At 42.3% G+C, this 72089-nt stretch overlaps 1 protein-coding gene across 2 annotated transcripts; it reads right to left on the bottom strand.

Moving 5' to 3' along the window:
* Window positions 1-27452: 27452 nt before the first annotated feature.
* On the bottom strand, window positions 27453-45805 carry nr2f5 (nuclear receptor subfamily 2, group F, member 5). Of its 2 annotated transcripts, none has more exons than XM_070911587.1 (4): window positions 45418-45805; window positions 34441-34721; window positions 32846-33092; window positions 27453-27772 (listed from the first exon to the last, which is right to left on the bottom strand). In XM_070911587.1, the coding sequence occupies exons 1-4, from the start codon at window positions 45803-45805 to the stop codon at window positions 27453-27455; spliced, it is 1236 nt and encodes a 411-aa protein (XP_070767688.1). The 2 variants fall into 2 exon arrangements, with proteins under 2 accessions (XP_070767688.1, XP_070767689.1); XM_070911588.1 differs by having other exon boundaries at window positions 45439-45805.
* Window positions 45806-72089: the final 26284 nt, after the last annotated feature.

Below are 72089 nucleotides of genomic sequence, written 5' to 3'. Positions count from 1 at the left end.
AGGTCTGCTGTAGGAGAGCCCATACTACCTCAAATCTCATCTTCTTGAGAAAAGATGAAGCCTCAGCCCACCAAAGAAGGCACTAATACAGAAAATAATTATCTAAACACCTAATCTCACATTTGGATTATTCTCAGAAGATCTGTGAGGGTCTTTACTGATTGAAAGTAATCTTGGATTGTGCCCCCTAGAGTGATTTAATCCATTCATTGTCCATCGTGCCCCTCTTAGCCTTAAATGAAGCTCAAATTGGGTGGCCATTATTTTGACCAAGACATGACTTATAGCCCTAAAAAAGGGTCATAACCTCTAAGGACCACCACTGACCTCAGAGGACCTCTTTGCAATCTCCATATCAAGGGTTTATTTCCTATTTTGATTTAGTTGTGTGATTCAAAATCTCACCCTCAGTGTCTTTGCCTGTGCCTCTTGACCTTGGTTTCCTATTTGAAAACACACTGCAACCGAAGGGCAGCAGAGTATTGAGAGTGACAGGCTCATTTCCATGCTAAGGTCATTCAGAAATCTGACTATGCTCTGTGTCAAAGGACAGCCGATACCGGGAGGGAGTCCTCTCAGGATCAGAGGGAAGACAGAGGGGCCAAGAAAGAGAAAGAAAGATGTACTGCAGAAGAGATATCAGAGATACCAATTCAAAGAGAAGGTGAGTGCTCTTGTGATAAGAAACGTCACCTGAGTGCTTTGTTTTGGTTGCGGGGTCAAGAGAGAGTTTGAGGAGAGGGGTTATTTGAGTGTGTGTGTGTGTGTGTTGGTGGGTGTGTGGAGGGGGATCAGGACATCTGCGCAGGCTTTGAAGAGGTCAGCCACGGGACAGGAACCATTCTTAATCCCCCCAGCTGGGCCTGCAAGAGAGGATTTGGACCTCTGCTCGCCCACCGCCCCCACCCACAACAGTAGCGGCTCCAGTGCTCTGATCGCAGTACTTCCATGTAAAGCCTCGCATGCTTTCACAGGGCTTTAGACTCTGACCAGGAAATCCCTTTTACTGTCTACCTGCTATCATCGATCGACGATACCTGGCATGGAATTATCCACATCCTCTAACACATGTATGCTTGTGTATACCTTAGATAGATAGATAGATAGATGGATAGATAGATAGATAGATAGATAGATAGATAGATAGATAGATAGATAGATAGAAAGATAGATAAACACACATTTTTCGGTAATTCGCACTAAACACAAAGTACAGCTGTGGTGAGTGAGGACATTTCTCTCCAAACCACAATTGTCAACCTTATGGTAGTGCTAGGGGAAAAGTCAGGTGATCTCCAAACTCATTAGGTTTTGTCATCTGGTAACAATGATTGTCTGTACAAAGTTTTGTGCCAATCCATCCAGTAGTTCTTGAGATATTTCAGTCTGGACCAAAGCAGTTGACCGACCGACCAAAACCGCCATCCCTAGAGCCACAAATGTTGATTTTAAGCATTACTAACATACACACATTAACACACATGTTCTGGACATCAGTTATATTTTGGACATGACAAGATGCAGAGAGGCTACTGGCCTTGAGCTTGGGCTGCATCGCCCCACTCAACATCTTTTTCCCTGATCAGTGACCCTCCCCCTAGTAAATGACATTACCATACAGACTGAGGGGGGTCAAGTGAAGGTTCTCGCCCTGATCAGCCAACTGGAAAACTCACAGTTTCAGAGGTCATGGATAAGCCGGCCTATTGGGTGATTGGTCAGACAAATCAAATTAGCATCCCCTGGTGATCCCCTCTTAAACTGCCACCCATGAAGAATTAGATGAGGTGGCTGCACATTTCATTTGATTCATCCTTGTGGAATTTGATCTGTGGATATGTAGAGGAGTTAACAATTAAACATACCTTGCAGTTCAAATATCACACAGGTGTAAATGATCATGTATTTGTACCAGTGTCAGAATATGCTCACTTAGCCGCACCACAGGGCTTGAATGGAAAATTATTATGCAACCAGTCACCATCATGGGAAGTGCTGTGCCCATGACAAGGTGATGACGTCCTTCCAAAATGACATGAGAGAAAATGTTGCCAGACAAGCATTGTAGGCCTGATGGCAACCTTTTAAAGCTGTCAACGAACTGTTTTTTTTCAGGTATTCACTGCATCTTTTTCTTAATGATGGGAAAGAAGGGGATGATATGCATCAAAGGTCCCTGGCCAGACTCGAACTGGGGAGTTACAAGGTCAGCGTCTTAAACCCTAAAGCCACCAGGACTAGGGGTGTAATAGGGCTCAACAAAGTCTATAACTGCAGCTGCTCATGTTATGTGTGTCTCTGTATACCTGCATATGTACTTTAGAAGGCTACATACTTTTCTTTCTGTCAGGAAAGGGTCTTTCTATGTGGAGTTTGCTTTTCCTCCACGTGTCTTCTCTGGTTTCCTGCCACAGTCCACAGACATGCAGATTAGGTTCATTAGTGAGTCTAAATTGCCTGTTGGAGTGAACTTGACTCTGTCTCACTGTCTGGCTTTATGTGTCAGCCCTGTGATAGACGAGAGGTGTTCCCCCCTCTTAGCCCAGTATCCTCATAATAATCCTACAATTATATCCAATGCCAACATTCAGTGCTGAAGCACGACGTAGAGTGCCCTTTATGTGGTGACTCAGAAAGTTAAGGTGTAGAGGTTGGGGTAGCACATCTGACTTTCCCAAGACTGCAGTTCATGTCCCGTCACATACATTAACATTCAACTTTTTATTAATTATAACCACACAATTAACTCTTTTCCTAATCTTAGCCAAGTGTTTTATTTGCCTAACCTTAATCATATTTCATTTGCAATAACAACAACCTTTCCCTAACCTTAACCATACTGTAGTTGCCAGGCAAGGATATTATCAAAGGCGAGAATTAAGAAATAGAGTAATCTGTTGTCCATTATCTATATAGGCTTACATCTCTTGCTCAGTGTGTGCTGGGAGAGCCTCCAGCCCCTTGCAACCCTGGACAGGATAAGTCAGTGTAGTTAAAAAGTAACTTTGCGTGTTTGATCAAGTTGAACCGCAATCAACCAATCCTACTATTGTTTTCAAGAAGAATGAAATGATTTGAGAGCTCTGCACAATAGTAGTAGTAGTAGTAGTAGTAGAAGTATCTGTTTCATTACTGCTGCTAATCTGAGGAGGTACAGGCGTATTTATCTGTAGTGTGAACAGGCCCAAGAGTGCTGGATTCATAAATGTGTCAGTTCTGTGCTTTTAGAGTGCGACTGTTGCCCTGATTACTGCATGCTCGAGAATGGAAGAAGAGAGAACTGGTCGAACTTGAGAGGATTATTCAACTGACATCTGTTGAGTCAAGATATTTGCCTGCACATGGACAAATGATGATAGATACCTTTGTTGTGTGAAGTGCAATCATATAAGAGGATACTGCTGGTGACCTGCTCCATGTGCACCTCATTTAGATAAATGCATGCAAACAATGGGTGTCTCAAATCTCTATTTGTGTGTAAGCACCAACTCATATGACATTGATGTTGGCACTCAGCTCGACCCACTATCTCTGTGATTTCATTTTTATCCCCTTCCACAACTTTGACCTTGCACACCACCAGCATTTGGTAAGCAATGATTTATCTGCCAAATAAATATGTTGGCGCCATAGGAATGTGTTTAAGGTGTGGGGTCACTTACTAGGTCAAAAATGGCAGCTCATAAATTTAAGCTAAGCATGATTTAAAAAGGGAAGCGAGGAAACGGTGATATTGTGGGAAAAGATTTCAGAATGAAAAATTACTTTAAAAAACTTAGTAAAAAAAAGTAAAGTAATCTAGAGTAGAATATAGTGCAATTTTGAGATGCATAAAAGCAAGACACATAAGGTGCCATCATTGGACACTTTACCTTGAGTGAGATCCAGCGCTAAGATGGTATATCAGTCATTTTGACAGTGTGAGGTTAGAGGGCTCATTTAAGAAGTGAAGGCCAGTGTCCCTCTCAGTGATGTGAGATCATGAAGCTTTAGTCGCAGCTCACCTGCCTGGAAAATCTACTTACCTGCCTCTCATTCTCAACTTATAAGTCTTGGTGAGGCTAGTGTCTGCTGTCTATTGTGACATTGAGTGTCACTGAGTAGAATGATGAGTGACTGCCATCTTTGAACAGACTACCTTGCAAAGGAGTGTTTGTGGAACTTTGTTAGGAACTGAAAATGTTCATTTCAGCCCAGTCCTGAGTGAAATGTTTTACAAAACAGGCCGGTGTTTTAGCAGTAACATTGCTCAGCTCTCCTGATTTTTATACCTACTGTATATCCCCTTTTCATGTGCAAACTGTGTTGTTGGAGTTTCAAAATCATGGAAGGAATTCTTAATTTTACCCCACTATTAATGGCATTCTACTATATATAGTAGGCTATATACTATAGTAGGCTACACTCTAATCTAACCTGGCTGCATGCTGACACACAGTATGCAATATGTTTAAATGCTGGTCAGAGCCTGTGGATCCTAACTTTACATCTTACTGGTTTGAATCTTGAAAGTAATACAATACAATCTGTTTTATTGAATATTTCTTGTCAAGTGATTGATGTTTTTGGTAAGCAGCCAATGAGAATAGGGGATAATGTGCAAGGAACCTTAGGCCATGTTCAGACCGACTTAAGCTTTTGTGTTGTTTTAATGCGGGCCTGATTTAGGCTCGAATGCCGCTCAGGGTCTGGCCCAGGTCTTGAGTCACCGTGTCAGACATCTGTTTTTCCAAAGATGAAATAACAAGTTGATGCTTGGTCTACATGACATGTAACACAAAGTCACATGTTAGTGGTCACTCTCTGTTGAGCTATTACAAAAGGGACCAGATTTTTACTTTACAATTAAGAAGTTCAATTGGATCAATACATTATTTGGTGAATCCCCTAGCTTGCATTTCACTCATTTTCAATTTTGCATGCGTTGCAGATAACAATTACTTCCACACCCAGGAGCTGCTTTGCCAAGGTAAGCACATAACTGCATAAGGTGCAAGCATACACATGAAGCCAGCATAGAGTGATAGATTTTTATGTGCCTCTTTGTATGTAAATGTCATCACATATACTCCCCATCAATCTACAACTTTGTAGTTTAATAGATAAGGATAGTTAGCGATCCTGAGACAATAAAAACATCTGTTCTCAAAGCTCTATTAAGCAACATTTTTTTGTTAGCGGGTAAAAATGTTCAGTCAGTCCACCACATTGTGTCAGACTGAAATATCTCAACAACTATTGGATGGATTGCCATGAAATGTGGTACAGAACATTCATTCAGGTTGAATTCTGATCTCTTAAATCTTCCTGTAGTGCCATCATCACGTCAAAATGTTTATTATTCAAAACTAATGACATTCCCATCAGCCTCAACTGTACTTTGTGTTTAGTGCTTGTTAGAAGATGTTAGCAAACTAAGATGGTGAACATGGTAAACATTATACTTGCTAAACATCAGCATGTTAGCGTTGTCATTGTGAGCATGTTAGCATACTGACATTAGCATTTAGCTGAAAGCACCTCTGTGTCTACTATAGGTACAACTTCACAGAGCCGTTAGCATGACTCTAGACTCTACATCTTGTTAATATTTACAATGGATCAAATGATTCGTAATGTGTGTGTGTTTTCTGAAGCTGTACCTTCCTCAGATATGTGGTTGGCAGCTTGTATATCGCTAAGATAACTCCCCAGTCTGTGCATCTCACCCTGCCACTGATTACCAGCCCAGTTCAAAGTGGAGGAGAAACAAGTGAAGGTTTTTTGTTTTGGAGTCACTAGTCCCTAGTATTCAAAAAGCACCACTGAGCGGCTATAATCGCTATTTATATAATAACAATGTATCAAATGACAATGTGAAAACCATGTGTTTTCAGGGGAAAAGCTCTAAAAACACACCTGCTAAGCACCAAATGTCAACCAGACACAGTTAGAGACCAGCTGGTGAACACAGTCAGTTGGTAGAGAACAATAACAGCTAAAAGAGAGTGAATACTGGACTTATATTTGCCGATATATTTACCAGAAACACGACTCCAAATGAATGACAATGTTGCTGATGTGTAAATAAGCAAGTCTTCACTAACAAGTTCCCCATATCAACTTTAACTAATGTCAACTATCTCCAGCTGCCTGCAAGTGGCCAAATAAATAAATAAATAAATAAATGATTGCAGGTTTAGGTCCAATTTATTCTGAGAAGCATTTCAAACACTAAAAGTGAACGCTTTCCAAGTTCTGAAATGCTTATGTAATTGCTATTTAGCAGCAGCAAAGCAACCTGGGATGTGACATAAAAAATGGAGCATTTACTGTTCATGAGGTTTGCTGGCGAGAGCTCAGCCTCAGTCTGCCTGCAATCAGCCCTTTGTTTGGTCTAATTTGCCACCTGCAGTCAGGCCACGACTGAGGTGGTTAATACCGGTGCCAGGGGTCTATTCACACAGCTTGAGCCACACCACATCGCCCTGGTAGGAGATCTGAGAGAGTGCAAGCAGCCAGCCCTTGGAGCAGATGTTGGGAGCCCGACATTAACAACCCCTAATCACTAATTAGGGCGGGGTTCTGATGAGCCCCAGTGAAGCTTTGACTCGGGCAAAGAGGAGGGTGGACTGTAAAACAGCTGTAATCGTGCAAAAATAATTAAGAGAATTCATGGCTGTAGTTGTACATAAATACGTACATACGCTCACTTTTAACTTGTGCTAATTTAACAAAGCAATATACTGTACACTGAGGTTCTAATAAATGGAAGGAAACCCAAGAAAAGAAAACAAAGCTAATGCTTCCCATTGTTGTCTTTGGGTTGAGTCATGGGTGCAGTGGCTGGTGGGGATTTGAACTGTATACGACCCGAGGGTCAATCTCAGTGTTTGTTTGTGTTGCAATATGACTGACTTTGGTCTGATGATGCATTTGCCCTGTGGACGGTTCGCAATGAGGAAATCAAAAGCAGGGGAGCGCGAGAGAAAGAGAGTACCAGATGGGAGACTGAGATGGATTGGCCGGGCTAACAGGCAGATGTTTATGGGCCATTATTTACAAGCTCTTTAATCTGGGCTATTTCCTCGCCCTTGGCAATGGATAGGTCTATGGGTCATGCTGCCTGAACCCCTCCACCAGTGGTCATCCATCTCCCTCTCTAAAAGACAGGGAGTGAGAAAGGGAAGGAGAGGGAAGGGGGGAGGGGGGCGGCAGTTGTGAAAAATTAAGAGATTGCTCTTTTTTTCACAAGATAACCTGAGAAATGTGAAACTATGGATCATGTTTCTATTCACTGGTAATCACACACAAATTAGCAAACTTTTGCCATTACAACACCTAAATGATTTTCACTTATGGGTCACCTTTAGCTAATTTTTGTTTTACACTACATAAGACTGCAGCTGTTCAGCATTGTCGCTAATTCTTGCTGACATGTGTGTGTATGTATATATATATCGTCAGAGAACAAACCTTGGATTTTTACCTGGATACAGAGAAACATTTGGATATATCACAACAAAAAGAATAACCTTTTAAAAAAGGTTAAAGACAGGAAGGAAGGGAATGAATAAGGAAAGAGAAAGATGATTGACTATAAAGTCAGGAAAGAGGGAGAGGAGAAGAGGACAGGGGAATTGATGAGAGAGTGATATGCATGATGAAAAGAAGAAGAGAGCTCGGCAGAGCTCGACGAGATGTTGCTTCACTAAAAAGTCAGAGCTGTTTCCCTGTCATCCATTCTCCACTATTCAGAGCTTTTCCCTCGCTGTGCATACGTTCACTCAGAGGACTCTGAGTGATGCTGTGACTGTTAGTCCAGCAGCGAGTCTCTCCTCTATCTCCTGCACGCAGACTTGCGCCTAATTTTCCCATCTGCTCGATGAATATTAGGCCAATTGCTGTCTATATCGATTTGTGCTAAGGTTAAAAGCTTGCAAGACCTTGGCTTGACTATGGGTTGCCTGGCAACTGCTCCATTCGACCCCCTAAACCCCACCCTGCTCCAGTCTACATGGACAGCTTCATGTGGGAGGTGGATGAGGGTGAGGCCGGAGGTGATGGGGGTGGGCGGGTCACCGGCCCAGCCAGATAGCAGAAGCCCAGGCCTTGATTTCCAGCCCCATCGGTGATTAAAAGCTCCCCCTTCTGCCTGACATTGTGACCTTAACCCCCGGACCTCTGTGCTCCAGGGTCACTTAACCTTGAACCCAATTACAAGATAAGGTTACTTAAGTGTGACCCGCACTGTGCTCCTCACTCAGTTAATAGGACAGGCTCTAGGAGAAAAGGGCCAGCGTAGCTGATACGCCTCTAGGTTAATTCGCTGGGTTGACAAAGGTCGCGGGCAGCGGCCATAAAGAACGGGATTGCACTTCGATTTCTCATGCAAAGTGAGACTCAGCAATACGATATCACGACCGGAGCCAAAGAGCAGAGGCAGCAGAGCTTGTGCTCTGATAAGATGGTTTCATCGCCAGGTGCCATTGCTGAGCCCATAGTTTGGTCCAACTATGCAAAAAGCTGCCTGTGCATAGAGTCGCTCTTTCTAATAACTTCCTATATTTCCCTGTGGATACACTTCTTGAGTGTGCAGTTCATCCTCAAAAATATATTGAGAAAACCCTTTAACCTCTACCTCACACTAACATGTCCATCATTTAAAAAGTACCATAACTTAAGTCACAACTTAATTGCCTGATTTCAAGTGTTGAATGTTATTATTGAACAAGCACATTACGCATGTGATGAGGTTCCACAAAATAAAACAAAATCAATCAATATTTTTCACAACATCTAACACTAACTAGTGTATATATGTTGTGTGGTAGACATATTGTTCATGTTTTGGAGTTTACAGTAATGCCTCTTATACTGTGTATTATCTCTTCATATTTTTACCAACTAGTCAGACAGCACAACATATTGAGAGTCAAGGCGTCTCAGCTTAACTAAGCCAATAATGTGTGACTGGTTTGTTTTTGTCCTGTGTTACGTCCTGCCTGTATCATGTGGTAAACTCTTACCCTGCCTCTAACCCCTTCAATCTGGCATTATCCCTCTTGGATCAAAGCCAATCGACTGGCTTAACAAGCTGGGCCACATCAGAGCCGACAGGCAGGGAGGTGAGGGGCTGAGGGGTGAGCACAGCAAGCAAACATGCACTGTATATCATGACAAAGCCTGCTGTGATATTGGCTGTGATTCTGTGACGCCGAAACAACAATCGGTTTCCTTTAGTACTTATCCTAGCAGTTGCTTTTGCAGTTGTTCTTCCACTTGGGAGTTTCCTCTTCAACCACAAAGTTGGTGATAAAATTCACCCAAGAGCAACATAGTGGAGGTCATTTCGTCCAAAACAAAAAGGCCAGATGACAAGAAAAACATCAGGAAATTAATAGTTAATCTCCAAAAGCTTTACATTCAACTGGAGTTAATTAATTTCTCTGTAAATATAGGCTAAAACATCTGGTCAATTAAAGTAATTCAACCATTTTTAGATATTTTAGAACAAAATCCCTAATAAAGCCATACCTTCATTCTATGATTCGTTCTTAGCCAGTAGCATTTGGCCGAACTGTCAGGTCAGACAGGAAACAGCTGTTAATAATAATAATAAAGCTGGTCCTTGTGCATAAAGCAATTACAGTAGTTATACAGTGCATTTGCCAGACATAGCGTGGACAATCTGACACTGTTTTAACATAAACAAAATAACTCAATATTTGTTAAATGAGTGAAAACATCTCTGTTTGAAAAACGGTACCTGGTCTGGTCAGGATAAAGTCAGCCTTTGGTTTATAACAAGAACAATACTACTTCTGCTACGGCTACGATTACTACTAATAATACATTGCAAAGTGAAATTGAACAGAATCAGTGTGTTAGACAACATGCAACTCAATGAACTTAATGTTTCTCAGCACTTGAATGTGATTTGCTGTATTTGGTTTTAATCGTGTCAGTCAGGTCAGGTCGGCCACTTTGCGTGGCACTGCCCACAAATAAGGCTCTCAAATCGAGTCCCAACACTCTCGGCACCACTTTGTTTGAGGTCAGCTGCTGAAATAGGTCATCGTTTTCCTGTAATGAGAGACAAAGGGGTTTCTGATTAAATTTTGCAGCCATAACGGTCATCAGGCTCACGGCACACGCTAGTCAAGCAGAAAAGGACTGTATGTCCTCATCAAAATTCCAATCATAAAACCAAAACAAAAGCTTTCAGGTTCATTTATATGATGTGGATAAATGACCTGAAAAAAAAAAAGGATTAATGTTGAGTCAATTCAAGCCAAAAAATCAAAACCTTTGGCATTCAGTGACAAGCTGTTTGCCTTGTGTGCTTAAAAGGGCAAATCAGAGGAAAACATAATAAGATAAATACAGTCAATTTGACAAATACTTTCTCCAACAGGCAGTGAAGGATTTTCTGCGCTAACACCTGCATATCCCCATATTTTAATATGTCTTTATTTATTTACTTATTTGTGAGTTTGTTCTTAGCAAAGATAGTAATATGAATGTCTGAATAAAAATAACACAACGTCTTGTTTTTGTAGACTCAGTTTGCCACCTGATTGCTCCACAACGTGGGTCAGACAGTAGGCAAAAGATCAGCTGAGAGAAACAGAAAGGGGAGGCGTTTGAGTAAAATAGAGAGCTGTATGTAAAGAAAGGGAGAGTGTGTGTGGGTGGGTGAGGGGGTGGTGGTATTAGAGAATAGAGAGAGAGAGGCTGCTCTGACAGTGGCCCGCTGACCGGCAGTTGAACCTCTCTCTGAACTGAAGATGAACCCTAAACTTGAGGATCTTCGGTCACGGATCTCCCTGGGAGCTATGAACCGTAGCAGCTAGCCCACAGAATGATGCTCTCTCACACACACACACACACACCCTGCCAGTGTTACACACAGATAATTCCATCATCATCATCACTGTAGAGCACGCAAATCCACTCAAAAGAATTTTACTGGTGTGAAGTTTGCACACACACGGGAAAGCACAAAAAAAACAAAACACCCACACATACACCCACCAGACATGTCAGAGGTTGTGATAGCTCTTTAACCCCCCCCACTGTGGCACACCCAGGAGGGCACAGGAGAATGCACTGTGAGGTCACAGACCGGTCAACACAACCCATAATGATCCTGGTTCTGTCTTGTGCTCAGCTGACAGACAGACGGAGGGGGGGGGGGGGTCGATGATGGCTGAGGTTAGAGTGAAAATAAAAACAAGGGCACATTAGTGTTTTTTCCTGCATTTAAACCTGGTAGTGGAATTCATATTGCTCTTGGTTGCAGTGGAATATGTAGCCCCAGGGTGTAAAGAAAGAAAAGGATTTTTTTTTTGTGAGGAGATCTTCCAAAGCTGTGCCCTTGCCCTCTCAGGCCCCTCCTACGTTGTCAGGTCTGGTTTAGGACTGGCTCAGGAGGTCAACATACCACAACAAGGCAGTTACACTTACCAGATCCACTCTGTCCTTCCAATCCCTGACTTAGATTTCTCTTTTTTCACCTGTTTATTCTTAGAAAATTATGCTGAGCTGTCATCCCAAATCTCTCGTTTCAACAAAGGTCGGACTAGTGGAAAAGATGAAGATTCAAATTGAAAAAGCAGGTAATCACAGACAATGTGGAATGTCAGAAGATAGAGGTAACATGTAATGGGTCTGCAGTATTTCTACATCCCCCTTTCCATAATACTCAAATGGATTGTGAGGGTGCCACATAGGCCAAACTGTGCTGTCAGTGAAGGGAAGCACATATTGGACTGGCCTACCACGCGCAATAAGGGAGCGCCCTACATATTCCACTTTTAAGACCCATCTCAAATAATGGCTTAAGATAAACCAGAACTGTGATCACTTTTAACTTGACATGTTGCACAATGTACTTTGACTTTTTCTACTTGTGTATTGTATATTTGTATATTATCAATTGTAATGTTTTTGTTTCTGTTACCTGCCTAGGATCTATGGATGTAAATTAGCATTCTTGCTAACTCCTGCGTGTTTGCATCTTGTATTATTATACTGATGTTCATTAACGCGCTCTGTCCCTATATATATATATATATATATATATATATATATATTAGCAGCTTAATGACCAACCACACTGCACACTGCATACAGTGCAGTAGAAATGTATTAAAAAATAAATCATCTGTTAACATTAATATTTTAAATCAAAAATGTATGTTAAATTGAATTCCTGTAAGTTACAGAGTGGTGTGTGCTCACCGCCTTTAGTTTGACAGACTTCACACACTAAGCAAAGAAACATTTCACGGCAACAGAAACACATTAAACAGCTCCTCTTATGGGACAAAACTACTCCCTCACAGCGCCCCCCCCTCGAGCTGGGGAGTAACCTGAGTTTTATATTCAGATGCTTGGCGAAATAAAGACTTTCCTCTAATGACTTATTCATATCCCACAGGTACAATGCGAGGAAGAAAAGTGCAAAGAGTGGAAGTCTGTATTTCTACAAATGGACCTTAAAAGGAAATGGTAAGTCAGTTGTCAGTGTTAAAGAATTTTTTTAACCTTTATCCCGAGAGCAGCTTTCCGAGCACGCATGCTCATTTCCATCACCACCATACCTTACAGTTGTACTTTTACACACATTCACTCCAGGGAGCTGCTCAGTACAACCACAGCCCACGACTGCGGGCTGCTGAGCTGCTCCAGCCAAGCAGCTCGGGGTCAAGGGCATCTCGACGGCAGTTGTTGAGGGGCAGATTGGCATCTTAGTTATACAAACATTTCTCAGAGGCAGAGCTTCTTGGGGAGCAGAACAATGTCCTTGGTTGAGTTAAACCTCCAAGTGCAGAGGCAAAGCAAGTTTATTTGTATATTTCAACAACAGGGCAATTCAAAGTGCTTTACAAAAAAACATGAAGAGGCATTAAAACAAGAAAAAAGAAATACAAGGTGATAAAAAAAATACATAAATAGGATGTAAATTAGTAAAATAAAAATGGGGAGAGTAAAAATGAAAAATGAAAAAAGTTATAGTGCAGTGAGACATATGAATGAAATGGTTTAACTGGTAAACTAGAGGTCTGTTCCAGATATTAAGTGGTGCACGGAGAGTAAGGACAGCAGTTTGTTGGAGTCAGTTTCATTTTGTGCAATATCTGTGTGAGCGTGCATTAAAAATTGTTGTGGCTTGAGCGATTTTCTATCAGCATCGTCACTAAATGCAGAAAATAGTGGAAAGAGTAGAGATGAAACATGACAGTCATTGTAATACTTCTGTATTGTGTTGATAACCGTGTGCCAATGTTGTGTGACATTATTGCTTCCAAAAGCCACAAACTGCTAGTATATTAAACTAATTACGTTTCATTAAATCTATATTGTATTGACTATTGAATGGCCAAAATCACAAATTCTGACAAATTCTATCTTTGTTTTGTAATCTGTTGATGATGATGATTTATACGTTATATTAACGTACATCACCCCTGTCCCCCCTGCGTTACATTAACGCACCCACCCCCTACTGGACACTTTATCTGGACACTTTACTTTATTCTGGCCACTGCACTGTTTGTTATTTATCTTATTTTTATTTTCATTCTTATTTTACCTTTTATATTCTAATTATTTGTTATCGAAACAATAGCACCTTCAGACCACGGCAAATTCCTTGTAATGTATGTTACTTGGCAATAAACAGTTTCTGATTCTGATTCTGATTCTGATTCTGATGAGCCATATGTGAGGAAAGGCTAGTTTGTATAGCACCTGTCAAACACAGAGGCAATTCAACGTGCTTTACATAAGGTGAAAAAAAGACACTGAGTGCCTTTGTCCCTCTGAGAAGTTAATAAAAATGACTGTATATTAGAATCAGCTTTATTGGCCAAGTACAAAGAATTTGAGAATTTGTGTATTCAGACACACACGGATTCATGAGGCTGTGTCCTCAAAGTGAAGAGAAATAGCTTTCGTACATGTTTGTAAACAATGTTTCTAAGCTAATTATAGGGTTATTGAGACGTTAGTCTAGTTGTTTGTCTAGAGAGTGGCCGTGTTAAATCCATTACTCTAAATGATAAACATAGGGATATTTGTATTTCAGACACATGCTGGTTGGTATTAAGAGAGCTGTGCGAGATGAAAAGAGGATTTCCGATTGATCCCTTGTTGTTTCATAACTCTGCATTACCACTGCTCTCCTGTAAGGTCACAGGGTGTGTCAGCCAGGGATCACAGGGACACTGTCTCTGTGTGTGTGTGTGTGTGTGTGTGTGTGTGTGTTTGTCACACATGGACCACATGCTGGTGTCCAGCCTGGAGGGCATCACAGAGGTCTGCCAGAACAAGTTGTGTTACTTGTGCTACCACACACATTGTATGTGAAAAGGTCACAGAGCTGTCCCTGGAGGAATGGCTGGGAGACCCTGTGCTGTTCATAGACTGACATTGTGTCCCAGTTCCATAATGTATACTAACACTATGAAGAATATATGTTTTTGAAGTTTGTATTGGAGAAATTGAACTGTCATCGATCCAGGCTTTAAATTTGAAATGACACTGCACTGTACAGTCTGTCACAAGTCATGTGCATTGTATGTTGCATTATGTCAATGAACATGGTGTCCTACATCGGTGGTTCCCCATTTTAAGTTCAATGATCATTGACTGAAAAGTGCAGTGGAAAGTTTTCTTTGAACTTTCATCTTCTGAACCAGAAACACTTATGACTCATCTTTGAAAAGTTGACCACATGTGATGTAATAATGATTGATTATCTGACTGATTCATCTTTCTCCCTGGAGTAAATGGTTCAGTCTGTCTTGGCTCCGCAGGACAACAAAAGGGGTCATTTTTCTTTCTGCCTTTTAGGTTATCCGTGGTTTAAAAAAAAAAAAAATGAATCGGGACAAACAACTTTCCCAAAACAGCCTCCCTCAACCTAGTAAAAAAAAGAAATTGTAATATTTTTCTTCATCCTGGCGCGACGTGGCAAGACTGCAAGGATGCAGTCCATCAGGACCAAAACCTCTCGCCACGTGAACATTTTCTTCCCTTCTGCAGCTGGCTTCATCAACATCATATTATATATTTTTATGCTTCTCGACTTGCAGAACTTGCTTTCATCTTTCTTTACATTTTCTACTTACTATGTTTATTGTTATGCACCAATCGTATTCCTTGTGTGTGAAAACCTACTTGGCTATAATCCTGATTCTGATTTACTTTTTAGTAGAGCTAGATTTTTTTTGTCTATGGCAATGACCTGTGCCTGAACTTTATTACCAGCTCCAATTAAATTGGCCCAGACGTGGGTCAAACCCATGTCAATATCCCTTGTTAAACCCAGGTCCTGTAATGTAAAGAGGATTAGTCTACGTCTGGGAAATCATGTCTCTATCTCTCAATGAAGGATTTTGGACAGATCATGCTGAACCACTAGAGAGCTAGAGTAAAATGTTGCCGGCTTTAACCTGCTAAATCCTCCCAAAGCGATTGCCTCACTCCTATTATTAGTGACTTTTCCATTCAAGAGAAAAGTAGATTTAGAAAAAAAGTCTTACAGTCAGTGTTCCCTGAGGTCATGACAGGTGGTGGGGTCCCGGGGCCGTGACAGTGGAAACAACTGCCATGGAGACCAGGCAGTGGACTCCCAGGCTGGGTGCAGACTGACAGGTGGTCAGTTGGGGGGAGGCCGGTGTCAGCACCACCTATCATGACCTGGGATGGGGTTTCACCTCCAGGGCCAAAGGGAGGTCAGTGTTTCCAGGTCCACGAAGTTTCCATTGTCTAGCTACATTTTTGGTTTTCATTGCATGTGTATTATTTTGTCTGTATCGTTTCTAAACTTGATTCTTACCAAATGGATTAATTAGTTTCCTGATTTTTTTTAATTATCACTTTCTCAATCACCTTTAGTGGTTTTCATGTTTTAATGCGGTTCCATTTGAATTGATCTCTTTGTCGTTGTATCATATCTGATGTTACCTTATTTTTTGGCTGCGAAAAAACAAAAATTCCTCCTATCAAATTTTGGAAACAAGTTAGAGAGGGTTACACACTCATGCTGTCCTGGCCAAATGTAGATCTTTTAGAATAAAGCAGTTTGTCGTTGGATATGAATTTTGGGATATTCACAAGGGCATATTACCATAATTACCTTAATATTTCTGCCAAAGAGTTAGTATTGCTTGCTGTGTCTGTTGTTTTAAGTATTGAATCTCAAGCTCCACAAAGGTGTGGAATTTAATCTGGAGTTTTTGACCACTAGTAGCGCTATGGAGTAATAATGTCATGATTGGGTCCCTGTTTTGTTTGAATTGTGCATGCACATACACTAGCACAATGTGGTCCACATCCACATCCACTTTGCCTTTGTGCATGTTCACACTGAGAGTTTGCCACAATAAGATCCATCCCAAACTAGCGCTGACTTGTCATACTTCACTACCCCAAATGTCAGAGTGGAAGAAAGTCATGTAGATATGTTTTGCCTTGTTATAGTGGTTTGCCTATAATCGCAAATTGTCCTGGTTACAAAAACTCTGTTGTGCCCATTTACGGCTGTGGAAAACAACCGACCACAGAGCTTAGTAGGCAGGAATAAGAACGGGGACATAGCTAGCTACGTAAGTACATTCATAAAATATAGTGTCAACTTACAGGGAAAAAAGTACCACCTGCACATGCTCATTGTTTTGGGGGCGTTACACATTTGCAGAGAAACAGCACAAGAAGCTGAATGAGCAAAGCGTCCATCAGACTTCACAGTGGCATCGTCTGTTCCCTGCTTAGGAGGACGAGTTGTGAGCGTGTCCCACAGTTTACCGGTTTATTTATACCCTTAACCTTAATCCGGAGTGCCCTTCACTGCTGCAAGTGTGACTTCATGTAGAGAGACAGTGAAGGTGGAGAGGAAGCAGTTTGGGAAAGAGCCAAGCTGAGTTTTGATCTTCCCCTTACCTGAGAGAAGTCTGTCTCATATCTGAATACTTACTGTTGCTGCTTCTGAAGAGATAAAGCGGGGATTGTATGGTACACAGTATGGTAACTGTTTTTAGTGGAACAAATTCCTTTCATTGGTGATTCCTCTATCGTTTAGAATCTAATATGTCAAACAAAGGAGCTCAGTTTGTAGAGTTCATGCCTTTGTAGCTCAAGGACAGAAGAGGGAACTCTGTGTGTTTTCAGTGTTAGCGACTAACACTGAAAACACACACTAGCTTGCAACAAGAGTACACGCATTGCTAATACTGTCCATACACGGTGTTCTGTAATTCAGAACAATTGTTCACAGATTGCACTGTACACACACGTACACATATACACACACAGCTGCATCACCCAGCACCAATTACCACAGCTGTGACCTCACACGTCCGGGTCAGTGATTCCCACAAAATGGACACAAAAAAAAAACTTGTCCTGGAATCTCAGCTCCCAATTACTCTGCACTGAGCTCCCCGGGCGGACAATGCTGCAGGTGAGAAGTTGGACGGGGCCCTGTCACAGTTTGGCAGAGGCACAATGGAGCCCTGTGGCATCGCCTGGAACGGCTCAAGCCTGTTTGCAAATGGAGAGCCAAGATAGAACTTATTCGGAAGCACAGCTTTTAAGATGAGATATCTTTGTTCTCTGTGTTTTGTCTGCTGAAGCTTATTTCACCGTGTTTGTGGCGTCTACTTAGTCAAGATGGTTCCACTTCATTTAAGCTCTGACACACTACACTTCCTGACAGTATAAGCGCCAGGACAACAAGAGTCAGAGTTTTTCTTTGTTGCCCTGGGGGTGAAATGAAAAGTCATTGTATATAAAAAAAAACCTTGATACTAATATTAGGTCTAGTCATAGTCATAGTCAGCTTCGGGACTTGCTGAGATTATGAATGAAAAATTGTCAAGGTTCCCATGTCAGAATCAGAATCAGAATCAGAAACACTATATTGATCCCCGGGAAATCAGACTTTGTGTTGTTTTAAATGATGAGCTGTAAACACTACTTATGTAAATCAGGCCAACAAGGAGACTGAAAATGATAAATGTATGGCGACAAAGTGAATTAATTAAATCAAGTCAATTTCATCCAGATATTTAGTAAATCTAACTTAGTTTCAGCCAGAAAAGAAAGGGTAACATAGTTCTAAGCACCTTGAATAGACAACCAATTCTGTTGTGAAGATAGTCTCTCAAAAACAGCAATACTTAAAAATTAAGCAAAAGTTAAGCAAACAGCAGCTCTGCTGAAACAACCCATTCACAGTAAGGAAACCTAACTTAAAGCCACAAAAACTAGAATACTGGTATTCTTTACCTGGAACTTACCAATTAAAACAATAAAATAATGTATACACAGATATTGACACAGGATATTGATCCTTATGTCCTGGCTTCATTTGCCAGGGAGTTTTCTGTTTTCATCAAAGCTAAAAAAGAAGAAGAAAGTCGGGAAGAGGTGAAATGAGGGAGAGAGAAGAGAGGAGCAGAGCAGGGGATGAGCAGGGATACTGTAGGAGTGCTGTCATTAGGAAACAGAACAGTGGTATGTGTTGCAGAGAACGGCTAAGGTCAACAACAGAGCCCTGCATTGATTCCACATATGTGGTAAGGTCAAAAACTATCATGGGACCTTTGCCCCTGGGCAGTTTCCAATCATTCTGTTTCTCATAATCTGTGGAAAACTTGTCTGCTTTTCACAGTTCAATGACCACTCATCTCTGCAGCAATTACAGTGCCCTCTTTGCACCCTGACAGTTCAATGCCATGTACAAGTGATCTAATATGATTTAGTTTCCCTGTTGCTTTAAGCACACTGGATATTTGAAACTGTGGTGCGGGACGATTATATTCACATTCAATTGATTAGATGTAAGCAACCTAATAAAGAGTTTTGATTGGTAATTAGTATGCCTTTGATACACAGACAGCTCCCTAAGGAACTGCATGGTGTTTTAAGAGTTTTAATGGCTTATTGATTTGTAAACAAAAGCAGCTAAAACTGAGCTTTTTGAAACTAGCTCACAGTGAAACATACAGCACCTAACTGATAGGTTGTGGGTAGATACTAACATTACAGGCAAGAATAAAGTACTTGTAAGGTCAAAACAGCCAATACATGTTGTTGGAAGTGTTAACAGTCAGTTGGCAACCAATTATGATGGCCCCCTTCTGCACACAACACTCAATTGATCAACCCTGGGGGCCATGTGAAGATGACTTAGTGGGTCAAATGCAGCCTGCAGTTATCGCAGATAGTAAGAGAGATGCACTAACACACACGCACACACACACACACACAACGTGCAGAGCATTCACAAAGTGGAAACAGACGGCTCTAAAAATAAACCATCTGAAATATTTAACTTACTGACCCAGAAAACAGCCTCAGCGTAATATGTTTGCACAAGCAGAGGACACCCCAACGACAGAGCCATGATATCATTAGGGCTGACGGTAACTCTTAACAAAATGCAAGCTACATACTGTACTGTCTGCCTAATGCATCAAAGTCACATGCAAATGAAGCGTATGTGTCTTAGTTAGTTTAGTCAATTATATAAGACTGATAAAATCATGCAAAGAGTGATTAAATCAGGTCATTTGGCGTCATATGTTCTTAAAGGGGCACTCAAGAAATGTAATACTGCACTTCCATAAAGGGGAATCCATTTTTAAAATCAGTTTTACATGCTTTAGAGCCATGCTAGCAGCTCTGAGCTAAATGCTAATGTCAGCATGCTAACATGCTCACAATGACAACGTTAACATGTTGATGTTTAGCAGGTATAATGTTAACCATGTAAACATGTTAGCGTGTGAACGTTAGCTGAGGCTGATGGGTTCATTTGTTTTGCAGGTATTTAGTCATAAACCAAAGTATCGGACAAATAGTTTTTTCACTTGATGGTGGCAATAGAGGAAAAGTCAAAGGATCACCAAAGTTATTACAATTCATCCTGGGGGGTATGAATTTGTGTTCCAAATTTCATGGCAATCCGCCTGACAGTTGTTGAGATATTTGAGCCGTGGCTAAAAAGACAAAATTATATTTTCAACCATGCTTGCCACAGGTAAGACCCCTGAAATGATTTGAAAATTATTCTCGATGGTACGTCTTGGTGGAATCTCCCCTAAAAAGCATCTTTAATCGCGCTGGGCCTGTCCTGGGTAAAGTTTGTTAGAAGAATGAGATCAAATGAAGTGAGACTCAAAGTTCCTCAGTGACCCCAGACATGTCCTTCTTAGATTGGTCAGGTTGACGAGGAGGACAAGATGATTGGCATGGCCCCCTGTCCTGCTTGCAGCTAAACAGCCATGTCCATATTCAGCAATGATATTGGCCTCTAACCCCCAGTCCAGATGCCATTACCATTTTAGAGTCACACCGAGCATCCGGGCTGGTGCACAACACTATCAATATTAATGTTCTGTGACTGAGGCGGCTTTGGAAGAACTTTCTCCCACATCAATATTGATGGTGTTGCCATACATTGGAGTCGGTGCCCTCTTTAAGGATTTATAAGAGGAACGCTGGTGGGGGGTGGTGTCTGTATGCGAAGGAGGCCAATGCCATTTTTGGTCGGCACCTCAATGATGTAGACATTTTCCACCCGCTCAGAGCAATTTCTGTGGGAGAGGGGTGACTCCAACCCACGCTTGATGAGATCTGAGTGGAGAGGGGTTGTGCAGGGACAGATCCAATTCCCCCGCAATGCTTTGCCGGAGATGATAGTTATGGAAAAATGAACGTTTCATTTCAGGGGATCTGGGAATGCTAAATGGGGGTCTGTTGATTCTGGAGATGGTGGTATTGCTTTTGGGACATCTTTACAAACAGTCCACCGTTGGGCCACACACGTAGACACAGATCCAATTCATTATAATATTAGCTTTGGAGATGCATTGCTCTATATATCAAGTATCAAGACGGCGTGCTCGGTAAAGAGTTTCAGGCCTGGCTCTTTTGTCATGCGTTCAGATATAAATCATACAGAGAAAGAAAAACAAGGAAAGGGAGGAAATTAATGAAACTCAAAATGAACTTTGCCTTTGTCTTGTTCTCATAAACCATTCGCAAAGCCTTTACTGGTAAGTGAGATTTTCAGCTGCATTTGTCATGCTACATAAAATATTATGGGTTTTAACAGCCATGGGAAGCTAAAGAAAGATTCAGAGTGTTTTGTAAAGCAGTGACATGGCATCAAAAGAAAACAACATCTGACGAATGTAAGTCCAGTATTCACTCTCCTTTTAGCTCTAGTCTAATATCTTTAGCTGCTAAATGCTCCACCATTATTAAAGTTTATTTATTAATTATTATTTAAGATGTCAAAAATAAGGAAATTCTATTTGCATGTTTTAAGAGGGTTGTCTTTAAATCGTTTACCGTTATTCATAAAAACCCATACAATGATAAGAAACAGCAAAATTTGTAACATTTTAATGCTTTTACCTGATAATGTAATAAATGCAGTGTCTGTCTCGCAAATGATTGATTAATCGACTAATCATTTAAGCCCCAGACTGCAGTGCGTCACACCACCTAAATGCCATCATATTCACTCTCACGCATGTGCGTTTTGTTTTCGGCTGAGCAGAAAAACTCCATCGTCTGTCTGTTTAACATTTAGATAGAATTAAGCAACAACAGCCTCATCGCATCTCGTCAGGTTATTGATCCTTCAAAGAACAGACTCCGTCAGTGTCGAGCGCGCACCTCCTCTCAGGACAAACTGAGAATGAACATGTTGCAGAACAGAAAGCCCAGATGCTCCGACATGATGAGGGTCACCGATATAACTGTCCAGCCTCCTCCCCCTGCACACCCTCCCTTTCACTTAATACCCCGCTACATTTTGATGGTGAGCCAGTAAGTGGGACCTCTTTGGGGAGACAAAGAGTGACCTCAATTCAATCTGACATCCCACCTATCGATCTCGGCTGCCGTATCCCCCAGAGATGGACGTCTGGCTCGCCCTTGTACTGCCAACATTCACATTTAGCAACAAGACAAAACATGTCTTCTTATTAAACAAAATCCCTCCACATTTCTCGCCTCCTCTACCCAAGTCTAAATTACACACACAGCGACCTGCTTTCACAGGCCTTCCTCCTCCCACGTAGGGCACTGTTCATCTTCGGAGGGGCCCTTTTGCTAAATTGAAAGTGTGTCATAACAAATAGAGGAGGTGTCTGGCTTAAATGCATGTGACTGGCGCCAATGTCATCTCTGTCAAAGGAGCATCCCTTGTATTTTTAACAGGGGGACTGTGACATGGACCCAGGACAATTACTGTCAGAGCACACGGGGTGATGAATCTGCTGCCTTATTGTGTTTGTCATCTCGACCTCTGGCTGGGACCTGATTGGTATGGTCGCCCTCCTTCAGACGGTTCAGATGGATGCATTGTTTCTGTCCTGCATGTGTAAATGTGTGCATCATGGCACATACACTGCAACCTACTTGACTGGTTTGGTGAAGAACTGCATGCGTCATGGGGTGAAATATGAATGTCAAAATGAGTCATCCATTGGGAAACAACACAACGTATTTCTTTAAAAGAGCAAATTCATTTAAACCGATCATCCAGATTTTCTCGTGTTTCTCATGTTTTCGGGTACAAGATGCTGTTCACCATATTTTACAGTAGACAAGATCATCTTGTTATGATAACAACATTTATATGTTTCCACAAATATAAAGTCCAAATGAGTTGATGAAAGCACCAGAGTCCCTCTAAATAAGTCCAAAATAAGACATGGTTAAAGTATAAGAGTGGTTCCTTTGGAAAGGATACCTTTGAAAACGAATTTTCACCTTGTCTGTGGTATTATTGTCTTTTTTAATCTGTTTACTGTGTTTTTAGAATTCAAAATAAACACAAGTTGTTCCAACGTAGCAAGAAATCTGCACTAAATGCATTAAATTCCCACATATTAGCATACATTGTAGAACTACAATGATAACCACATTATTTGTAATATGCAAAGTAATTTACCGGCAAAGAAATAATGTGTAATTGCTTCACCTGGTTCTGATATTTACTGGCTCTGATTTGTATCTTGAAGCAACGTATTTTGCTTTTATGGTTTATGCTGAGCCCAGTGTTTGCCATAAATGGCAGGTGTGCAAAATTGAAGTGCAAAAGTAATTCCGCTCCTGCCATTCAAAGGAGCTATGTCAGTTTGATTTACCTGTACACATAAACATGCACACACACACACACACACACACACACACCTTTGGGCCACATGTGTTTTTTATATTCATATGGTGAAGGAAAGAAAAAAAATGCGCCTCCAAAATGGAGGTTGAGGGGTCATGGTGTTTGGCCAGGAGTGACGGCTCTGAAATGAAGGCATAAGTCAATCGCCTACTCTTCATACACACACACACACACACACACACATGCGCGGGTTGGGGCGGGATGGCGGTGGGCGGTTGGAATAGAGGGTGGGGATTGAGGGATTGGGGGAGGTAGCTGGAGGAGGGGAGGTTGAGTGTAAGGGGCACAAGGTTACCATGTGGGGGGAAGTGTGTTTTGTGTGTGTATGTGTGTGCGTGCGTGTGTGTGTGTGTGTGTGTGTGTGTGTGTGTGTGAGTGTGTGAGTGTTGAGAGGGAGGGAACTTGACATCATTGATCGAGTCTAAATGCACAAACCTGTACTTGTCTGCGTTCCTGTCTTTCTTTTGTCGTCTCTGTGCTTTCGGTCTCTGTCTGACCGTTAACACTCAGAGCTACCAGCAGCTATATTTACCCAAACACACAACCATGCACACGCACACACACACACACACACGTACACACCCCTACTGACACACCTTGAACCCAAAGGTCAAAGACCATGTGTGTTTTTTCTCTCTCTCTCTGTCTCCCACGTACACACACACACACACACACACACACACACACACACACACTGGGTCATGGTGTTTGTTTACTTTCTGTCACACACCAAGCAGGCCTGTATCAACATATCAACAGCATGAGCGTGGGGAAACCTCCACTTGGTTTAAAGTCATTGATTGATCCACAGTATTGATTGGCACATGTGCCTCTTTCCCTCATTGAATCAAAGTGCTCTTTGGAGAAAGAAATATCTGCAAGCGAGCTGTAGAATTATTTATCCTTAATGATCTGCGGTGAAAGTGTTTTATTGGTTTCAGTAGATGAAATTTAAAAACACCCTGCTACTATGGATAGATGGGCAAATATAATCTAGAGAGACTGCACCACTGATTTCAACACAGTCGATAGAAACCTCGCCGATCAGAATCAGAAGAATAACATTTGCTTCTGGTTTGGACAGAAGGCTTTCCATGAGTTTTTAAAAAGACTATTTAAAAGATAAAGATGACTCATTTCTAAGTGTACTACAGGGGGCTCCCCCGGTAGCTGAAAGCTGCTTTAAGACAGTGAGCGGTTGCCGCTGCCGCCTCCATTTTTTTCAATGTAAAGCTGCCGTGCTGCCGAGGTCGAAAGGATTGGAGGTAGCTGGGAGTGGCGACGGCAACCACTCGCTGCGTGAAAGTACCTTAATGGTCGAGGTGCTTAAAACATATGGCTGCATCGTCCAAGGTTCAGTTCTGGCCAGAGACCTTTGTTGAATGTCATCTCCCCTCATTTCCTCTCTGCTTATATACTGTCTATAATAATAATAAAATATTACAACACCATCTTAGCCTATCAGGCAGACATAGCTTTTTAAAGGCACAATACTCAACCTGTGAAAACACTTGTATGATGTCTTTAGTGGCTCTGGAGGGAGCTTTCTAATGTTCGAGAAATAACCCTAAGGATGTCCTCGGGGTTATCTCAGCTTGGGTTAAGAGATTTGAAGTTCATAACAGAAAGCCTGTGTTACAAATTGGTGGTGTGGGGTTTAAGAGGCAGGGAGGGTCTAATAGAGTTTCAAAGTGGGAGAACCTATTTTTGGGTGCCTGAAGGTAAAAAATTAAAAGAGTAATTTCCCTAATGTTACGTGACTCACAGTTTCGGTTGACATGAAACTCTCCTAGCTGAATCATCAGTACAAAAGATCAACATCTGCATTCGAACGTATTTGGTTCTTTGATTAAAAATCAAAGGTACAAACCTGTGCACAGAAAAACATCAGGGGAGAAGATTACTACGACTCCCAAGGTGTATTTGAGCAAGAAACATCCAATCACTGAGCTTAGTCTAAAACTAGTGACTCGTGTTTCTGTTGTTAAGTAACATTGAGGATAATGTTGAAGGTTTTTGAGATGGGAATACAGAACAGGGAAAAACACTTTCGGAGCCAGCGGTCAAATTGCGTTCTGGGAAATGTAGGATCCCATGTTTTTTAAGCTTGAAGCATTCAAGGAACCAAAAGTTAGTACATCTCGGCCTGTGCTGCTTCGATCTTTTAAAAATCTGTCTCCTGTGAGTCTTTATAGAAGTGCACTATAGCACAAGAAAACTATTTTTGTTAGCATTGGGTCAAAACAAAATTACTCAGCTAAAACATGTTTTGCACATTTTGAGTTCTATTTAAAGTAAAAGACAGCAGAAAACTTTCTGTGAACAACAGAATTTTATTTCAATTAATGGATAATCCATATTTCCAAACAAAAGAAGAGAGGATAAAAACAAACTCATAGAAACTTTCTGTGAATTCATTTATCAACAGACAGCTTTCTAAGGTCCCAGATGGCTTTTTCAATACCAATACTTGATGTTGAGAACACAGTGCCATGTTGGAAATGTGAGACAGGTTGTCAAAACAAACTTACTTCCACCAAGGGGAAGAAAAAAAACAAAACAACTTAAAACAGTCCTAAGCTAAGTCACAGTCATAAGTCCAACTGGGATAATATTGTAACATAGACTGAGGTTTTCAGAGGTTAGTGATACTTTTCTACGGTATCCGTACGATAAGCTCAAATGACATGAGTCGAGGGGGTTTTCCCTACATGACAATATCATCAGGAAGTGGAAAAGAACTTGCATGAGGTCTAAAGAATTAAAGTGTTGATGGTGTTGAAGCAGAAATGTCTGTTCTCGCAAGTTTTTTCTCGACATTGTCTATTGATGCATAAAAAGCTCTGCATTTTGCATCACTTTTCTAAGCCTTCATGTGCACATTAATCATTTTTACATCATGTGAGTTCATTTCCTCTCCTGACAGGACATAATACCTGTTATAACAGGTAACGAGAGATTATGGCACAGTCATAAGATAAATGCTCAGTGACAAAATCTTTGTTCTAAGGCAAGTACAGCTAGTTTTGTAAAATGCCCCCCTCCCCCCCAGTCCAATAGGTCCAATAATGACAATCATGACTAGAAAACAATGAGGATGGGTTGTGTCACTCCTGTGATAACAACATGAACAGTTTTAATGGGCCTTTTGAATAAGTAGAAAGGTAGATCGATCAAATGGCATAAGGGTAGCAAGAATCTACCAGTGCTGTGATTTTACAGGAGTGAATAAGTGTAGGTTCTGACTAGTTTACAATGCAAGTGCCTAAGCTTTTATTTGTATTATTTTTTTTTTTTTACAAACTCCTTCTCTCCCCCTGAGACCCAAAAAAACAAGAATATAGTCAAATTATAGACAAACCAAACATTAAATTTTCATCACCAACACTACCACAAAAATATCCAAACAATATGCATTTTTCAGCTTTGGCACAGGATGCTGATAAGTGTAAATTTTGCTGGGTTTGTATTTTTGCTCTTGTACTGATATTGGCATGTCTGTCTGTCTACCCACCCTTTGAACCTGAGCTTTTCCCACTGAACCCCAATATGCTATAGATGCCTATGAATCAACGATATACTGTACATATGGACACAATCATGAGTTTTCTCTCCATATAAACAGTGCCAATACAAATACACACACATTAAAACATGTCCTCTGCAAAAGTCCAAGACATTTTGGCATTTGTCTTTTTTTTTAATGGCTTCTGGCTTTAAAATTGGTAAATATACAGCGGGCCTTGTGCTCTTGGTTGTAGAGTCCCATTGGCAAAGCCCTTGCTCAGTATTCGCCATACTGGGATGCTTGTACACAGCCTGGGTAGATGTAGGCATAGAACCAACAATAAAGCAATTGTTTTGTCTTTTGCTGCCCCGGTTTTCCTGGGGTTTGAGACTGACATCTGAAGTGAGTCCAACAGACCTGCTGGTGAACTGCGCAATAACCCGTTCTACCAACCTGCCCATCTCATGCCACATCTCAAATGTAGACTGCACCATCGGTTGAGGGACTGCAACGGGCCACAGAGTCTCTGCAATGGCCATGGTGAATGATTGGCTGGCTTGTGTAACCGGGACGGTATCGGATGATATCGTCAGTCTGGGTTTTTGAGCGGAATGGTGAGGGAGATACTTCCTCTGGGAAAGCTGAGGAGTTGAACGCAGAGAATGAAGGGAAGGAAGGATGGATGGATGAGTAGTCAGATGGACGTTCAGCCTGAATTTTTCCGGCAGCTTCTCCTTCGTCTGTCTCTCCACCTCAGGGCCCGTTCTCGTTGTAGTGGAGAGAGATGGGCCGCTCGCGCTGCACGGTGGGCATGTAGGGCCAGTTGTAGCTGGAGCCCGACAGCAGCATGTCGCGGAGCAGCGTCTCGATGGGCGTCTTGCCAACCAGGCGAACGAAAAACAGCTGCTCGATGACCGGAGAGGAGACGATGCGCAGGGAGGGCAGGCGGAGGAGGAGGCGTCCAAAGCGGTTTGGCTGGCTGGGATACTGGTTCCTTACATACTCCTCCAGGGCGCATTGGGACTTCTCCTGGATGCTCTCCACGTGGGCAACATCTGACAGCCCCATAGCATCTAGAGGGAGGGAAGAGAATATAAAGATTTAGATCAAATAGATCAAATGTTATAGTGTCTGAAAAGACCCTGCAAGAGAGTAAACAGAGTCTACAAAATATGAGGAGACAAATTAATGCTTGAAGCAGACAACACAGCATGTCTGTCAAGAAGTTTGCCAGATTGGGTGATCATGGTGCCGTAAAGTTACAGTGATACGGAAGTTAGAGCATCTTTATCTTCTGTAATGTGTCCAAGTGAAACAGAATATGTTGGCTCTGTTTAGTTAGAGTGATTTGAATCATCAATTAGCAAATAGAGCACAATACGGAGCTGCAAATAACTATTCACCTTTACCCATGTTGTTAGGTCAGGAGTAGGAGCATTAGGGTCTTTCTTTTGGAAATGTAATTTTTTTTTTCCAGCTGAAATCCAAACACACACCTCCTACTAAGACATTGCTCCACCAGCTAACAGTCAAGTGGTTTTATGTGATGGGTGGGGTTAGCTAGTCACCGCAAATCACATTAGATTGGATACATTTATGTAACAACACCCATTTTATATTTTACAGGAAGAGAAAAGAGAGGGAGTGTGATGTACCCCAACCCTGAAGTGAAAACGGAAGTTAGAGAAGTGATAGCTTGGTGATCAGTCAGATGAAGCCCGAGACAGACTTGGGAACAATGTCAACAACCAAGGGTGACTGAGCGCATAAAAGATGTTGTCAAACTTGGCGAGAGACGGCAAAAGAAATCTGACATATTAATCTTTCCTTTGAAGGGTGGGTTGTCTTCCTCTATGACACACTGCACGGCACAAATGACTAATTGTCAGTCTGATGTTTACTTTTGTTCCCAACGACCTGGTAATAGGTTGATATTGTGTAATCTGATAACTGAGGCTTAGATTTAACTTAAAAATTCAATATCAGATATTTTGCAGACTCAAAGTGGCTGACTTGATACGGTACATGTACTTTAAATCTCATCTAGTTGATTGAGAGATAAATGAGAAAGATGACACAGAGGGGTAATAAAAGAGCTGACTGTAATTTTTTTTTGCCTTTCAAATTCCTCAAGCGAGAGAAGTCTTGCTCAAACTTGAGGAAATCGAGGATGTCACTGCAGAGATATGTATCTACTACACCCTGTTGCCTTAGTTCACAGCACGCTACAGCGTTCCCTTTCCTCCGCAACTGGAGGTCATGTTCTGCCACCCACCTCCTCACACCTCCCCTCCTGCCAACCCCCACCTTGGCAAGAGTCTCGCACAACCGAGAGAGTGTGTAACACTGTGCACGATACTTTTCGCACCCTCTGTATGCAGGGGAGAGCATGGGGGATTAAGCAAAGGAGGTCAGAGATGTGTGAACTCAAAACAAAGACACATCTTACTGTACTCTGCCACATACTGTACATTCAGCGGGAGTGCTCCCCGCTCTGCCCCCTGAATGAACCCTCATATGGAAGACAGGTTTTTTGATGAGGGCAATTTCTTCCCAAGCACTTTCTTTTAGTCTAAAAGCGATGGCCCGTACGTTTTAACCTGTCACCTTGCATCGTAGGTCCCCTTTGTCATCTCACACTTTGATCTGTCCCCTGTGTAAACCCTGCCCTGCTGGGCCTCAGTTCCTCACAACAACAAAAAATTAATTTACGTCATATCTTAATCGAGTGTGTCAACCCCTCCCCACCCCCAGCGGTCACTATTCTCATCATTCTGAGTGAATAATTGCTCCCACTTCGGCTGTATTTCCCTCCACTCGGGGGGGCAGATGGACTGTTTGGCCGCCATTTTGGGTCCTGCGTGACAAGGCAGTCACTGCCTGTTTGGGATTAGCAAAGCTGTCTGTGTGACTGAAACCACTTCGCGTGCCGAAGCGACAGCTCTGTGGGCGCCCTTCCACGCCAAGCGCCGTGTTCTTTTGTCTGATCCTTGGGCACACACCGGGTCAGTGGGGGTGAGGGATCAGGGTGGCAGCACTGAGATGCCCGTTCTCTGATGTGGCTTGATGGGACTGGGCTTCACAGGGGGAGCGGAGGGAGGGGACTCAGAGGGAGGTGAGAGACGATTGGTGTTTGTCGGAGCTTGTTAGCTCAGCCTACAAGGTCTGCAGGAGTCAAGTTTATTAACGGGTCTATCTAGTGTGTGCGTGTGTGCATGTCTGTCTCCATTAGATTCAAATATCTGTGTTAATATCTGCACGTTGGCAAGACGTGCAGTTTTTTTGTGATGTGTATACATGTGGGTACATCTGCCAGCATACAGGGAAGTCACATGGGATGCTCAGGGCTACAGGGGTTATGTAGGTCATGGCCAGGGCTGTGGCGAATCCTCCGTCTCACTGGATCCCACCATACATAATTCAACTCCCATGGTGGGGGCAGGGGTCCCGGGGCCTGGGCTGGGCTTGGGGTTGGGTTTGGGGAGCGCAGGAAGGAGGGGTGGATGACTGGTTTCAATAATAGATGGGATCATGAGGAAGAGATGGCTGATGAAAGCAAGGAAGATAAGGGAGAGGTGGATGCACAGCCACCCACATACATGGAGGGGAGACGCTATGTACACGCAGAGTGAATCTGACATGCCATGCAAGGGAGAAAAGAGGGAAATGTAATAAAAAACACGGACATAAGACATCTCAGCGTTGCCTTCTTCACCATCCGTTTCCCCCTGGGTCACAAAGCATGATCTCTCAGTGAAGTATCCCAGATGTGACAGTATTTTGGCTGGCACTGGAGCCCAGTGACTGTTGGGATAAACCTCAACAGGGTTTGTATATAAGCAGTATCAAAACAATGCCTCTCTCATGGGTTTTCTCAAGATGTAAAACCATTATATTTTGATTTAACCTCGTCTGCCGCTCAGTGGGGAGAACATTGTGCAACACGGTGAGGGTGTTAGGCTCAAGTCCTCTGTTTTTTCAAAGAGCTTCAGATGCAAACAGCCATAAATAGACAAATCTACACTAGCACAAAGGGATTTTCTTCTTCATTTAGTCCCACTGTACTGAGCCAAGAAAGCGGTTTAATTCACTTAAGAAATTACAATATAAGATTCCAGGCAATGTTTTAGCAGATTATGGCTGCTGGCTTCGTTGTTGTTAAGAGGTCGTAAACATATGGATTGGAGTGGCTATTTAAATTTCTTAAACTGTAAATGAAGAAATGATTTACTCATCAGTCTTTGCCACAAAATGTTGTGAACAATGTACTACAAGGAAGGAGCGCTCAAAGATAAATACAGAGGTAAAAGCTTACAGTTAACTCCAGCAAAAAAGGTGATTTACATGAGGTACAAGCAGCTACTCACGGGGTCAATAGAGGCCTTTTACAGTATGGGAGCGCGATCGAATTACAGTCAAATTCATGAAGGGCAGAGACCATGACTGACTAGTGGGAGGACTGTAGCAGCAGCATTTACATATGGAGCCAATGAGACAGTATCTGCTGCAGCATTCGAGGTCACGTCTCGGTCAGGCTCAGCGGAGGTGAAAAGGTTGTGGGTTAAGAGCAGTTGAAGTCAGCTTCATGTGCCTGTGAGCTGAAACTGGATTCCAACACAACAGAGAGGAGAAATGTTTCTTGGCACTGAGACCACCTGAGTACATTCTTATTCTACCGTTCAATCATCAAGTAATGCTCAAAATCTACAATCAGTCTCTTGGTCTGTGTGTCATACAGGTTTACATACCTTTCATAACAGACAAACATGAATGCTAGCAGGACCTCTTGGCTTATTTAGTAAACAATAATACTGATTAAACTAATTAACTAGCTGTTTTAGACATAAAAAATGTAACATTGCCGGCTTCATCTCTGTGTTAAATGGCTTTTTGTCATTTAGTCATATGTGTTATATAAATGTTCAATACGTTTTCTCACAGGCTGCATCACTGATGGATTTTAAAACTTATTTTGGCATCGAAGCCTTGATTAACGACCTGACAGCGGGAAACTTAAATTATATCTGATAGATATCTGAAGATTTCTGCTGCATATTTTATAAACAGCAGTGCTTATGCATAGAATCACATGAATGCTCACATGAATTCCTGTTTGATCACATGCTGTATGCAAAGCATTTTGCTGGATATTCATGCATGACCTGCACAGCAGATATTTTTATAGGCTGATCCAACATGAGAAGGATCTCCTCAACAACTTAAAATATATTAAAGTGAGATGATGATTGAGAGATACATTTATAACAGCGTTCTTTATAAGGCAGAACAAGACATGCATTTAATTTCTTCACCTTATGCTGCTGCAACCTTTACGTTAATCTGAAGCCATTCAATTCAGACTTGTATCGTGTTTAAAGTGTTACGGAAATGTCCGACCTAATGAGATTGCTGTAACGACATTCACATAAAAGTGAGGCAACACACTGACTGTAAGTTGTTTGTTTTATCAATTAGCTTTGAGCCTAATTCTTTTTTTAAGCTTGTATTAACAGCTGATGAGTCTCCTAGCAACAGCAAAGACTTTGCACGACATGACAACAGCAATATAAACCAATAATAAGAATAAACCAATTAACAGAAGGTTCCTGTGCCAACGGAAGTCAGTTTTATTCTACTATGAACTGTTACAAGAGTTTATTTCTATTTTTTGTAATGACCTTTTCCCCTGCAACATCAATTGCACCCTCAACCGTCTGAAAGGATTGCTCTTTTGGATAGATTTTTTTTGTTTTCTTAGAGAGCTTAGTCTGGGTCAGGAACCATTGCCAATGTGGGACTTCAAAGATATTGCGATATTAGGTTCTGATATTAAACTTGACTTATCTAACATGCAACCTGCAAATGTGTCAGTCCATAAGATGTTTACATGAGTAAAAAATGTGGCCATTGTCTCTCGACAGAGAAAAGTTTTACAACTCGGTCAGTTGGCTTTCATCTACATCCCAGCCAGTAATAGTAGATTTGACATTTTTGGGTCATGAATTTCTAATTGTTAAACTTTTGATTACTGCTACAACATCCTGTTTCAACGTTAAGTTAGAGACCTATGACACCATTGACATTTCGTGCAGCCTCCCTGTGACTCTCCACTGTTTACATGACACGCGTGCTTCATTAAAACTCACCTGACGTGAATAGCACGATGGACTTGAGGCAGGAATATTCAGCCGTGTCCACCTGCAGGGCCTTCAGCTTCTCCACCTGCTCTTGGAAGACGCGGATGTGGTCCATGAAGGCCACCACACGCTCTGCTGACATGGGCGATGCGTGCAGGCCTGCCGCTGCCAACAGAGGGGCCACATGAAGCGGCATGGAGCACTGGGCGGCGTTGAGGACGAAGAGCTCGCTCCATGACATGCGCAGCAGCGCCACCTAGGATACAGGTAGTTATAGAGCTGTTATTACAGGAAAGAAATTATTTTGGCTAAAATCTGATTAAAATCATATGTGGTCGACAGATCTGGACTGAGAGTTCCATTATAAGACAATTCTTGTTTTTTAATCATATATATGAAACTAATGGAGACAAGGAATTGTCTCCAAATACTAAAGGTGTGTTTACAGGGTTTGCACACCTCAAGTGCCTTCTAGTTACAATACAGCAGGCTTTCCACCTAGCTTTAACATGAGTCAAACTGTAAATCAATAGCAATGATTTACAGTTACACATACACATTAATTCTAATTGTAAAGATGCATTGAACATCCAATAATCCAAACCACCTTGAAGATAATCAGAATTTGGTCACATCAAAGAGTAAATACAAGCTACATACAGGACAGGAGCTTCATTCATATTTATCCACTGAAGGAAGAAGAAGAAAGCACATAAAGCTCACAGAGAGCGCCTAACTCTCAAAAACTGACTGTAATGATGAATCACTGTGACGAAACGTTTGTCAGTTTGAAAGGTCATAAAGATCACAAGAGGGTGTGACAAGCTGAGTTATGACAGGGAGAAGAGAAATATGCTTTTAATATGTAATATGGAAAAACAGTGATGTTAATATTACAATATGGGTTGGCAAAATAATGTAAAAACCTCATGGAAAATGAGTTTAACTCTGATGTGATCACAACTGAATGAGTTTAATGCCAATTAGCATTATTTGTCTTATTTAAGATAATTGTGCAATCTGCACTGTGATATACAGAATCAAGGCGCTCCAAAGTGCAAATTACAGATCATAGGTCAAAAAAACTGCTGAATTATTTAATGTTACAAGGGGAATGACTGTTTAAAAAATCATGATTTTTATGTATGAGGAACAGCAGTCACAAGTTGAAGCCATTCAAGATATGGTTATATATACATGACATGGCCTGCAATCAGCATGCAACCTAATATGATTCACCTTTGTTGCAGCGTTTACAATAATGGTTAATTACTACAACTCTTCTGAATCATAAAAGACACCAAAAGTGGGTTTGTAGATATATTTTGACATGTTGACATGATGTTAATGATATATTAATGATATGGTGCAGCTATCGCATGACATATTTGTGATGACTATGTCTGCCCAAGGTGCATGTGAATATTTATAGGTCAGGCGATTACTCCGTGCCAAGACTTTACAGCTGGTGTAAATCTACACGTCAGGTCTATCCATATCGAATGTCACGAGTGCCTGTTTCTGCTTTCAGTGAATAATAACAGAAGTTACCGCTGGTCTGATATTTTATTGTGATATAAATGTCATCAAAGTGGCCGACTCACCTGATCCATGAGCTGCAGATCAGGGAAGAAAGGGATGTTCTTGGCCCACTCGACAGCACTGAAGAGCAGCCTGGCCGCCAGCTCGCAGATGTTCTCAATGCCCATCAGGTTGTTTCCCTGCATGCACTGGGCCCCGTAGCGAGATGTGGGGTAGGGCTCAGCGCGCAGCAACAGAGAAATGAAGCCGGACAGGTAGGGCTGGCCGTTGTACGGGTCGGTGCCGTTGGTCAGGTACTGTCCTGGGCTGCTCTGGGAGTTCGATGTACGTCCTCGTTGTACAGCTGATGGAAAACAAGACAGATGAAGGTGAGAATTCAGAAATATAAATCAGAACTTTTAACAGATGCCTTCATCTGCCCAGCTTTTAACAGACAGTAAATATCTGTCATTGTTTCTACACTTTTATGGTTCAAGAGGCCTGCTATATATAATAGCATGTGATACACCTAAACCTGGTCCAAACGGTCTGCACAGCCTGCATGTAAAGTGAAGTGAAACCTGAAAGCCTGCAGGAGAGAACAGACGGGAGAGGAGACGAAGACAGAAAAGAAAGAGTGAAATTGGGCATGTCAAATGTGTCGGGTGGGGGGTTTGCAGAATGGGGTCAAAGGGGGCGAAAAGTGTGGAGACGGGAACATTTCTCTGACTCCTAAATATGTCAGCGCTCGTCTTTTCAGTGGAGCAGTGGAAAGTGGCCGGGGCCAAGGCCATTCTGTGCTGCTGTTGTGCATCAATGAGTAATGACAAGCAGCAGATGGTAAAGATATAACACTTCTTCACACCTACATATGTTATGCACCCACATATGCATACACACATGCACACACCACACATGAACACATACGGTAACATCTCTCCCCCCCCCCCCCCTCCTTTTACTGGCAAATGGCTCAGCCTGAGGCGAAAAGGGCATGCAGAGGCCAAGCTCTCGTACACACACACACAAATGCCCAACCCCCCCCCTGTGGAGCAATGATGATGCGGCGAGTGCTCAAAGGCCCATTTGGAAAACACCTGTTCAGTCATCCCCACTGTCTGACTAATAACTCCATCTACTGTTACACAGAGAGAGAGAGGAGAGGGAGGCAATGGAAATGTAAAGGAGGGGGCCACATGTGAGGGGAAAAATTAGGTAAAAGGGTGAAATGGTGAGATAAGGTAGAGAGGAAGAGAGTGAGAGGTGATAAGTTGAGAGAAATTGAGGCCAGAGAGAGGGGAAAGAGAGAAAAGGTGTGGAGTTCAATATGTTTGAATATAGCCTGAGATGAGGTTCCAGAAAGCGAGCGGTGGTTTACATAAAGAGACAGGTGGAGGCAGGGTGGGGTGGGGGGGGGGTGAAAGAAAAGGAAGGAGGGGTTTGGAAAATGCTTTTCAACTCTGCATCACCTGTCACCTCACACACAGCAGCTGTGTCAATTGAACGCACCGTGGCACGCCTGAAAAACGAGAGGTCAAATCACTCAAGAGCGTTATAAAAATGCCTTTAATTCTAGACTGTCCTCTGAGCAGGAAAAAAAATACCTCTGCACAAAAGGTGTTGACCTCAAACTACTAGTTTTCCCTGTGAACTTGTGTCAACCCGTGTTCCCGGAAAAGAATGTGGTCTCCTTTGGCAAACAGCACAGTCTCGCTGGGCTGACCTACGAAGAGGTGCTGCCTGTCGCAAAGACGTTGCACATTGGGACATTCCTTGTCACTCGCACTCCGGCAGCTCTTGTCTTGCTTTGCAATGGACGGCTGTCAGATTAGACACACGTGTCTGTCTCTGCAGGATTTCACAAACCAAAAAAAACAAAACTAGTCACTCTGAGGTGCTTTGAGTGTGAAGTGAAAGACGGCTGAATAATGCAGTAATGCAGGTTTGTGAAAGACTCAACAAGTCCTCCAAACTAAACAGGAAAGTATGATGTTTGCTAGTGCCCTCTAGAACGACACCTCCATCAGCAGGACGAGGAAATCATTTGTCTGTCTCTTCCAAAACTGGTTAATAGGCACAGACACACTTTGGTTAGGGTTGAAATAAGTACTGAGTTAAGGTTAGGGAACCTTTGTAGGTGTGGTTAAAGTTACGGGACAATCGTGGTCGTGGTTAAAAGAAACCTTGACTGTCAGTAGTTAACAGGAAACAAACAGCTGTCTCTGTCTGACGTTTCATCAGGAGGAGTCCCTGACCTCCTTCCTACGTGGATTTTGCCGCTCTATAATAACGTCACCCGATTTAACCCTTGCTCACGACGGTCATAATTTCAGCAGCCGCTGGAGGGCTTTGTCGCTTGAACGTGAGTCATTTTGGGGCACTTGCTGAAAGGACTGAATCTGTCTTTTTCCTTGGGAGGATTGTCTCGAAAGGCTCTTTCCTGGCTGTCCATATCTAAGCACTTCCGTAACCTAAAACTGTCACTCTGCCCTTGTTATTGTGTTACATCTAAAAAAAATCTGTTCTACACCGGTGAGCAACCTGGTTTCCACTTCTTTTGGGCTTCTCACTAATGTATTGAACACCTTGTCGCTGATTTTCATGGGGAATTCATCAAGTTCTTCAAAATTCAATGACAAATTCCATGACCTGTTGGGACCCGGCTGCTTCTCATGTCTCTGATATGTGAATGCACAGCTATTAATGTGCTCTCATATTGATTGGTGGTTAATCCTGCAGATGCTGGCGAATCTACTTGATCCACTTGACTTTTCAAAAGCCTCATTGTGGGGGTCACTCGTGGCTGAGAGGCAGAGCACTTGAGTACTTCTGACGGAGACACATCACTCTCTGTTTTTCCTCGCCTACAGCTGGATGGCGAGATAGAGGAACAGAGAGAGAGAGAGAGGAAAGAGGAAAGAGGAAAAGGAGAGAGTGGTGATTATGGAAAGGTCCAAAGGAATAGAGAGAAAGACAGACAAGTGTAGAGACAGAGAGATGTAGTATCTTGACATAGAGGAGGGCAGCAAGAGAGCGAGGGAGACAGAAATGACATTAGAGAAAAACAGATGCCTGAGGATAAGAGAAAAAAGGAAACCAGGGTCAGAGAGAGAGAGATAGAGAATGACGGGGGATGGGAGTATAAAGTCAGATTTGGGTGTCTGCCATTAACTGGCTCCTGCTCTTTAATTGGTGCACCGTGGCTTAGCTTAATGTAATTGACTGCGCTTATCATCTGACAGTAAGAGGAGAAAAAAAGCTAAAACAAAATGATATATCGAGTTATTCTTCTCTGCAAATGAGATATACAATTTAGGGCAGAAAAAGCACTAAAAAAGACCTACAAATCCCTAAAACCCCAAACACAACAGCATCCTGTGTAGGTAGGGCACAAAATGAGGGCACGAGAACGAGGGAGAGGAGGAAAGTGCATGCAAACAGAGGTACCATGGGACATTTCAGCTGCGACTTTCAAAATGCCACTTCAGCAAATGGCAGCTGGCAGAGTGCACAGTTCGCTGCCTGGCTGCCCTGGATTAGCCTCTAGGTCAGACTGTTAGTGGAATTACAGCAGCTAAATACAATTAAGGCCTATCAACATTTGGACTAAAAGGTCACGGTGCCGGGGCTCCACAGACGCATTATAGATTTGGCTCAGTCTGACAGTTGCGTTTAATAAGTAGCTTTTCCATTTGCCTCCATTGGTGAGCGAAAAATAAACATGTTACCCTGCATGAACCTGAGCCTGTCTCCATGTCGCTTCTAGCCACAGCTCAACTGATTGTGTGTGTTTGTGTGTATAACCATTAGAAAATTCTGCAATGCTACAATCAACAAAATATCCAAAAAACAAGTTTGTAAAGCTAAAAAAAGAAAAATCTCATTTGGAAGGTACAAGAGAGATATGATTTTGTACACTTCAGCGTGTGTGTGAATATATGTGTGTCACAGCAAGCCTATGTGAATATACATGGGTGTGATCCAGCTCAGAGGGCCGTGAGTGATGTGACACCAAGGTAATATCCCCGTGGCCCTCATATTTTGGCCCTGAACTTTGACCTGCAGGTCAGTTGCTTTGCAGCAGGCCAACGCTCCCAAAGAGAGTCTGATAGGAGCAGAGAGGAGCTAATGTGTAAACCAGGAGAGAGTGAGATAAAGAGATTGGCAAACAGTGTGATGTTACTGAACAGAAAAAGCAAGGAAATATTTATCGTTTGGATGCCAACTTTGGTGCTGAGCTCATGTTGCTGGTAAGCTTTCACTACAGTTTTGTGATGCTGTTTTTTTAGCCACTGTGGTTACCTAACATTGCTTCAGGGGTCATCAGACTGTACAAAAACCACACGTTTTTACATCATACATACATCTAAGTTGTACTTATTTCTATGAAAATAGTTACAGTTACTACGGACTGAGTCCATGGTCCACAGTATTTGTCCCATTGTGTGCTACTGTGCAAGTGCAGGCTCTCATGCTGGACCATGAACTGTTTCTGTAGAATAAACAGAAACTTCTGCTGTTTATTCATTTCGTGCTGTCAGAAAAAAAAACCCATTAAGATTCTTAAGATATTAAACATCAACCCAACACTTCGAACACATTTCAAAAGGGTTCGATTAATTCTCACTGCTCTCGAAAAAGCTCTGCTCAGCACCAGACAGCAGAAAGACGCAGTTAGCAACTAGCTGGTGAACCCAGTGGAGCATTTAGCAGCTAAAGAGCCAGATAGTTCCCTCAGCTGGATGTGTAAATAAGCAACTGTTTGCTAACAAGTTCGCCATATCAACCTTTTAAGGAGATAATATGTCAGTGTTGTGTTTGCAGCTTGTTTCTGCTGCCCCCAAGTGGTCAAACAAAATCAGCTATTGAAGGTTTAAAGATACTGCTGCAATGTGTTGGTACTAGTTGCTATAATAAAGGTAAATGAATGCTGGTCTGTTTAAGTGTAGCATTAAATACATGTTTAATGGTACAGAAGGTGCTCCATAATGGCTGACTGGAACACTTTAAAGACATCTTAAGGCTGCTGGAACTTGAACTGAATCACACAGAAAGAGAGAAATAGAGCATAGAAAAATGGATATTTGTTCGTATAAAAGTGTTGCTCATTACAGCTTCACTACTCTCTTTCTTCACATCTACTGAGAAATTATTGAGAACAAGCCATCTGCACGCTGAAATAGGACTGACTCTGTCCCCGGTTGTGTGTCGAACATGAAAGAGCAGAGGTATGCAGCCAACGTGGGGGAGACAACAGAACGAGAGTGCAGAAAAACCGGAGGCAGCGCAGGAGCGGGAGGGAAAACAGTGACACAGACAGAGAGAGACAGAGACATGGAGGGCAGAGGGGCTTTGCGTGAGGAAGTTTGGTAGCTTTGCTGCGCGGATGCAGTTGCCTCTCTCTCTCTCTCTCTCTCTCTCTCTCTCTCAGACTTTGATGAGGCAGTTCCTGCATTAATTAGTAAACCAAATTCACCCTGTACTCAGTGACTCTGATTCACGCTATCTTTATTTACCACAAAGTGGGCCACAGCAGGACCAAGTAAGTTCGTGTCTTTTCTGTGAGTTTAGCCTTTGGTGGAGACATTTATGTATCAAGCTGTGCATACATGTGTTCCTTTAAATAGCTCTAAGCTGCCTGGCTTTATTTGTCGGTTTGTGTTATTATCATCATACAGTAAAAATACGGACTATAACTTGAATTACATATATATATATATATATATATAGTTTTTCAGTAAGATGAGCAATGCATTTAAAGGGTCACCCAAAACACATATTCCCACTTATCTCTTGTGGTATCTAGCCATGCAAATGTTTTTGGTGTCATTTTTTGAAGATGAGGATATCTTCCCCCCCCCCCCCACACACACACACACCCCACCCCTGCCAGTCATTCGTCTGTTACAGTTTTAGCTTCACATCATGCTATTTCAAAGCCTTTTCCACCTGACAAGACCAAATCCTGTAGTGAAGGAATCAATTCTCTGCACAAAAAAAGCAACATATTTTCACATGTACTCTCAGCGTTACTTAATCATACTTTCTGTTGTATTGGTGTGGCAGCACAGGTCTCAGCGGCGGGCCTCAAAACCTCAGCAAATAAAACTGTTATTGGTGCATTCTTTTTCCACCTACTACTGCCGTTACTACCACTACACTTCCACTCAGAGAGCATAGATAAGATCATCAACTACATGCCTGAAATATAAATGTGCACAGATTCCCCACAGTGCTGTATTAGAGAGCGTATGTGTGGCAGGCTGAAGGAGGAGCCTTGTTGGGGGTTAAATGTTCCTGACAGTCACTGACAAATTCTGTGCCTCTCTCTCTCCACTGTGTGTGTGTGTGTGTGTGTGTGTGTGTGTGTGTGTGTGTGTGTTATGACAAGTGACCCGAGTGACATGCAAAAACAGGTTGAGCTACTTAAGTCGCAAGCAAAACACTCCAGAGTCTATGTATGTTAGAGCGAATGACCGAATACACCTGAAAAGGTCACAATACGTTTAGTTTTTGTCGCATTAGTGATATTGTAGGATTTGCAGAGAATAACTTTATGTGCCTCCTCACCTTGATGTGTCCAAAAGCATTAAAAAACTAAGCATCATTCATCTATTCACCCACACGCCTTTATGTGATATTAACATTAGCCTTGGAGATAGCGTCATGGGCTCCAGTGTATCACTTTAATGGAGACTGGGGTTGGACTGAACCATATGTCAATGGGAGCCATTTTCCTCTGAGAGGCCTCTGATAATGACTTTGCCTACGAGGATGGTGACAGGGGTTAAGTATTTGAATTTGTCAATAGCTAAATTGCAGGGATAAGTAAAGGTTTTCGGAGCCAAAGGAGGCCGGACTGCGGTGTTTTGGTGTTAAATTGCGAGTATGGATTAGTCAATACAGGCTGTCTGTTAGACTTTAGTGCACTAGTGGGGTATTTACTCACTAGAGAGGCCCTGTCCGGTTCACACATTTACTTAAGCCTGTGTGTTATTAATGTTTTAGTTTTGGTTGACCTATATTTTCCGCTGCTGTTGGTATTGGACTTTGTTGTCAGAGTGCAATACGGGTCAGAGGAGGAAGGCAAGCTGAATGTAGGTAAACCAAACGCATGTTGAGACTGTTTACTGCCACGACACTCCACTATGTGCGTCTGCATGTGCTCATAGCTGCCCAGGTGTGTGATTCAAGACACACGCGCCAGACACGATGTTATTATCGTTGTGTATGCACGCATTCATCAGCGCAGTAAACTACCACGCGTGAGTTTGAGCTCTCGCTGAAGTCAGTAGCTCGTCCTTGTGGGCTGTTTCAAAAATTAAAACATTCACTCCAGTTCAAAAGGAGCTGTCAGGTTGATTCTCTTTGCCTCTCCGCTTCCCATTCAGCCTAGAAACTGCGCTGACAGAGAAACAAGCGGAGGTTGTGTGTAGCTGCGTGGTGAGACAATGACACTAACGCTGCCAAGGTTTTAGAGGTTTGACTCCCACTGAGGCCAGAACAGAAATGTTGGCTGTCATGGTGCTGAAAGGTGCTCTGGATAAAAAGTCTCCAACAAATGATATTATGTTCTACACAGCAGTCTGCAGAAAGAGGTCAAACGTCCCCTTTGGGAGAAAAAAAAAAAGAGAGAAAAAGAAACACTCACTTGAAAGCGAAGAAGTTCTAAATCTGACGCGGTCCGCTCATGAAACTTTTAGTATGTCTTCTCAGGCAGCTAAATATTAATTTAGTCTAAACAGAAAAGTCACGCAGCAGTGTTAGTGATATTAAACCATGCTGTAATTTTAATAACCGAAACAAAACTGTCTCTTGCTGGCTTTCCGTATGAGGAAATGCTGGAGCGACAGAAGATGCAAACTGATTTAATCACTAAACATAATGTTTTCGTGGCCTGACTGGTTTACACTTAATTTGTGAACAAAACCAGTCAACACTTCCATCAACCAGCACTTTCCCTCTGACTTAGTTTTTACTTTTTTAGATGTAGAGTACATTATGACCTATATGCTATAACGGAGTACATTTCAAAGTAAGTAAAAAAAGGGCTTCTAAATGATTAATAGCATGCCAAACTCTTTTAGCTCAACAAACTGCATTTTCACTTGTGAATCATCCGGATCTTCTGCTTTATTTAATTTGACAGTAGCTTTTTAACTAACTTTTGAATACTTCGAAAACAGAAATATCAAATGCATATTTCACCTGGACCGTAACATGACAATAAACATTGCGTCCCCTTGGCAACCTTAGGTGAACCTGTTGAATAATGTAGAGGAAGCATGACTTATGTAAGACCCGTTTGGTGGCTGTGTGCTTTAGCAGTGCTGCCACTTTTCAGTTGACACCCTCAATCTTTGAATTCTGGGATGCAGCGGTGGTTAATTTAGTGTACATGTTGCAATGAAACAGTGATGATGCCACGATTTGTTTCAAACATTCATGACTATTTATGTTTACACAATGTTACACATTCAAATATTTATTTGTTGTTATTTCTGCCTCATAAAACGATGGGAGTGATGATAATAATAATGCTCACTGCCTTTCTGAACCTCTAATTTAACATTATTTAACTATTTATGACAACAAATTCTGTTTTGTAATTATTTACTTTTCCAAATTGTCATAAAAGTTGCTGCATAAATAGCTGGACACGTTTTAACAACAATGATCGCTGATAAACAGAAGTCAGCCGGCAGAAAGAGGATTTAAGGACACCGTTTAATCCTGCTGACCTCAAATGCACCAACAGCTGAGCTCAGCCAATGGAAGTTGACCTGCTCCACATTTAAGCCTTTTGCGCCCAACTATAAACCAGCACTGCAAAGAAATGTCAACAGGCAACAAGTTTACATCGTATTTTTAGAGATAATTTACCCTCTTTTCAACTGAATTTATTTCAAAAATGTCCCTCCATTATCTGCAACGTGCAACGTTTAAGAACATTTTGGAATCTGAAAATAGATTGAATGAAGTTAAAGATGTTCCACTTATGTTAATAAAATAATAAAATCAAGGGGTTGAATGACTTGTTAAGATGAATAGTTTTTGCAGTGTATATTAGTCTTCACCCTGTGCAGCATCATAACGTTATCTCATCTGAACTCTAACTTCTTTTCACGCTATTCATTAGTGAACATGATGTAGCCTTCACGGCTGTAAGGTCGGCGCTGCAAGAAACGTCAGTTTTTAACAAAACATTCACTGACATACCTGAATGCCAGGAACGTTTTTTCGCTGGAAATGAAATGAATATTTAATTTTGCATACAAAACCACTTTTCAGGTGTTTCGTTGGGTATTAATTTATCTCCAAACTCCAACTGACAACTTATCGCCTGTTTGAACGTTAAAATGTTTAAGTTTCATTTTAAGTCTCATTACCAGACGGAATCAGATGGATATTTTTTGCAGGCGATTCCCTCGAGTTCATTCAGCCGAAGAGGAGCAGCACCGAGTCTGTGTGGCCTGAGGGTATTTTACATGAGGTAAGACTGTGTGTACAGTGCACACACACACACACACACACACACAGTCAAAGAGGCATAGCAGTGTACTATAGCGGGAACCCTTGAGGGATCATCTCGTCTCAGGCTCTAAGGAGGACGGGTATTTCCACCGTCTCTGTATTTACATTTTGGCTCAGGCAGAGAACAAAGGGCGGCGGGGTCGTTGTGGAGACTCTGTCTGTCCTTCAACATCCCCTGTCGGAGTGTCCTTGAGCAACACTGCTCACTGGGATGCTGCTGACCCTATTCTGTCCTCTGAGAGGGAAAATAAAAGGGCGAAGTGTGACATCTTCATTACACACTCACACTTTTTGAGGGTAACTCGGATATAAGTGGGTGAAACACACTTCTTTTTCCAATAACAACACAATTATAGCGTTATTGCCCATTCCGCACGTGTGTTAAGGTGTGTAATAGTTGTCAGTGTGCACGTTGCTGTTGGCATTTTCATTAATTTCCCAAAGATATTATACAGAAAATCAAATATATCCACAGGTGCACGCTGCCTTCTGATCCTAAAAACCGTCGCCTCTAAATCAGGAGGTTCTCTAAATGATATATAGACGGCTGGAGTCCAGTAATCCTTTCCAAAGTGCATAAACAAACACAAAAATGTAACCCATCAGTCACGCTGCCAACACAGCAGTTGAGAGAAAAGAGACTTTGGCTCCATTTGGTTCACATTTTAAAATATGCACCATCGCATCGCTCATGAATGGGTCGTCGCTGCTGAATGATAATTAATAAGGGAAGCTCTTCTTCACCAACACGTTTGCGCCGCTCCCCTTTGGCACCAACTGACCCGTTGTTAATGCAACACAATACAACAAATGTAGCGGCATCCTCTTATAGCGGCTCTGGGTGTCGGTGAGCAAACAGCATAATTAAAACAGGGGGGACAAAAGAGGGATTTCTCACAGAACAGAGCGCACCAGGGTGAATGGTTTAGATTTGGTAAATGAATGTGAAATAAGCATTGTGGTGCCGCAGGTGGTGACTGATTATTTGCCCATAACAACAGTGGCTGTGGTATAAGCTGTATAGAACATAGCCACTAGATCAACAGGCATCAAACGTGACGCATAATCTCCGCACAAAATCTCTCACTGGCACTTTGTTTTAGTTTGACATGTGAGATGACAAATTACAAAAGCTACAAGAGTGTCATGTTTAGTCTTCAATGCATTATTTTCTTACAGAAAGAGAAAAATCAATGTGGTGAAATGACTGTTTCCAATCCAAATCTGTTCATTCAATTTAAGTTTCTTAAATGTTTTCTTGTAACAAAGAGGATCATCTGCCCTTTTGCAAAGATATTGTTTCTAGAAAACCAATAAAATAAGTGAAACAGCACTGGAGACAAGAGCCCCAGCCAATGTGAAGAGTTTAAAAACAGTTCAATCTTTTACGGCTGAGCTGCAGACTTAATGGCCTGTTCAGATTGATATTGCACCGTGTATTTCACAACACTTTACGCACAGAAACACGTTTCGTAAATAAATATCTCTCAACTTCAACCTCACACTGACGTCGATCACACTGCTACAGATCACAGCTCTGGTCTTACCTTCTCTCCTCATGCCGACTTTGAGACACTTCTTCAGCCGGCAGTACTGACACTGGTTCCGGTGGTGCTGGTCGATGGGACAGTCTCGGTTCCCCCGGCAGGTGTACGAGAGGTTCCGCCTCACCGAGCGCTTAAAGAAGCTTTTGCATCCCTCGCAGGTGAACTGACCGTAATGCTTCCCACTGGACTTGTCCCCGCACACCATGCAGTCCACGTTGGGAATCTTGTCCCCCGAAAGTGCGTCGTTCCCCGGGGTGGAACCGTTGGGGGTTCCCGGTGCCCCGCCGGGATCCTGGCTGCATATCTGGAGCTGAGAGCCCGGATCTGCAGAAATGTTCTCTGACCACTGGTTTACTACCATTGCCATGCTATCCCCAAACACTTTGGTCTTTGTTTAAATCACAGAAGGAGAGATCAGACTGGGTGATACAGATCCGTCCTGACGTCTTGGGAGAAAGACCGAGGGAGGGCGCTTCCCACTTCCTCCAGAGGCCAATCTGAGCGTGTTTATTCAAATCTATATAACTGAGTTCTGTCTGTAAACATCTATCAAAGTTTACAGCAACAGCGAGGTATCATCATGATCGATGCATAAGCGCGTAGCCTACAACTCCCGGTGCTCCGCGCCGCGCAGCAATCCATAAACACGTTGTTCTTCAGAGTGCAACCTCTTGGAAAAGTCAGTCCAGTCAGTCAGCGTGGAGGCTGGACACATGCAGCGTTATCTTACTTCTTGTTTGCCTCTAGAATTTAACAGAGGGCGAACCACACGGGATACAGCAGACAGCAATGTTTCGCTTCTCAGCCGGTATCTCCTCGATTCTGCATCGGATGGATTCACTCAAGATAATTCAGCCTCTTGAGCTCGATTCAACACTGACCACATTTCATGTTATTCGGCGGAGGATTTAATTAGTCCCAGCAAGCGCTTGGAATCAGTATAAAGCGCAGTCCCGAGGAGCAGGCGATCCTTCCCCTTGTTCTTGCGAGCCGCGACGAGGTTTTGGATAGCGACGTCGGTATTTATTTACCCAACACACAGCCTCAATATCCTCCCCGGTCGTCCGTGTAGGAGAGATTAAACAGAGACAGTTTACGCGCAGGACACTCTCTGCCGCTCGCTTCGACCCTTCGACTGTCCGTCTCACCTCTGAGAGTCAAAGCTGCAGTTTGGGGAAAGTGTCACAAGCAGGCTGCCTCGTACGGCTGCCCCCCTGGCGGCGCCCCATATAAGGTCATAACTGCCAAATAAGGTCATATCCCCTCCCCTCAGCGGGAGAGGTAAAAAAAGAAGGGCCGGCCGTGATTGGCCCCAAACGTCTCTTAAAAAGTAAGGAGCGCTCTGATTGGACGGCTGTCGATTAGGAAGGGTTTGACTGACAGGAGCGGTTGTTGTGATACAAGAACTTTAAAGGGGGCTACATCAGTGTCCCATTGAAAGTAAAATGTCCAGGCACAATAAACCTGTTGTTAACATGTAATTAGAAATAAAATAAAAAAAAAGTTAAATAAGCTTTGAAAACGAGTCGTGTTGAACATCTGTGTTCTGTCGAGGAGCATAAACCTCTTGAACCAGTTTTTATATTTTCAATTGACTTCACATCTTTTTAATGTAAATCTTCATGATGAAGAGAATTTAAAGTCCCCCTCCACTCAAACACGTGTTTAGTTTTGAGTTAATTTAGAGGTTTGACCTTCGCTGTGCAGAGTGATGAAGACTGATGAAGCTGTTTTCATTAATCTCTGTACTCACCTTAAATCTCACGTGGATCTATGAGCAGGAGTTTGTGACATCAAAGCCAATTTGGGGGTTAATTGTGGTCCAATAAGCAAGTTACACAAGTGTGATGTGCAAACCTGAAGCCTCCTTAAACTGAGAATGGATTTTTCAGTGAAGTTGGAGACACCTTGTGTCTGTTAAACTTTTAATATGATCAATATTTGCATATTCATGGCTTCTGGATTTCTCAATGTGAGTTTTCAATGAGATAATTCACCCTTTTGGTGGAAAAACCATATCAGACACAGATTAGAGAGTGTTTTAATGTGTCTTAAAACATGTCTGGAGGGTCTGTAAGATTTGTATGTGTGACTCTGATCTGATTGGAGGGTATTTTTAAGGGTATTTTGATGACGTGAAATATAAATTAATGTTTTTTCTGAAAATATACTGTCTTGTTGTTTATTGTTTTGCCCTCTGATCATCGACTGAGGTCACAGTTTACTAACCGTTTTATCTACCACGCAGCACTGGCTTGTCATCAATCTTGGCTCAGCTGTCTGGTGCATGTAACCCCACTGATGTCTTCTAATAGACTGGTATCAACTAAATCCTATTTTACCCCACGTACAACTTTAAATACTGCAGCTTACACTGTCCCCAAAAAAACATGACTTAAAATCTTGCAGGATAATAAACGACATATATTTTGAAATATTCCAGAAAGGGCAGGCATCACGCGGGGAAACACCTCTCTCAGCTGCACGGTTAACAATAACAAAAGGTGCCAAACTTCTCACCGAGCCTTACAAACTCCCTAAATCGTTGACCAGTGGAGAAAGTGTTGATTCTGTCGGTTTGTTGTGTTATACAGCCTCTGCCAGCGCACAAAAGGCCACTGCGGTAATTAACAGTGGCAGTGTTGTTCCCTAATGGGGTTTTTTCCACGCCGAGAGCAGCGGGGACCTGATTATTTTCCCAGATAGGGTCTTGATTTGTCATGTGAAGGTAATTCCAACAGCACCGCTGCCAGGGGGGTCGAGTGTCCTACCGCCCCGTGCTGCATGGGACCGAGGTTTGAACAGTGATAATGTGTTTAGACACGCTCTCACACTTCCCCTCTCAATGACACGAATCTATTAAAAAATGGACTCCCAGACCAAATCTATCTATCTGTCTATCTATGAAGACTTTCCCGCTCCTAGTAACCAGTTTAAACTCCGTAATAAATAATACATATGCTTTCATTTTGATAAATGTCACGCGTGTACGCCTAAAAACTAATTTCATGACGCTTACTTTTGCCATTAAAGCGCACCGATACATTGGATAATAATAATAATGATACTACCATTACTACTACAACTAATAATAATAATAATAATAATAATAACAATACGTGGAAAAATAGGGGGAAAGTAAAGTAAAAGAAAAGTGAAACTGATCAATAAGCCATATTTCGGCTATATTTCTGAGCGCAGCTGAATACAAAACAACAGGAACTTACAGGATACTTACATAATCCTATCTATCTATAGACAAAAAAAAAACTTTGCTTCTCCCAAATGGAAAGAAAGCTCTAAAAAGACAAAACCTCACTTGGGGTCCTGAGTGCAGCGCCGGGCTCGCCGGAGGCCATGAGGTTGGCCCTGAGCTCGGCTTAATTGCTGTCACATGTAACCTTACCTGTCTCCCAATTAGCCCAGTGACTCGCTATTAGGAGATCCCATGAGCTGTAGGCCAGTGACCAAGGGCACCTCAGGGTTTGGGGCCTGATAATTAGAGTGTAATTCTATACAGCTGAGGCTTATGATGAATCTGACCAGGATTTCACTGGAAAAAAAAGGGGTTAATTAAATGAGGATCAACTTCAGGTTTAGTAATGTATGAGATGTCCACTGATTAATCCCTCAATGCCCACTGCTAACAAGGATGTGATCACTCTTCTGTTTTTAAGACATAACGTTTTTTCTTCTTTCACAACTCTCCACAAAAAGTGAAGCAAAAGTGAAATGTATGACTAAAAGATCTCTTTGGAGACTGTCATGTGTGTTGTTGGTTATTTTCAACATGATTAGCCTCCCGCTCATCGGACATTCAGGCCTGAACAAATATCTTACATTTCGTCCAAGTAGAGAGTTGTTAATGTTGAGAGATATTAGCTGAACTGAAAAGTGAGACAAAATCATTTTTAATACTATAGTAGCCTATAGCAATGTTTTCCTCACAGACTTCTGAATTAAAATATCACTTAACAAACAGGAAAAAAGAGCAAATATTTGTACAAAACACGCTGAATCTGCTTTGTTTTCAGACTCAGGAGCATCCCAGGGCTATTACTAAAGATACTGAGATTTGTTAGTGTGTTTTTACAGTAGACTAAGACAGTGACACACGAAATAAAAGTAGCGTCAATACATTTTCACACAGACGAGGGCTGTGGATTGTGCCCCCCTTCACTTCCATTACTGTATTAAGAGGGGATCTCTTCTTGGCCAAACACTGTAGACACGAAATAAAAGCCTATCCTTTGAGAAGTTTTGTCTTAAAATATACGTTTGAAGAAAAAGACACTGCTTGTTCAAATCTAAGATCATGACCTGGGTCAAACAGCACTTGCAGGTTTTGTTTCATCCTGGCTTACGAGGGTGTCCAAGGCCACACAGCACCGTAAAAATGTTCCAGGGAGTTCAAACTATGAGAGCAGACACAATGTATTTAACATCTTTTCTGTGACTGACTTAGCTGACGCACCTTGAATTGTCTAATCATAGTAAACTTTACCCTGTCGTACCTCAAAGTATGTTAAACAAATGCACAGAATAGTTGCTCAGTGATGGATGCCTGGACCAACTGGTGCAGGATGCTCTGACACACGAGGGTGTCAGGGTGGGGGCAAGGGGTGGTAAACATGGCCGCGCCGGATGGCCTAGGAAATGCAGAGGCCACCGGTTTTCTTATTAATTTATGGACGGCCTGACAACACCAGAGCCCACAATGCAACGCTCCGCTTCAGCCGTTGCTAAATATGATCCCATTGAGGAAAGGAGCCATCAAGTGACCAGGTATGTAACCCGAGCGTGTTCCTGAAATAGAAATTCAAAGCTGAGAATGAAATGCTTGTTAGGAGCTCTTACGTCTGCGGCCCGTGTCTTGCATGACCCGTGGACAGATACTATCTGGATGCTCTTGTGTTCACAGGAGGTTAATCGCTGATGCTCTGCTCTGGAAAGGCTCGCTGATGGACAGACAAGGAATCAGTAAATTGTAGTTGGGCGTGCGCTTGAGTGTGAGTACACCAAAAGGACGTCATGTGAAAAAGCGAATGGTGTGTAACCTACATTTTAGCATCTGAATCTCCGACAGAGACAGTGATGATGAACTTCGGGGGAACGTCCTGTTTTTTGTAAAACATGTTGATTTAAATTGTCATCATGCAGGATTGAACGGCCCCACATTTCCACACACACACAGCGCTGGTTTACACTGTGTGCTAATGTGCGAAGGTGTTTACTCTCTGCAGAGACACAGAGCTGATAGTTTCTGAAAGTCAGCGCTGTTTCCTTTGGCCGATTGGGGTTGATTAAGAGGTTAACTGCGGAGAGGCATGGCGTCTTTAAGGGAGATTTATCTGTTCCTGCTCTGACCCCTCGGGGGGTAGCTTCCCTCACCCCCAGTGTCCCCAGGATTTATTTAGTTATTTGTTTATCTGTTGGAAGAGGTCACCCTTTTCTCTGCACTACATCTCAGCCCTGTTTGTGCATCTCAAACCCATTTTTCATCTCGTTTCTTGTGGGATCATGGCGCTGGTTCCCTTTGCTGACTAAGCGAAGAGGACACGAGCGAAGGCCCCGCCGAGTCTCGTGACCTTTAACATTTGGCAGCGATGCACTCCCAAAATTGGTTATTTTCATTTAACACGTATTTTGCTATCTGTTCAACTTTGGCCCCTGTTCGGAGGAGTTATGGTGTTTTCCTAATTGCTTCCTGGCAGTTTTAATTCAGCTCCACTTTAATTTATGGCCTTTTATTTCCTATTTTTGCGTTATTTCTTTAAAGTGCGTGCGTATGTTACACAAAGGCAGTGAACTATAGCTTACAGTCCTGACAGATGAAACTTTAGTTCATCATTTCACACAGGAAAATGTATAACCTTCCCAGATCTTTTTTTATTAAAACATCATCAATACACATCACCAATTTATTATTGCAACCCAGCATCTTATGTTTATTTTCTTTTGCCGTTTAGATTCATCAGTGTCAGAACAATGTGAACAATTTCCGAGAAGGGAAATGTATTTATTTATTTACTTGCAGATCAGTTTTACTGTAAGAAATCCATCAGCTTGTCTTTCAAAAAACCCAAATGATTGTATTTGCAAACATTGGTTGTCAGACAACGTCTCAAAAAACCACCTTCAACCACGTAAAATCCTCAAGTGATTGCTAGTACTCACTATCTCTCAAAATGTCACACACATGCTTACTCAGCCGCACATACTCTCACACCTCTTGTGTAAGGGGGTTTGTCACTGTGAAGAGGCAGTGGGCCTTTTGCTGGGGTGAAGGGGAGGCAGGGTGGGGTGGTGGGGGCTATACAGGGAATGCTATGTGGCTTGCATGACCTGACATGTCTCTGAAGCTGGAGGGGGTCTCGACCTTTGACCCAGGGCTCCAAAACTAGGAAGATGAAAAAAGGGGATAGGGTGGGAGGGTTTCGCCTCTAAACAAGGGCTTCTGTTTCAACCACTCCAGGAATGTCAGTTCCATAAAAAGATGCCTACAGAGAGACAGAGAAAGAGGGAAAGAAAGAAAGAAGACAGAGAGGAAGAGGTACGGAGAGAGAGAAGAGATCCATCTATCTATCTATCTATCTATCTATCTATCTATCTATCTACTGTCTTGTTTGGTCAGTTGTGGTCAAGAGCCCTGATTATGAACTGTCAGGTGTTCAGACTGTGACCAATGCACTTAACCAAGCGACGTACTCTGCAGGCAGACTCTGATTCTCCACCCTTCCTCCACCTTCATAATGCAACGTTTACTGCCATTTCTACTCCAAACTGCGGTCATGCGATCAGGCAATAAATTAACCTCTGGACCCTGGCTGAAGGCTGAGCCCTTGTGACTCGCCGGTCGAGGCGGGCTGCAGCAGAACAGTGTTGACGCTGCACTGCAGGGGTTGAGTCAGGAGATAACCTTGTTTTTCACAATGTCTTCCTGGTCGTAGAGAGAAGTCTGGATGAATGCCCAACACAACCCAGAGAAAAGCCTGTAATCTGTTCCCCTGCGGAGAGAAGCTCGACATGGCGACTGCTGTGTATCTCAGAGAACTGGTGTCTTCGGACAGATGTCATCTTTGTGTGCGCCCAGGTTGTGATAAGGAGGCCAGTAAAAATTAGGCAACATGAGAGGTCAGTGCAGAGAGACTGGAGATAGCGAAGGCAGTTTTGATTTATCTCCAAGTGGCTCCTGAGTGGCTGAATGTTCCCCAGATCCGTCTGGGGTCGGCTACATCGAATGTGTTTGATCACAAAATTTAGATATCAGGGTGTGTTCTTGTTCACACGATTACTTGATTACTCAATTAGTCAATTCATTGAAAATGAATCGACAACAATTTTAATAACCAAATACTAATTAAGTTAAATATCAAGCAAAAAAGCCAAACATTCACTGTCACTTTTCTCTGTATTACATTAATGTTTTAAGTCATATAAGATGAAATTGTGTCCAGTAGGTTTTTTCCACAGTAAAGTTAATTACCTTGTTAAAAATTCTTAAAATCACATCTACTCTTTCACCCTCATTAAAAATCTTTGTATCTAATGCAAGTATTTTTTGTTTCAAAAGTTTAACTGTTTAACAGTTTAACACACGAGATGTCTCCTACTTCACAACAAAGACCATCCTCAGTGTGTGTGCCCCGGAGGCTTCAAGTTTCCACATCACGCTTGGACCACAATTAGTTTCCAAATACAAAATCCTGCTCGTACGTCCACGTCTTCAAACTCAGATTTAAGGTGAGAGCAGAGAAACTTTTCCCCCTTCAGCAGATGAAACAACCTTCTAGCGTCAAAACTCTGCACACTGAACGTCAAACATCCAAATTAAGTGACATTGAGAAAAAAACATTTTTTGATCAAAGGGAGACTTTGTGTGCAACTCTGCGTTTTGGATTTTTAGTTGGACAAAACAAGTAACCTAATCACCTTGGGCTCTTGGGCTCAATCTTCTCATATTTATCTAGTCAATTAGTCAGAAAAATAATAATTCATAATGAAAACCAATCAAAGTTGCAGCACCACTCTTCTGTCTTTGACTGTAAAATCAGTGGCATAAGCATCAGTGGTTTAAACTACAGGTGAGATTGACAACTGGTCAGCAAGCATCTTGGTGGTGATTTTGATGAAAGGTCAGAGGAGCTAACTTGTTCCTACAGGTTCTATTTGTGGATCATGAATCCCTATTGACTGTGCCAGCAACTAATCAGAGGCTCATATAGGGTTTTCAGACTTGCCTCGGACCGATCTCAACCTCTGATTGGATCAGCGCTAATCCTCCAGTATGACGTCCCGCTGATGGAATTTCCACAGGCCTACCATCCGACGGTAATTACATGACCCAAGAGATCTTCAATACCCTGAATAAGCAATGCATGTGACGTGAGGATACTCTCTGTGCTGATACTCAACTTTGCTGTCTGGTTGCTGTGCAGCACCAGTCAACATGCAGTATACAATCCCCAAAATCACGCAATGAAGCTGTTGAAGTTGAAATGACCCTGCGCTGCCCAGGGGCGTCACTTCACTTAACTTCTCTGTACTTCAACGTTAGGCCGCTAGCACACAGGTCTACTCAGGGCCTGTCCTCTAACTGCTAAACGTGTGCAGGGGTGGAAAAAGGCCAAATTCCCCTCCCTGCAGTTAAAATCTCAGACGGTGGTCTTTAACGCATACTCCCACTCCCGCTCCCTCCCTCCCGCACTCCCAATAAAAACCTCTGACCAACAGTTGACCTTTTGCATGGCCCCCTTCTCGCTGCTCCCCCGTCCTTCTCCCTTCTTTCTTTCGCTCTCCTTTGCTCCATCCATTCCTTATTCCCCTCCGCCACAGTGGCCCACAGCGGGCCAATGGGAACCAGCAGCTGCAGGGAGAGAGGGTTGGGGTTTTGGGTTGGGCAGAGGGGGGTGTCAGGGTCAAGGGGGGTCACAGTACTGGTAAAGTCATCGCAGGGGCTCCGCTGCAGGGGCATCGCTTCCCCCTTCAAAGGCTGTGCGGTGACGTCCATACACCCCTTGCACCCCTTCTCCTCTTCCACCCCCCACCTCTCACTCCCTTGCGGCCCCCTTTGGCCCTGCTGTTCCTTGGTTCTCAGGGGTCAAGACAGCCGAGGGTTAATAAAGTGATACCAGGTGTTGGCCAGAGAGAAGCGTTTTTTCCCCCCTTCTTCTCTCTTAACTCCCACCAGCAGCAAACTGTGGGCCCCCCATTTCACACCACTGAATCCTGCTGGGACATCGAGCCTGAGAGCGAGCGCGTTGGAAGGGGTGGCCGTGCATGTCAAAGTAAAAACAAGCCTCAGGTAGCGTGCAGGACATGCCCTCTCTGTGTTTGTGTGCTTGTGTAAGTGTCACCCGTTTCCTGAATGTGTGTGTTTGCACATGTACGTGTTGCACAAAGCTGCCACCACAACCAGAGAGGGGGGGGGGTACTAGCAAGCTGAATGGCATCAGAGCTCTGAGGGGCCTCCGGGACAATACGGGGTTAACCGACTCAACAAAGTGGCCGATTATGTCTCACTGGAGGAACCTTGGAAGCAAAAAAGATCCCAAATCCTACCACTGTCTTTCCCCTGGATCAGTGGACACACAAACACACACATGGGGAGGGGGAGGGAGTACGGTTGGCTTTGGGGCTGTGCAAAGAGTCGAGGTGGAATGGTGGTTTCTTCTCTTGACCACTAGAAAAGAGGAGGCTGAATAGCTGCAAAGATCAAACCCAGTGAAAGGGAGTCATTGTGGCGAGAGCAAATGGCCTCTGACAACGAGCAAAGAACAAACAGAAGGAAGCCGTCAGCGTACGAGTACCAACGAGATGCTGAAATTAACGAGAGAGTGCTCTGGCTTGTGTGTGCGAGTGTGAAAAAGTGTGCATGAGAATCTGACCATGTGTGCACAAACATGAGCCAGGACATTTGCAAAAAACACCAGCAGCTCGCCCCCGTTTTTCAATCCAACCCGCTAAATGAAGGGGCTCCTAATTAACGCTAATTAACATCAACGACAAGTTGGGGCCATTAGTCCGGCTAATCCCCCGTTTACATTTTCCCCTCTCGCAGGAACCCTGCTGGCCAATTCTTACCCAGTCACAGAAAGGCCGCATTGTTAACGGACTCTGCATCAAAGATACCAGCACCCTTGAAGAGTTGCCTCCATTAGGGCCTGAGAGCCGGTCCTGATCCGAACACTCAAACAGCCTGGGGAGTGGAGGAAGGGAGGGCTCAGGGAGGTCAAGCCCCACGTTTAGACTGCTCCATCCGATCCATCAATGACTCGTTTGCACTCTTTCATGATCCTTGGCCATGTCAAAAAAAAAAAAAAAAATACTGCGAAGCATGAAAAGGGTAGTAAAAGATCTGATACTGTAAAAAGACTTGAGTGTACACACTTTTCTAAAGTGACAACTTCCCGTGTAGAAGAGGAAATAAAGGAAGTGAGGCGTGTGTGAGCGTGTAAGTGGATAACATGTTCATGCTTTTGAGCAACATGAGCACAGGTGCTGGTGTGAGCCGTGCAGTAGTCACTGTGAAACAAAAGCCCTGCTAGTTTTAGAAGTGTAAAACCGATGGAGACTGATTGTGGAAGTCCTTAATATACATCTGCACACATACAGATGCACATCATGCACATACACAAGGATTGGCCACTGTGAGATACATTTATTTGTTATAGTTTCTATCTGTTTTAATATCTTAAGCTACAGGAGGCAAAACCTTCTGACAGATCTGCTATGTCAAAAAAACTTTAAATGTTGTGTAGAGAACATTCAGTTTTCCCCTTTTGTTTCTCCTTAAAGGTCAGTTTACTCGTCACAGTTAGTGCAGCTCTGCCAGTGAAAACAGTTGTTTAATGTCTTCTATGGCTGTGGAGGAGCTCTCTGATGTCATCCAGGTTATCTTGAATTAGGCCTGAGACTTCAAATATTTGACAGCGACCTGAGTTACGAACTGGGGGCATGGAGTTTGAAAGATTAGGGCATTCAACAGGCAGAGAAAGTCTACTGAGTTACATTATGGAAATGTGGGATCCAGCTGTTTTTGAGGCTTGGCTTATACTAGGGCCTAAAAGTCAGGATATTTTAAACACTGTTGCTTCGATTTTGATCACTTTTTTAAAACTGTCTTGTACAAGTTGATCTACTTTTTGGATGAGCAATACTGAATCGCTGGAGTACCATTTTTCAATAAAGCCCAACTAATGATTGTGGTATCCGCATGGCTCCGGGGGTCCTCTCAGTGGTCCACGCCACCCAAAATTTGTGACCATGTGGACTGCACTCACTACAAGCGCATCAATGTGCTGTCCCCATTGATGGTCATATTTTTGTCAAGCAGCTGAACACACCATTTTCTGTTTTTGACATTTTCTCGTTGCTCTTCTTGCTGTTGTTAGGTCACCATCTTGTTTTCTAGTGCACGTGTGGAACACATATATTGTAATACATAAGTGTGTGTCTGCAGCTGTCTGGGCCCATATTGAAGTATGAACAAACCTTAAGTAGAGTTACGTAGTTAAAGTCCTCTCTTTCCATTCTGTTTATATAATATTTATTCTCTATCAGTTTCCAATTCTTCATTGAATTGATATGAGTGAAATATTCAAACCTAAGACTTTTGGGGTTTTTTTGGCTTCACCATTCAATCAAATGGAAATATATATACAGATTAATATATATAAAAATATGTATACACATTTCCCCAGAATTCAGCTGGACATTCAATATAGAATTCAATATAAAGCTCTGTGGGTTTAAACAATATTTGGCAGCACAGAATGAGTAATGAGCAATGCCCACCGGCTGGCCTGTTAAGGGGTTAAATTAATTAGCATACACTACTTGCCTACAATATTTGTTCTGTGTGATTTAAGTGACTGTTTGACCCTGGTTTCTCCCCTGAAAACAGCGAACGGGACAGAAAGAGGACTACTTGTTCTGAAAGCTGCTGTCATTGCATCGTCAGAGTATGCTACTTCCTCTGCCCACCACAAAAACCACGGAAACCGCAGAGTGCCAAAGGCATAAATCCACAATCCACATATTGTGAAGCAGAATATAAGGCGAAGCAAGTGTCATGAGTTGGGCAGTTTTCTTTGTCACATTAAAAAGCTGACAAAGAGCTCTTATTGTGATTTCTGTTCTGTATAGCATTTGTCAGGGTTTTTTTTTTTTTTTCAAAAGTAGAAATGTTGTGCATTCAGGTGATTCATAATGACTAAATGTATCTGACAATATCAAGGTTGTGATATTATGTGTAATTAGAAATCCAACACACAAGAACAAGGCTATCATTAAATATCTGTATCATCTGTATAGTATATATTTGTATTTAAGCGTCTCAGCAGTGAAACACTTAGTGGACACTGCCCTCCCTCTTCAGTTGTCATGTAACATCATCATCCCTAAAGAAACTTTTACATCATGCCAACATAAATCACCCCCTGCTCTCGTTATCCTCCTTAATGTTTCCTACGTGCTGGACCACAGCAGCCCCTTTTTTTTTTTCAACCTTTTTTTACGCTTTGTAAAGTAAATACAATAAATTCCAACACATAGCCGGAGCTGGGGTGTTGTGTTATTTTTCAGCACCGCGGGTAAGCACAATAGAAACACAGCTGTGGTGATCAGTCCGGGGCTCCCCGGGAGCCACCGGAGGCCCGGAGCACATGTTCGTTAATGATCAGTTACAAAGGCCACAATGGGAGCTGCTAGTCGCTGAGGTCTGTACTCCTTTGCATCTCAAACCATTTGAATGACTGCACCTTCTGCTAAATGTTTAAACCCAGGATGTGTCTCCCTGGATTGATTGCGGTTGAGTCGACAGTTTAAACTCTTACTGAGTGAGGTGTTAAAGGTTTTTGTTGGTTGTAAAGAGACTTCAGACTTCTTCAATCATTGACCTCTCTTCTTTGTTACTGTCTGTTGAGATCGCAGCTTTAGGATACGTTTTAATGTAAAAATGTTTAATACACATTTTATCCATCCTACTTGAAAGAGTCCTAAAACAACTCAAGGAACATAATCTACAGCACAAGTATACTAAGATCTGTCCGTCTTCTCCTGCTCAGTTAAGGAGGCCGAAGCTTTGATCCCTCAGCTCTGTTTAAACTCACTTTGTCTCCAAGGTTTTTGGCCACAAAAGGCAGAATACATTATTATTATCTGAGCAACCAGGTTGCTTCATCCTAACAAGAATTACCCATTACTAAAACGGCAACATTGCAAATAAGATGGCTGATAGTATAAAAGTAAACTCAGGCTATTATTTGGTAGGAAACATTATTTCGTTTTTTTCAGCGCTCCTGTCTGACAAATGACCCAAAATGGATCTGAAGCATTTTTGGAATAGATGTCTTTCAGCTGTGGACGATGTGACATTGAGGTCAGGGAGTTAAGGTGTTGCCTTATGATGGGTGAGTCTCCTCCAAACGACTCCCACAAAGCAGTAAACATCAAGAGAAAGTTCCAAATGCTCTGAGCACTAAAGCTGCGACAAGATGTTTTTAAAAAAAGGGCTGCCCGAACAAGCTCGCACATAAACACGCATTTGAGCACACGCAGGCCAAGCACGCGCACATGCACGCTCGCAGCACATACATATATATATATGTACACATGCACACACACGCACATATATATACACAGGCACCTATCCCTCCAGGGCGATCCACGACCCTCCCCCACCCTTGAAACCCGATCTGTCGGCATGCAGCACGGAATTCTCCAATCGCCCTGACTTTTGACCTCTGCCCTTTTTGGCAGTGCACACAAGAGAAGATGAAGTGCCCAAGCCTCTCTCTTCCCCAACACAAAAAATCCCCTGTTCTAGCAGCCCTCCCACACATGAACGGGCACGCACACACACAAACATAGTAGACACACACACACACACACACACACACACACTGATTCCCATTTGGGACGGCTTGAGGCCAAACACTCTTTCTGATTCCCGTGAGGCACATGATCAAAACGATTCTTGATATGTAGGTAGCAGATATGTGTGTGTGTGCATATGTGTGTGTGTTTGTGTGTGTGTGTGTGTGTGTGTGTGTGTGTGTGTGTGTGTGTGTGAGCAGGACAGAGAGAGGAACTTGACTTTTAAAATCCCTTCATTGCATCGTTCACATGGCAAAGACACAACAGAGCTGTTAAAGCTTTGAGGGTTTTAGTGAGGGGACAACATAACAGCCAGTACTTGTTATCATTACCATCATCATCATCGTCGTCACAATCATCTTCATTGTCCTCATCAACAGAGTGGAAGACACTGAAGAAAGAGTCAAAGAGACAGATTGTCGCAGCCATGTGTTTCTGTCATTTGCCCCCTGACTCTGTGTTTATGTGGTGTCAGTGTGTGTTTTGCGTCTCTGTAAATAACATTTCTTGTGTGTTTGGAGTCTCACCTGCCAAATGGCTGAGATGTGGCAGTAAGAAAAGAATATATTCTCATGATCAGGTGTGACTGATGTAACTTCCTCTTTAGTGGCAATCAAGGTTGTTTAATCTGTACATTTCTATAATTTAGTGGCCCAGATTGTCACTGTCTCCACATTTTAGATTTAGTTAATGGGTTTCATTTTTCTCACTTTTGTCTGGTGGTATTTGGTCATGTATTTAGTTTTGGTTTTATTTGCCCAAGTTTTGAGATTTCTGCCTCAACCCAAATAAAATGAAGGTGAGTGGAACATACACAAGAAGCCCCAGCCCTACACACCTTTCTCACCTCCACACACCTCACGCTTGTCAGACAGTTGGCTTCGGAAAGCTACAGAAATTGTCTGCAGCAGTCCCCCTATTCCAACATCGGAAAGGTGTTAGGAAGAGAAGGTTTCAGACGCTGTTTGATGATCCGACAAGCACTTAATTTGAAGTGTACTGATGCCTTTATCTTAAAACATGGACAAATAAAATCTGAGCTATCTACATGGCTTGATACCACAAGAGGTAACGAAGTAAATACAGAGTTTCTTTGTAATTTGGGTGAACTGACCCTTGAAAAGTCTGCATGACGTCCAACCGATGAACAAAAACAAAACAACAGCAATCATAACACCAAGACACAACTTCAATTGGTGGTGGCTCATATAAGAGGAAAAGGCCCTCAGTATTTCTTTCCTAAATTGTTGCAAAAGTTAGATGTCCAGGTTTAAATCCCCTTTAATCTGGTTTTTAGAACAATTTAAATATGTATTGTCCGTTTATGTAAGACTTCTTAACATCTTAACATCTAGCAAAACGCCATGAACTTAATTCTTCGGTTTTTACACTTGGCTGTTTATTTCTACAGCCCTACTTGTAAACCGATGACCATTCAGCAAAAGAAGTTGGACTCAAACTCACTCAGATATTATGTACTGTATTCTGGGTGTGAGAGAGTTTCCCATACGTCTGACCTTGTATCCCAAAATGCGTCTTTAAAATCCCCAGAGCGCCACCTCTCTCCTCCACCATCTGACCGCTGCCATTTGTGCATTGTGTGTGTCCGGCATGACTGCTCTCGTCATTTTCCCCTTTGATTGGCCTTCACACAATGTAATCAGTGTTGCAGCTGTCTGAAAAGGCCTCTTGTGCAGTATCTGAGCAATGCCGATCACCCCGATGCGTCCACAACTTTGCTTTTAATTCCATTCAGGCGCTGTGACAAACGGCAAACTGTCTGGTGAGCATGTGTCAAGCCACTTGATTTACTTCTTTGTTTGACTGCACTGGCCGTTTTCTGAATGTCGCCTCCGTCTTGTATGGCCTTACTGTATTGGTAAAAATTGCCATGGCCGTAAGCTTGAAATTCTAATGTACAGACAGGCTGAAAGAATTGGCCCACTGTGTGAGTGAGTCATTTGATGTACTTCCAATACACAAAAGCTGACTTATTCCTTAATTTTCTGTTTTTTGAACATGGATGAAATGATTGACTGAAGAATCAATAAAAATCATCTCTGGGTCTAACTGCACAAATTCAGTCGGCTCTCAAATGTCAAATAATAACATAGAAAAAAATATTAGAACCAACACATTTTCTATTTTGAAATGTGGGACAAAGATCCAAGCGAGTATGTCAGGGAAGTGCCATGTGGTTTGAATCATATTGTTAGCAAGTGATGTGCTTTTAACTAGGTATAACTCAGTGCGTCGGACCCCTAAACTGTAGCCAATCCATTAAGACAAAGCTCTCTTGATCCCTTTCTTTAAATCCTCCACCATGGCTGATTAAATGTAGTCGATTTTCACGCCTGTGCTGAGGAGGCCGCGAGGCCTGAATGGCTCCTCACAGCGCGACCACAGTGTGCTGTCACTCCAACAGCCTGAGGAGGAAGGAGACGGTAACCAGCAGGGTTAGTGGGGAGGTATATGATGTAAGATTCTGGTTAGACCTTAATGTGCCGCTGACTATTATGTCACCGTGACGCTAATGAACACATAACCCAGAAACAAGCAAACGAGATCCTGGGCAAGCTTTTCTTTTTTAAACATATTTTTTTCAGACGTTTTAGCCTTTATTGGATAGCGACAGCTGCAGAGAGAGACAGGAAAGGGGGGAGAGAGAGAGGGGGGGGGGGGGGGATGACATGCAGTAAAGGCTCTGGGCTGGAATCGCATCCAAGCCTAACTCAGGTCTACCTGGTGAGCTACCAGGGCACCTCGTAGGCAAGCTTTTTAACCACACTAGAGGTGTGGCTCTAAGGATGGCAATGTCTGTCTGTTGGTCGGTCAACCACTTTGGTCCTGACTGAAATATCTCAACAATTATTGAATGCTGTAGCATCCCAGTCGAATAAATGACTGACCACGAGTCAGTGTTTATTTATTCTCCATGTTTATCATTAAGGCAACGTCATCAAACCAACATAAGAGCTAAACAGAAAAGTAGGCAAGACAATGAATTACTACACTGTTAGTATTACATTACATTAACTAATTGATTGGCTAATAGCAAAACAAAGTTAGCTAACTTAACATGAAATTTCGAGCTAAACTCAAGTTATGTCTCCTTGTTCAGCCTCAAACATTATACCTGCTAAACATCAGCATGTTAACATTGTCATTGTGAGCATGCTGATGTTAGCATTTAGCTTGAAGCAACACTGTGGCTGAAGACTCTCAAGATATTGTTGTATTTGTAGTTATGATGTTTTATGGACTTTCTTCAGGTAAAAATAGAAGCAGACTGATCAGCTTGCTCAATTTTTGTTGTTTGATGTTTTTGCTTTTTGTAATGGTGCGCAAACATTTATATGATTAGTCTGGCCGTCACCGGGTTGCTGTCAACTTTCTGCAGTAACTTGATTTCTTCAACATCAGGTAAACAAGAAACCTGGTTTCAGTTATGGATTTTTCCCCCGCTAGGATGCTAATTTCTTGGCCATGTACCCATAACTGGATTTTTAATCAGGCATCACACATGAAGAACAATATAGCAATGTAAACTTGTATTAAACAGTGAACATCTCAGTAAATATCCTCTACAAGTCTAATAAGTTGGTTTCTATCTCTGCACTGCTGTCTGATTTCCTGCATTACTGTACCTCATTTCTCCCAGTCACCAGGTTTCTTGAGTGCACTACAGTGATGTCCTCACACCTTCATTTTTACCCGTGTGGTGGCGATTGGATGAATATAGACAGAACTTTTAAAAAAACTGTCTGAAAAGGATCAAAGGGATGTTGATTTTTCACACCATAACTCAAGACTGGAGGATTCAAATCAAGGACTTTTGCATTATTTTGTTAGTATTGTGCTGATTAAGGCATCCGAAATCTGATGCTTTTGACAATTTCACCGACTTTTATAATGTTCCCGTAATGCATTGACCTTTTTCACCTCCCCAATCTTTGTTTCATAAGCTGTTTCAAAGGGAAATAACCCAATTACAGGCAAATCCAGTAAATTCCTTCCCCCAGATCACTCCAAACAAAGCATTACTTATGCATCACTTGACTCCCAATACGTGACCCTTTGGACAACAAACTGCCCTCCCCTCTCCCTCGCCCTCCTCCCTTCTCCAAAAGGGTGTTAAGACCTGTCCCTGCTCTCCCCGGGGAATGCTGGGAAAGGAAGGCCTCCACATCTGTCCAAAGCCTCAGGGAGAAGGACAGAGGGAACGAGACGGAGAGAGAAACATTCCTCCATCGACGAGAAAAAAAGAAAGAACAGCGAGAAATAGGTGACCGACAGAAAGAAGAAGAAGGAAAAGAAAAGAAAAGAGGAAAAGTGAGGGCTGCCATCGCTGACATCCGACAGACATTGAAAGGAGACGGACAGAAAATGAAAGAATCATTTAAAGAGGGCAAGATTTTGTGAATGAGAGATGGATCTTGTCTCCTTATGAAGCCATCCATCACTCCTTCAATAGCCCAGTGGGCAGAGGGAGGGAAGCAGGCACCCCGGGCCCTCCTTCAAAAGGCCGGGAGGAGAGGAGGGAGGAGAGGAGGACGGCTGCAATGTGCTGGTGGAGCTGTGATCTTTACCTCCCTCCCTCCTGTGAAGTCAGCAGGGAAAGTGATTAGGCCTGCCTCTCTCCTCCTCTTCCTCCTCCTTCCCTCCATTTTCCCTCTAATGCAGGTTGTAACAGTTTTTGGCCTCTCCATGAGGCCTGCTGCTAATTTCTTCACCTCACTAATGTACTGCTGTTGCAGACTTCAACAACTAATATACCTGCAAAACACAATTTAACAAACCACTCCTCCAATCCTTTTCTTGTTCTTTTCCTGTCATGTTACAAGCAAAATAAAATGTTTAAATATGTTTAGTTTGCTGTTACATACATACATCCAGGGTTTTGATTCGATAGTAATTATCAGATTTGTTCTTGAAAAGTTTAGCTTGATTTTGAAAATCAATTCCACAATTTTCCACAGACTGAAAAAACATACGTACACACTGTCTCACTTACTGCTGGTATATTTGTTTATTTACAACGTTGTGTCTGTTCGACCTTCATCAGGTAAATGGACAAGCATCAGAACAGTTCAATATATGTACATAAATGCTGCCTTGATTATCCAATCAGAGAACCTCAGAAATTAGTCCAACTGGTGAATGAAACATGTTGAGCGAACACACACACTGCCATCCAGGTAAAGAAGACATTTTCTCTTCCTTAAAATATCATACTAAAGACTAGAAGAAATGTAGAAAATAACAAAAGTAAGTATGGGCAAAAATGCTACTACTCATCATAAATATAAACATTTTTTCATGCATGAATTAACCATCCAAACGTCACAAATTAGAAAATCACAGAGGTAAATAAGGGGCAAGTGCCACAATTCATCGTGAATCTATACAATTGTATCATATACAGAGTATTCAAGTGATTTACTTATATAAATATATGGATGAAAGTATTAAAAAGTAGAAAGAATATTAGAGAAGACCTCAACGTTTAATTTCATGGATGCATTTACACCCAGTGGCCACTTTAGGTACACCTGTACAATCCATTACAATCCAATGCAGCTGTTCCGCCATAAAATCCAACTTTATGAAGTTTATAACGTTCAGTTGTTTTGGCGACATTCTCAGAAATGTGTAAATTCAATTATGTTTTTGTTACTGAGGTCATAGTTAAAGGTGGTGTTGTATTGGACTACCTTATATTGAGAGGTGTTTCTTGTCCTTTCCATTTACATACGTGAGGGGGCAGAATATTGGAAAACCCCTCTAAATATAATATATATATAAACACCACCACTACGACCGTCCAAGGAATAAGAGAAAAAGCAAATATGGGCATATTATTAATTCAGACATACCAAAACAAGCAAGTATTAATCTAACTGGACAAATATTACCTAATACCTGAATTTAGCCCTAAAAGTTTGAATATTAGACAAAGAATCACATAAAATATCACATTAAATAAGAGTTCAGTAAGTAAATATCCAAAAGGCTTCTCTTCGTTTTGAGTAGCCTAAAAAATCTGAATTTCTTTAAAATCCCAAAATGACAAAAACTGAATCAATCCACAAAAAAAATACAACATTTCTGCTTACTTTTCTATGTTTTATTTCCCTTTTTAACATCCTAACAATTCAATTTGCCTCCTCTCCAATAGTGCGAGCAGTGTTGATCCAGAAATGAGATGTAAACACGCTTTCACACTGGGATGTGACAAGTGTGAGATGTTGTTGACCCCTGTCTGTCCCCTCTCGTTCTGTTAAGGTCCCTTAACGTTAAGGTCACAACCTAGCAGTTTTATTGGCCCTCTAAAGTCATCAGTGCATTGGGATTGGATGAAAGCCCTCTAATGGAGTCAGTAATTGGTCCAGTTTATCAGTTTATTAGGTGCTCTGGCTGTGGGAACAGCTTTGACGTATAAAGTAAAGTATACATCATTAGCAAAGAACCGGCTCCGTTGGTCAAATCATCCTTTAGCAAGACTACATGTCGTTTTGAAAAAGAGTTTAAAAGGAAGATTTTCCGGTTCGTTTTCAGAAAGAGAAAACTTTTTCAGAACTGTGGCAGGATTTTTAAAAACATAAGGCTTTGATATATTCACAGGGGCTACTGTCTTAAAAGAAATCCGTATTTAACGTAGAAATTTTACATCTCAATTTAAGTCCGTAAAGATCCTGAAACCAACAAAACCCATCAGTAATCAACTGTTTAATTTCACAAAAATGGGAGACAAATAAGCAACTTTTTCTCAATTCCCAAAACACATTTTATTTTATTTATTAATTAATCTATTGTCTGGCAACCCGCATGCACACACTCTCTCTCACTATTCCTAAACCTGGAGGAGAATCGGTTGCAAATGAAATCACCAACTTAAGCTGTCATCTAGATATATTGTGTCCTATTTGTTGTCTGGTGCTCGGAGGAGTGACAAGCCGTCAAAGGCTCCGTCCACGACCTCCAGTAAAGAGGGACGCTTTGGTCTTTGGTCTTTTCTCTCAGGTTCCCCATTATGTGTGTGACCCGTCCCCTTAAAACACTTCGGACGAGTGAAAGGTCCTGACTCTGCACTGAGCTCTGGCATAGATGTCAACCTCTGCTATTCAACCTGCACGCTCACACACACACACACACAGAAACCTGCAAACACTCATGAACGCAAATACAAAAAGTAATGATATGTGTAAAATATTTGATGTTTGATTCTTTTGCACATCCACACACACTTGATGAATCCATTGAGGTTTGATAGGAACCTGGTTCTGGATGAGCTGTCAACAAAGAAGAGGAAAACAACTGTATAAAAGCCCACCTCCCCCCACCCGCTCCCAATCCCTCTCCCCTCCTCACCCACGGACTCCTTTCTCCCACTGACCACTGTTCAGAATTGCCCCCTCACCCCTGTGACCCCCCCATTGGGCCCTTTCACTCCACGACAATGGCTGCCGGGGGCCGTGTTATTTGAGGCACTAAAGAGCCATCCCACCCGCCCGCCCCCAGGACAATGCTCACCCCCGCTGAGAGCTTTCTTCCCCTCACCTCCCTAATGACAGGTTTCATCCTCTCTGCCCTGACCCCCGGGAGGGGCTGCGGCTCCCGGCTCGGCCCACCGCCTTTCTGCCCGCTGACCTGCTCCGCCAACAGGCCCGCCTCCCGCTCACTAATACACATATACACACTTTCACTCTCTCACATGGACGGTGTGCCCGTAGGGAGCAGTGGTGGAAAGTAACTAAGTACATTTACTCAAGTATTGTACTTAAGTACAAGTTTACTTGAGTATTTCCATTTTACGTTACTTTAAACCTCCACTTCACTACATTTCAGGGGGAAATATTGTACATTTGACTCAACTACATTAATTAACAGCTGTAATTACTAGTTACTAGTTACTATTACTAGTTACTTTTTACATAAAAAAACACATGAGATTATAAAATACAATGCGTTGTTAAACCAGTGTTTTCCAACCTTTTTGGCTTGTGATCCCTTATAAAAAAGATAAGATGTAGAATTATCCAATGTTTCACAAAGATTAGAGAACAGTCTGAATTCAAAGTTGGGTACCAGAAGTTTGTTTTTTCTTCTTTCCAACTCCATTAATCATGTAAGTACCCTCTGATTTACCCTCTAAATTACCTGACTGTATGTACAGGAGCTAAAACTAGCTCCAGCTAGGGGCCATGAGTACATGCGTTGAATTTTTAATGCAGGACTTTTACATGTAATGGAGTAATTTTACAGTAGGTACTTTAACTTAAGTAAGGACATAACCTTAAGACGTAACTGCCGTGTCCCCCTGTTTGAAACTGACTGGAGACTTTCGTTACATGTGATCTGCCTCTCTTTCCCCACATTGTACTTACGCACAAAGACGACAATGTCATTAATTAACAACATATATCATGGCAGCAAATACTTGGTTGGTAAGTGTCAGTTAAAATCGCATTAACAGGATTCCTCAGACACAGTCAACAGTTTCTAGCCTCTCTTCTAAATCAATAATAAAGGTATATTGATCTGATGTTACCGTGGCAACAGTAATTACAGTATGTTCCATGCTGCATTACCAGTTAGCTCTTAAATTGACTACAACTAGTGTGGATTTTAACACAACTTTGCCATGCTAATGCACTGTGAGGTATCCAGATATATATATGTATAAGAACCCATCATCGTGCATTATCACTTATATACCTCACAGTGGTTACAAGTGTTTGTTAGATTATTTCGAAGAAATATCTTGTAAAGTATTCACATGACAGTAGTTGAGGAAAACACATGTGGAAACCTGTCAATGTCTTAATCACTGTCACGTCTCTGCATGAAGCATACACCAGAGATTATAGCATTTGTGGGAATGATGTACCAAATGCAGTTTCTCAAGTGACAGGTGCAATGTCATTCTGCCACATATTCACACAGGAACACACAGCAGCCTGTTCACCTCATTTAACCTCCCCTCACACACAGCTTGTGGCTGTTGACAGATGAAAACCACCTCCTCTCTTTTACCTGTTTTGGAAATGATTCAATGCCTTCCAGACACCCAAAGGGTCATGAAACGTACTCAACGCATTAACAGCCTGGCAAAATTGAGATTAAAGTAAGGGAAAACACAGATATTCAGTGGGACATTCTTCCATGACAGCTGCATTATTCCCTTGGACAGCACGTTAAAGCAAAACGTCTAAGTCATCACTTACGGGCTAAAATAGGTTACTGGTCATTCATTATCGAGGCCTGAAGCAGTGTGACACCTTTCCTCACAGGGGAAATCAATCTCTCTGCTCTTATGTAACGTCTTTGTGATGATGATGTATCACTGTCAAAGAGACCGACATGTATTGGCTAGTTTAGCAATTAAGCGTGTGGAAGCTAAATTACCTTGAGCCAGTGAAGAGGACGTTCTGTAGTTAATTAATGATTAATGAGTGACTGAGAATGAGAAAGTTGGTCATTTTCTTTCAGCTGTGTTCTCGATGGAGACACTTTCTTCCTGTCCTGCCCAGTCCCGCTGTAAACTTCCTAATTCATCCCAGTCCCATGACGTTAAGTCATGATCCCATTTTAATCCTGAGTAATTATTTCCTTTGTTGAGTATTACAGAGCCCCCCACCCTGAGAACATGGGTAGGTCTAAATACAATAGGCAAAGCTTGTAGATGTCAAAGTGATATAGGATTTGTATTGAACAAATAACCATACATCATGATTCCATACTGAAACAGCTGCTGTTAATAAAACAACTAATTATAATATAGATACAGTAACTACAATCCTCACATTTTGGTTATAAAAGTGTGAATTTGTTTAAAGGAAACATCAGGCCAACCCCCCTGAGAATGGATTTGTAACTTTGTAGAAGGAAAAGAGAAATAGTTGAGAAATAGCAAGAGTGTCCTGAGTCTGCATTTCATTCTGTCAGTGAAGAAATTGGTCTCTCTGCCTTCTCAACAGTGGATGATTTCGCTCTGGATTTTGAATTTGTGCAAAATGGTGGCATGGAAGCCTTTAGCTTTTTATTCTGAGACTGCGAAACCTGACGTTAATATTTTAGATAGCTAGATTTAGATAACTGAACATGTCTGAATGGTCATAAAGGAAAGTGGCACAGCAAAAAATAATCTGCGCATCTTTGCAAAATATTGAATTCTTGAAGCCTGGTGACATAGTGACTACTCGCAGGCATAGCTGGTAAACTACTGTACCTGGCGAGCTAACTGCTAACAGTCACAATAGCTCCCCGAGCTTCTTTCTATATTTCCTGTACTTTGTCATTCATTCCCTCCGGCGTTTTGTTCTCAGGATTATAAAACAAAAACCTCTTCCTAACAGGACAATAAGTTCAAACAGTTGATTCACTCTTCACAGTTGAACAGTTGTTTTTGTACCATTGGTGGGACCAGGCCTTATAAGAAAAATACATCACAAATTAAAAATATTCCAGTTGTTTACAGTGAAGCATTTTCTTTATGTTTGACACTGAAATGCTTTGCCCAAACCCTTCTATTAAAAATACTTTTTAAAAAGGCCTTCAACTAAGAAACGGTGTTCAACCAGTTCATCAAGAATGTATATTGTTGGCTCAAAAGCTTAAATTAACCCGCCACTTTCAGTCTTTGGGAGATATAGAAACGGTTGCTCCCATTTAACAGAAGTGGAGAGTGAGTGGCGGTGGGAGTGTCGCTGCTGCCGTGCGCTGAGGTGGAGAGACGGCGAGAAAAGCAGCCACTGACATGAAGGCGACAGGGTGTGACAGGATGAGCCATCACACTGCAGGGCGCACAAGTAGGAATCTTTCACGTTCTCACACAAAGACGCACGCACACACACACACACACACACACACACACACACACACACACACACACACACACACACACACACACACACACACACACACACACACACACACACACACACACACACACACACATACATATGTACCGATCAGACAGATCAAATGGCAGTACCACTTTCTCATAAGGCACCCTTTACAAAGGGTTTATAAGTTTCAACTTATGGCTTTATCAATGGTTAATAGATCAGTTATCAGCCATCATGTTGCTAGGTTGTGAAAATGGTGTTTAACATTTCTATTTGGAAATAATGTGGTCATAAATGTTGCTAATCCACTAATAAATGCTTAATAAGTGGTTAGTAAATGGATTTTGGTCCAGAACGTCTGAAGCCCTACCAGAGGGTAAGTGGTCATATGGTTCAGCCAGTCAAGGGGAGTTTTCACAACCTGGCAACCCAAAAGATGTCCCCATTAATGGCCTATAACCTACATATAAAGCATTAGAGAATTATTTATTAACTATTAATAAAACCTTTATAAAGGATGCCTTTTTAGAGAGTGGCACCCACATTTCTTGATGCCCAAAGACATAAGGAGAAAAAAACACATAAATCATTTAATATTAATAAGCAGTTTATGAATTTTTCCACAGATTAGTAATAAACCAATAATAAGGAGAGTGAATATTAGACAGGTGCTAGATAAACAGTCTCGGCATGGACATCAGACACTTTCCACAGGGTGTCAGCAAGTTCACTGGTCCATTCCAACTGTATTTGACAGATATCAGTCACTGACGTTTGATCTGCCAGGTATCAGTTTTTACCAATTGGGCTTTTTGGTACTGATTCTTGTAGGAGTTTCACATACTGTAGCTACATGGCAGAAGTGCCACATATTATAGCCATGTCTTCACTTCACTCTACTAGAACTACACACACACGCGCACACACACACACACACACACACACACACACACACACACACATGCCTCACTGCTTGTCCAGAGCTCCTCCCTGGGGGGTCACAGTGGCAAGGAGGGAGGGATTTCACGCTTGACCTTCCCCTCACAGCTCTGTGAGCCCCTTCACTCCCGCCTTGATTCTCTTGACCTACTTGGTCATCCCGGAGCAAGCCACTTATAATACCTACATCTCGCCCAGTAACACGCTCTCTCTCTCGCTCTCTCTCTCTCTCTCTGTCATACACACACACACACATCTGTCTCGCACATCTGTCGGTTGGTTTCTCTCTCTGCCGGGCTCTTCAGCAGTGGCCTCTGAGTGTGACTGATGCAAAAGTTTAGAGATAACGGTTTAATCCCTTTGTGCCAAATATTGTTTTTGACCGCTCACTGAATTCTGGGAAATGCATTGCCCTGGCTGTCCAATCCCTTTGTTTGTTTTTTAATCCAAATCTCTTGGGATCTCTCTGTGTTTTCACATGTGTGGAGGGCTACAACGTTCACATCAACTTATATGGGGATGACTTCCTCTGAAAACACACACACTCCCAGGAAAAAAGGACATAATCATAGAGACATTATGTCTAACAATTCAATGCTGCATTTCTTCCCTAGAAAATGTGAGGACTGTTTGTCTATGGTGTCATGATAATCAACTATTAATTGTTACGGTTGTTTGTTGTTATTCATCATGTGCTTTGCCTCCATTCACAGTCTTTCTTTGTGCCATGCTCTGGGGATTCCCCTCATCTTCCTCATCCTTTCTCACTCTCCCACACCCCTCTACACCCCCAGAGGAGGTGGATGGAGCAGCGGCAGCACTCAGTGGCATCCAGAGCTGCTGTTTCTCCCCCTGGCGAGCACCACTTAAGGCCTCCTGTCTCACACTGCAGCCCCGCCAGTAGTTGGGAACCATTTTCTACTCAGATGAGCGCAAACAAAGGCATGCATGTGCAGGAGCGAGGGAAGAGGGAGGCAGGAGGGA

This window comes from Enoplosus armatus, chromosome 9, assembly GCF_043641665.1.
Source record: "Enoplosus armatus isolate fEnoArm2 chromosome 9, fEnoArm2.hap1, whole genome shotgun sequence".
Taxonomy (NCBI): Eukaryota; Metazoa; Chordata; class Actinopteri; order Centrarchiformes; family Enoplosidae; genus Enoplosus; species Enoplosus armatus.
This window is presented reverse-complemented; position numbering and strand designations above follow the sequence as displayed.

Excerpts from the sequence above, each read along its gene's own strand:
- nr2f5 (XM_070911587.1), bottom strand. The coding sequence starts at position 45,805 with ATGGCAATGGTAGTAAACCAGTGGTCAGAGAACATTTCTGCAGATCCG. Across the intron at positions 33,093-34,440 it reads ATCTGCAGCTCATGGATCAG|GTGGCGCTGCTGCGCATGTC; the intron begins GTGAGTCGGCCA and ends CCTGTATCCTAG. Across the intron at positions 27,773-32,845 it reads CATCGTGCTATTCACGTCAG|ATGCTATGGGGCTGTCAGAT; the intron begins GTGAGTTTTAAT and ends CCCTCCCTCTAG.